The sequence below is a fragment of the Gossypium arboreum genome, chromosome 3, assembly GCF_025698485.1.
Source record: "Gossypium arboreum isolate Shixiya-1 chromosome 3, ASM2569848v2, whole genome shotgun sequence".
Classification (NCBI taxonomy): Eukaryota; Viridiplantae; Streptophyta; class Magnoliopsida; order Malvales; family Malvaceae; genus Gossypium; species Gossypium arboreum.
Window position 1 is genome coordinate 58369915 of NC_069072.1, and position 72089 is coordinate 58442003.

Below are 72089 nucleotides of genomic sequence, written 5' to 3' on the forward strand. Positions count from 1 at the left end.
ATTATATTTGGTTTCATGATGTGATTATGGTTTGAATGAGAGAGTTGGTCACATGATCAGCCATTGGAATGGCTAAATATGATCATATGTGGACCTAAGTATGACTAGACTATAGTTGGTTCATGGGAACTACAATATAGGTAAAGCCTACCTTAAAACAGATGCTGCCAGCTGCAGTGACGTGGATGTGGAAAATCACCAAAATTTGTAGGAACGGTGTTAAATAGTGAATAAATTATGTGATCGAACCTTGACGAGTCTATTTTCATATGAAAGTAACGAAACGATCATATGAACAGTATACCGAGAGATATTAAAGTTCTCGTGAGACAGGGCCAGAACAGTTTCTGGGTCCCCTGTCGCGACTTTGAAAATTTACCATAAATTATCCAGAATGAATTAGAAGTCATGCCTTATATGTGCAGATTCCTTTTTTAGTCTAGTTTCATTAGAAACAAACGGCATCAGTATTGAAACCCTTTACAGAGAGATATTCAAGTTGTAACGTGCGAAGGTCAGTGTAGTCGACCCCTGTAACATGGGTGACTTTAACTAATAAACTGTACCAATTTGCCCAACCAAAAATTCTAGAAATAAATCCATGGATGGATATATGAGTCTAAATTCAGGGAAAATTTACGGAATCAGTTTCCGAGTTGTGAAACTCGAGATATGCTTTTTAAGGCGACAGCGATGCAGTTTTCTAGCTTGCCTGGGAATGTCAAATTGGTCGGTGCCATAAGTGGTTTTGGCTTGTTAACCCCTCGTGTCCGACACCGGCAACGGTCTCGGGTTCGGGGTGTTACAATAAGCCTTGCTTTATATCTGGGTTCTTCAACTCCTAGGGTCCCTTCTTTCTTTTTAAACACCCATTTACAACGAACAACCTTTTTACCTTTAGAAAGTTTCACAAAATCCCATGTTTTGTTTTTGTGGAGTGATTCTATCTCCTCTTGCATAGAAAACATCCACTTTTCTGAGTCTTCACAGCTAACCGCCTCAAAATAATTAGATGGCTCTTGATTCGCATCTATATTTCCAGCCACATTTAAAACATAAGCAACTAGATCAGCCTCGGCATACTTATTTGGAGGTTTAATTTCTCTTCTAGTTCTATTTTTGGTGATAGAGTATTGCGGTGAAGAAGCAACTCTATCCTCAATTTTTGTATTGGCTTAAGGAGTCGACTCTGTATTAATCTAATGCTTCACCTACTTTTGATTTTCTTTATTGGAAGAGTCTTTAAGAGATAAGTTAGGTAGCATAACAGTTTCATAAAAAACAACATCTCTTCTAATCACAAATTTTCTATTTTTAGGACACCATAAGTTATACCCTTTTACAACAGCTCTATAACCAAGAAAAACACATTTAATGGATCTCGGTTCCAATTTTCCATTATCAACATGAGCATACACAGGACACCCAAAGATCTTTAAATCAAAATAATTAGTAGGATTACCAGACCATACCTCTTGTAGATTCTTTTTCTCAATGGTAACGGATGAGGATCAGTTGATCAAAAAACATGCAGTAGAGGCTGCTTTGGCCCAAAACAACTTTGGTAAGTTGGCATTTGATAACATACATCGAACCTTCTCTATGATCATTTTGTTCATTTGTTCTGCAACGCCAGTTTGCTGTGGATTATGGCGAACTATCAAGTGTCTCACAATCCCTTCTGACTTGCACAATCTATTAAACTCATCAGAACAGAACTCTAAGCCATTGTTTGTGTGGAGGTATTTTATTTGTTTTCCCGTCTATTTTTCAATCATAATTTTCGAAGACTTAAATGCAGAAAACACATCACTTTTCTGCTTCAAGAAGAATGCCCAAACTTTTCTGGAAAAATCATCAATAAAGGTTAGCATATAATTAGCTCCACCTCTCGAAGGCACTCTGGATGACTCCCACAGATTAGAATTCCAATGTTCCCTTCGTGTTATGGATTACTCTGGTGAATCGAACTCTCTTTTGCTTCCCAAAAACACAGTTCTCACAGAAATTCAGTTTGCAAATTCCTTACCCATCAAGAAGTCCTCTTTTGCTCAATTCTGCCATGCCATTCTCACTTATATGCCCTAGGCGCATATGCCAAAGTTTAGTAATATCATCATCTGAAAAGGAAGAGAAAGTGATAGCTGCATCATCAGTAATAGTAGAACCCAACAAAACATATAACTTGGCAGTCTTTCTCTGCCATTTCATCACAACAAGGGAACCTTTGTAAATCTTTAAAGCCCCACTTTCAGCTGTGTGTCTGTACCCTTTTGTATCAAGAGTACTCAATGAAATTAAATTTCTTTTCAATTCTGGAACATGTAGTACGTCACTAAGTGTTCTGACAACTCCATCAAACATCTTCACTTTAATTGTTCCAACACCTGCAATTTTACACGAAGCATTATTTTCCATTAAAACAACACCTTCAGACACTGTTTCGTAAGTTGTAAACCAATCCTGATTGGGACTCATGTGGAAGGTGTAGCTTGAATCAAGTATCCATTCCTTGCTCACTTTAGAATTGTTGACTGAAGCGACTAGAAGTTCATCATTGCTGTAGTCTTCTACAACATCAGCTTCACCGAAATTTTCTGGTTGTTTTCCCTTTTGATTCGCAGCCTCCCTTTTAATCTTGTTCTGTAGCTTATAGCACTCAGATTTAATATGCCTTTTCTTCTTGTAGAAGTTATAAGTTTTACCTCTATTTGAAGACTTTGATCTACCCTTAGATTTACCGCGAGGATTTCATTCCTGTGTCCTTCCACAATCATCACCAGCATTCCGATCTTGTCTTTCACGAATAATGAGACCCTCTCTCTAAGAGTCGGGTTTAACCACAAGATGTTTCATCTTATCATACGAGGTCAAAGAATCATAAACCTCATCAACTGTGAGAGACTTGCGGCTATATAAATCATGTTTCTAAAGGTTGAATAAGACAGGGGCAATGAATAAAGTAGAATCAACCCTAGATCTTCATTATCATACTGACCTCCATGGCCTCTAAGTTTGAGAGAATTTCTTTAAACACTGTTAAATGTTCATGTACAGACGCACATTCCTCCAAACGATGAGTATAAAGATGTTGCTTCATATGCAACTTGCTTGTTAGAGTTTTCAACATATATATTTGTTCTAGCCTCTTCCATAATGCAGCGGTGGTCTTCTTTTTCATCTCATCGTGTAAAATTTCGTTGGAAAAATACGAATGTAATTATGTTAACGCCTTTCGATCCTTATGCTTCTTCTCTTCATCTGTTAATGTCGAAGGCATCTTATCTATCCATAGTAGGGCATCCTCCAGATCCATCTACGCAAGAACTACTTGCATCTTAATTTGCCATAATGCAAATCTGGTGTTGCGATCCAATAGCAAAATTTCATACTTCAAATACGCCATTACCATGATCGAGATGAACAACTTGGAAGCTTGGATACCAATTTGTGAAAAAATAAAATAAAATAAAGAACACACATATTTTTACGTGGAATCCCTTTCGGGAAAAAACCACAGGTAGAGGAGAAGAAAATTCACTATGACGAATTCGAATGATTACAAGACGAATAGACTATGTCTATTTATAGGCTTATAAAGTCATATTCTAGTAAGACTGAAACACCTTATTCTAATCAATATAAAATAGATGGAGTTTAATAAGGTTTAAAAAACCTTATTCTAAAATAAAATAAAGAAACTGCAGTTCTATATGGATTTTACTTTTATTTTATTGTACCATTGTATTTTATTTAAATAAGGATTCGGTCATTTAATTCTAACATAAATATTTATAGCAATAGTGATTCATATGAAATATAATATTTTCTCATTCACAATCTCAATATGAGATCCATTAAAATGAATATATTTTAAAACCAATGCTTTAACCATCACAAATTTTGTTCTTTTTAAATATTGATATATTAGCTCTTCTGGAGCTTTCAACTAATTTTGTACTACTAAATATTTGAATAATATTGGTTTAATTTTTTTTTATGCTTGCGTTCACTTAAAGGAATGCAACAGATTTAGTAGGATAGAGTTATAAACATCCCAATAGATTCTTTATTTTATAATCGTCATCGCCTTCACTCTAGTTATTATCACAAGTACTATTACAAGTATTAAAACAACTTTGCATTAATGATAACATTTACAGATTTATAATAAAAATAATTTAATCATAATATAAATTGTGTATAATAAAACAATTCGTAAACTATATTTTCTCTATTTTATACGCGAATGATATTTATAATGAAAAAGTAGGGATCATAGTATGACGAAAATTAAAGTGACTGCATATTAAATACATAAAGTACTTATAATGAAAGTTTATAAGCAAAGACGTAGAGTATTTATACATACAATATTTGTAAAGCATCAAATCACCTTATCTAATAGATATAAATTTCATGCATAATATGTATTTTAATCATGCTAACATATGATTATGATAACTAACCTAAATTAATAAATGAGGATTAATATATGCATAAACCTCAATAGTTTCCGTATCAAAGTCAGAGATTAAGGTATTCTACATTTCTTAATTAACAATTTAGCATTCACATAAACATTAAATTCAACATAAAAAAAATATTTTGACACAAACACTTCACTATTTCAAAATATATTTTCTTTTGCAATTAATAATATTAAATATTTGAATTCTTTTTTTTACCAAAGTTTGAGCATTAAAGACAGAATAGTTTCCTTCGGTGCCTTGCACAATGTAATACCCCAAAATATTTGTTAATGTTTCTGTAATTGTTTGACACAGATATCTGTTTGCTTCAGTGGTTAAATGTTTTGGGTGTGTGCGAGAGGTTTTAGGTTCAAGCTTTACCTTGGGGTAAATTCTGGTATTTTTTTGACTTAAGCCTTATCCTTACTTTGTGGGCTTATATTTAATTATTGGTAAGCCATATCAAAATGAACTTGTTGGTTCATGTGGTAAGGGAATTGGTGTGCTAGAGGTCTTGAGTTTGAATCCCTGCATGAGCGTAGGTGATATTTTGCTTGATTTCGTGTCAGTGTTTCGGTGGAATTTAAATTCTGAGGAGTTAGGTGTTAGTGGGTTAGTGGAGAGATAATTAAGGGATTTAGGAAGTTATCAGATATCCTTTTTTTTTTTTTGAAAATTTCGACTTCCTTTCCCAAATTCTGACGTTCTTCTTCAAAATTCTCTTTTCTCCTCTGCTATTTTCTTCCCTTACCTTTGTCAACGAAATATTTTTCTTCTCCTTTCGCGTTCTCCCTCGTGCCTTATTTGGTGGACGTTCTCATGTTGGTAAGTGTGGTGTCGATTCGTGAGTGTTAATTTTCGGTTGGAAATCGTTTGTAGAGGTTATGTTGGAATGTTAGTGTAGCGTAGTTTCTGATTCTTGTTTCTGCAATTGTTGGAGTAGGGGAAGGCTGCGATTAGTAAGTTTCACTTCAATTGTTTGGACGGAGGCTTTTCGACAGCAATAAGTCGAGGTTCTATTGAATTGTTGTCAATTCATTAATAAACCCTCTAAATTGGTATTGGGTATTCTGATTTTAGGTTTCAGAAGGCTTGGGATTACTTTAGCATCAGATCAATATCAGGTGTGTATCCGAAATGCAGAAAAAGAGAAATCAGCGAAAGCCAAAAAATTTCACTGTCAAAGCCACGCGACCGTTTGGTAGGCCGTGTGTGATGACACGACCGTGTGATCGACAAAGACCAGGCCGTGCGCAAGACATGATAGTGCAATGGTCGTAGTGTGGCCGTGTGAGCCATACGGGCTAGGTCAAATTGGGCATGTGGGCCCACATTGGCACACCACACGTGAATGTGAATTCTGGGCCAAGTCGTGTGATCTACATGGGCAAGGCCAATCTGGGTGTGTGGGCTACATGGGCGTGTGGGCCACACGGGCGTGTGGGCCTACATAGGCAAGCCACCTGGGCGTGTGGGCCCATTTATCTAAATTTTTCCCTAGGGTTGCATGGTTCATCCTAAACGACTGTGGGCCTAATGTTGAGTCGGTAAGGGCTAACTAAATCTCAACCTGTATGATCTGATTGACTGATATTCTATATTGAGCATGATAGTACTGTGCATGTCTGATTGATGATTTATATGACTATCCGTAATCTGATCAGTAGCATGTTGAGCATGTTAAATTGCATAATTATTTCTGTTTCTGTTACTGTTATTGGGGTGGAATGATGTATATTGAAGGAAGTGTTCTGAAGTGTAGTTTATGCCTATTATTTGGCAATAGGGTTGCATAATATCTGCTATGTGCCGCGCCGGTACAACATAGTGTGTAGGGCTGGGTGGGTGTTTTAAACCCCACATAGTGTGTAAGGATGGTCAGAGATGGTGTGTAGAGGATGGGGGTAGGATATCTGATCTCTGAACCTGATTTGCACATCTGTATTTGTATCTGTAATGGGCTTAAACCCGAATCTGTAACTGACTGATTCTGATTTTCTGGTTGTGTGGGGTTACACTCTGAGTTTACGTAAACTTACTTTTTTCTGTTTATTTTGTATAGGTAATTCACAGTCTTAGGCAGATTGGTGCTGTAGAGCCCCTCGGTGACCACCTGTTCGAATTGATTATAGTTATGATTTAATTTTTATATTCTAGTTTATTCTGGATTTTATGTAATTCGAACATTACGGATTGTTTTTTTATTTATTTTGGGTTAGACTGCAATTTTATGATTTTATAACTGCAAAACACGATATAACTCTGATTTTACCAAAAGCAAAGGGTTTTCTAAAATCTTGAAATGTTTTTTAAACACAACGATTTTTAAAGCTTCTGCTACAAATATGACTTACCTCTAAGCGATTAAATGAATGAGAGCTTTGAAATTGATAATAATCGATAAGGGCTAATGAACTGGTATGGTTTTAACTTAACGACACCGTTTTCAAAATCCTATCATGTGACACCGCCAGATTCAGCCATAATGTCTGGGTTGGGTTTAGGTTGTTACACACAAAATATCAACTACGATTAAATTATTCAAATTTTTTGGTACTGTAATAAAAATTGAGTAGGAAAATGATCAAGATTAACTTAAAGCTTGGGCATGTAGATACCATAACAGAAGTTGCAAGCAGATATTATGAAAATGCTATTATGGTCAATGTTGGGAAAACACGTCGCATGATTAAACGAATTCTCTTCGTTTAATTTTATTGACACCATTAACGGAACCATCAGTTCTTCCTCTTTTCTTGAACTGTTTGTTGGAAAGCCTTGGGCTTATTGCTATATTTTAGTTCTATAGAGCACAAACCTCAATTGAAATAACAGCACCTCTAGGATGCAATAGATACTAGCAAATTGGGGGTTATTTTTTTTTAATTTATGGAGAAAAACAATTAAAAGAGAATCGTGCTGATGATGTATTATAAAATAAAAAGACAGAAAGCAAAGAATAAACAGAGAGAACATATTTTATTAGTCAATGAGAATAATCTACAATGCTTCTCCAAAGTCTATATTTATAGACATAAGAAGTATAAATAAAATAGAACTCTACTTCTAATTACTATTAAAATTTAAAGTACATAAAAACTTATCTTGATCTTGATGGGCATCCACTTAATAATATAATATTCATAACAAAATCACAAATATAGAACACAAATATATTTTTAAAAATAATATCTTAAAATCGTAAAACAAGATCGATATAAAACTTTATTAACTAGGATCTATCATATCAAATCATCAAGAACAAAACTAATTGCGGAAACCTATCCGAATCTATTGATTTCTTGAAATCTTCAATCTTGTTGTTTTGATCTTCCAAATTAGCATATAGGTAATTCAAAGAATATGACTTCTTCTTTTCTAAAGATGAGATATTAGAAAACTTATGTATGTGTAATTTGGGAATCATAACCTAATATATAACTTTTGCAGAATAACTCTAATTTCTAATCAGCCCATCATCAATTAGAAATTAGTTACTAAAGTATTTACACATATTTAGCCTATACTTTATTTAATAACTAAAACCCAATAAACCTTAACCAAATTAGATCACTTTTAATTTGAGTTATTCTTTTATAATAGTAAATAATAACGTGTAATTACTATTATTATATATGTGATGTCCATATTTTCCAACATAATATACAACAAATAAAGAAACATGTGACTTAAAACTAATCAATAACAACACATAAAATATATACGATATTAAAATTAAAAATTAGGTTAAATTATTTATCATTTTCTGTCATCAATTTTGAGTCAAATTAACTTACGATACCAACTCATTCAAATATATTATTAATATATAAAACTGATAAAAGTAATAAAATATGCATAATAAAATTAAAATGAATGAAAAATATTATAATACAACTTTAATTGAGTGACAAATTAAAAGTTTTACTAATGTAGTTTTTCGAGTTCAAATTCTACTATATGAATATTTTTATTTGTTTTAAATAAAAGACTAAAAATCATTGAATAGTATAACTTATTTTAATTATGTAAGGGCCCTTCCGTAATTTTTTTAACCGAATTGGTAACCCGATTGAGGGTGACACCAACTCAATCACGAGTTTAGATAATAGTTAAATAAAATTTTTCAAGAATAGTATCTTCATTCTAAATGTTTTAGTAATTTTATAAAATTTTAAATTTTTATAGAATATCAATTTTAGGTTATTCTATTTTGAAAATTGTATAAAATATAAATTTATAAAATGTATAAAAATATATAAAAGAATTAAAAAGCACATTTAGAACGAATATAAACAAATAGTTGTCTAAATAAGTTTGAATCTGGACATCCATCTATATAGATTCTTTTCTTTAAGTAAAAGTTTTTATACTTCTTTTAATAATTTATACTTTTTAAAATTTTTATATATTTTTAAATTTCAAAATAATGATATAAATAACTTGATATTTTATAAAAATTAAAATATATAAAATACCTATCTTTTTAATTTATGTTTGTCACATGGTATACTAGGAGGCTACCACGTGATATCATTGGATTGACTATCAGTGTCACCTTAGTACAAACTAATGGTGTTAGTGTAGAGTTACCAACCTAGTTGACGAAATACAAGTTCAAATACCAACTAGGTCCAAAAATATTAGGGACCAACCAGGTACAAAAGGACAAGTTCCACAGGTAAAATAGGGTAAAATATATATTAGGTCTAAAGAAAAATAATATATATTGCATGCACCTAGACTAACCCTTTTGCATTAGTATAAATGTCTAACATGAGAGAGTTCGATAAATAAGGGGGAATAACATCCACTTTATGAGGGCTTGCATAAAATAAAGTTACTTTGAACGATCTGATGAGTAACCTTATTAGTACTATGATAAATTCAATGTTATGCTAGATTTTTAAATTTAGATTTCAAAAATCAACAATCATCAATTCAGACTCCAATTCAAAGTGTTAGAATTAAGTGACCCAAATTCTTATTTAAATAAAATACGATGGAAAATAAAATAAAAGTAAAATCCATATAGAACTAGACTTCTTTTATTTTATTTTAGAATAAGGTTTTTAAACCTTATTAAACTCCATCTATTTTATATTGATTAGGATAAGGTGTTTCAATCCTACTAGAATATGGCTTTGCAAGCCTATAAATAGACATAGTCTATTCCTCTTGTATGAGAGTAAAAATTTTTCGACATAGTGAATTTTCTTCTCCTCTGCCCGTGGTTTTTTTCCCGAAAGGGTTTCCACGTAAAATTTATGTGTTCTTTATTTTTATTTATTTTATTCTATTTTATTTTTCACAAATTGGTATCAGAGCTTCCGGGTTATTCATCTCGATCACGGTAATGGCGTCTTTGAAGTATGAAATTTCGCTATTGGATCGCAACACCAGATTTGCGTTGTGGCAAATTAAGATGCAAGCAGTTCTTGCACAGATGGATCTAGAGGATGCCCGCTAGGATAGATAAGATGCCTTCGACATTATGAGATGAAGAGAAGAAGCGTAAGGATCGAAAGGCATTAACACAATTACATCGCATTTGTCCAACGAAATTTTGCGGGATGTGATGAAAGAGAAAACTCGCATTGCATTATGGAAGAGGCTAGAACAAATATGTATGTCGAAAACTCTAACAAGCAAGTTGCATATGAAGCAACGTCTTTATGCTCATCGTTTGGAGGAAGGTGCGTCTGTACACGAACACTTAACAGTGTTTAAAGAAATTCTCTCAAACTTGGAGGCCATGGAGGTTCAGTATGATAAGGAAGATCTAGGGTTGATTCTACTTTGTTCGTTGCCCCCGTCTTATTCAACCTTTAGAGACACGATTTTATATAGCCGCGAGTCTCTCACAATTGATGAGGTTTATGATTCTTTAACCTCGTATGATAAGATGAAGCATCTTGTGGTTAAACCCAACTCTCAGGGAGAGGGTCTCATTGTTCGTGGGAGACAAGACCGGAATGTTGATGATGATCGTGGTAGAACAGAGGAACGGAATCCTCGTGGTAAATCTAAGGGTAGATCGAAATCTTCAAACAGAGGTAAAACTTGCAACTTCTGCAAGAAGAAAGGGCACATTAAATCTGAGTGCTATAAGCTACAAAATAAGATTAAAAGGAGGCTGCGAATCAAAAGGAAAACAACCGAAAATTCGGTGAAGTTGATGTTGTAGAAGACTACGGCGATGGTGAACTTCTAGTTGCTTCATCAATGATTCTAAAGTAAGCGAGAGTGGATACTTGATTCAGCTGCACCTTCCACATGAGTCCCAATCGGGATTGGTTTACAACTTATGAAACAAAGATCTCAAGGTGTTGTTTTGATGGGAAATAATGCTTCATGTAAAATCGCGGTGTTGGAACAATTAAAGTTAAGATGTTTGATGGAGTTGTCGAACACTTAGTGACGTGCGGCATGTTCCGAATTGAAAAGAAATTTAATTTCGTTGAGTACTATTGATTCAAAAGTGCAGATACACATTTGAAAGTGGGGTTTTAAAGATTTCAAAGGGTCCTTGTTGTGATGAAAGGGCAAAGAAAGATTGCCAAGTTATATGTTTCTGTGGTTCTATATTATCGGTGATGCAATTGTCGCTTCCTCTTCCTTGTCGATGATGATATTACTAAACTTTGGCATATGCGCCTAGGGCATATGAGTGAGAATGGCATGGCGTAATTAAGCAAAGAGGACTTCTTAATGGGCAAGGAATTTGCAAACTGAATTTCGTGAGCACCTTGTGTTTTGGGAAGAAAAGAGAGTTCGATTCACTAGAGGAATCCATAACACGAAGGAAACGTTGGAGTATATCCATTACGATCGTGGGGGCCGCCCGAGTGCCTTCGAGAGGTGGAGCTAATTATATGCTAACCTTTATTGATGATTTTTCTAGAAAAGTTTGGGCGTTCTTCCAAGCGTAAAAGCGATGTGTTTTCCACATTTAAGTCTTGGAAAATTATGATTGAAAAAGCAGACGGAAAGCAGATAAAATACCTCCGCATGCACAATGGCTTAGAGTTACATTCGATGAGTTTAATAGATTGTGCAAGTCGAAGGATCATGAGACACTTGATAGTTCGTCATACTCCATGACAAAGCGGCGTTGCGTAAGCGAATGAACGAAGCGATCATGGAGAAGGTTCGATGTATGTTGTCAAATGCCAACTTACGAAGTCATTTTGGGCGAGCGACCTCTCTCGCATGTTTTTGATCAACCGATCTCCATCCGTTGCCATTGAGAAAAGACTCCACAAGAGGTATGGTCGGTAATCCCGCTAATTATTACGATTTAAAGATTTTTGGGTGTCCTGCGTATGCTCATGTTGATAATGGAAAATTGGAACCGAGATCCATTAAATGCGTTTTCTTGGTTATAAAGCGGTGTAAAGGCTATAAGTTATGGTGTCCGAAAATAGAAAAGTTGTGATTAGCAGAGATGTTGTTTTTGATGAAACAACTATGCTACCTAACTTATCTCTTAAAGACTCTTCCAATAAAGAAAACCAAAAGCGGTGGAGCATCGATTAATACGAATCAACTCCTCAAGCCAAGTACAAAAATTGAGAATAGAGTTGCTTCTTCACCGCAATACTCTATCGCCAAAAACAGGACAAGAAGAGAAATTAAACCTCCAAAGAAGTATGCCGAGGTTGATCTAGTTGCTTATGCTTTAAATGTGGTGAAGATATAGATGCGAATCAAGAGCCATTTAATTATTTCGAGGCGATTAGTGTGAAGACTCGTAAAAGTGGATGTTTGCTATGCAAGAGGAGATGGAATCACTCCACAAAAAGCAGAACATGGGATCTTGTAAAACTTCCTAAAGGTAAAAAGGTCATTCGTTGTAAATGGGTGTTTAAAAAGAAAGAAGGGACTCAGGAGTTGAAGAACCCGGATATAAAGCAAGGCTTGTTGCAAAGGGTTACTGATCAAATTCGAGTGGACTTCATGATGTGTTCTCTCCGGTTGTTAAGCATAGTTTGATTCGAGCTTTGCTTGGTATTGTTGCCATGCATGATTTGGAGCTTGAGCAGTTAGATGTAAAACGCATTTTTGCATGGAGAACTTGAGGAAGATATTTACATGCAACAACCAGAGGGTTTTATAGTCTCGAAAAAGAGGACTATGTTTGCTTTTGAAAAAGTCCCTTTACGGTTTGAAACAATCACCAAGACAAGTGGTACAAGAGGTTTGATTCCTTTATGACTTCTCATGATTTCAAAAGAAGTAGTTTTGACAGTTGTGTCTACTTTAAGAAAAAAGTGATGGTTCTTTTGTGTATCTACTTCTTTATGTTGATGACATGTTGATAGCAAGAAAAGATAAAAGAGAGATAAGAAAGGTTAAAGCCCAACTAAGTGAAGAATTTGAGATGAAAGATTTAGGACCAGCAAAGAAGATACTTGGTATGGAGATTCTCGAGATAGAAAAGCAAGTAAATTGTACCTAAGTCGGAAGGGTACATTGAGAAAGTTCTTTGCGAGTTCAATATGCAGAGTGCTAAGCTGTTAGTACTCCTTTAGCGCCCATTTCAGACTTTCATCGGCCTTATCTCCTCAATCGATAATGAGATTGAGTACATGTCACATGTTCCATACTCTAGTGCAGAGGATCTCTCATGTATGCTATGGTTTGTTCACGTCCGATTTATCATATGCAGTCAGTGCAGTTAGCAGATACATGGCGAATCCTGGTAAAGAACACTGGAAAGCAGTTCAGTGGATTTTAAGATACTTACGAGGCACTACTAATGTTTGCTTACAGTTTGGAAGAACTAAAGATGGAGTTATAGGGTATGTTGATGCTGATTTTCTTTGGAGACCTTGATAGAAGAAGATCTCTCACGAGTTACGTCTTTACAATCGGAGGTTGTGCAATTAGTTGGAAAGCCACTTTGCAAACTACGATCGCTTTGTCTACCAATCTGAAGTGAGTACATGGCGATTACTGAGGCTTGTAAAGAAGCTATTTGGTTGAAGGGACTATTTAGTGAACTCAATGAAGACCTTCAAATCAGCACAGTATTTTGTGACAGTCAGAGTGCCATCTTTCTTACAAAAGATCAAATGTTTCATGAGAGAACAAAACACATTGATATTCGGTATCATTTTGTTCGTGATATTATTGCTCGTGGTGATATTGTTGTGAGCAAAATTAGCACTCATGAAAATCCTGCAGATATGATGACTAAGTCACTTCCTATAACCAAGTTTGAGCATTGCTTAGACTTGGTTGGTGTTCATTGTTGAAGTTAAACCCTTAAGGGTTTTTGGAAGAGGTGAAGAACTTGTTTATTGAAAGTTCGCGATGAAGAACTTGTTCATTGAGAATTTGTGTCAAGGTGGAGATTGTTAGAATTAAGTGACCCAAATTCTTATTTAAATAAAATACGATGGAAAATAAAATAAAAGTAAAATCCATATAGAACTAGACTTCTTTTATTTTATTTTAGAATAAGGTTTTAAACCTTATTAAACTCCATCTATTTTATATTGATTAGGATAAGGTGTTTCAATCCTACTAGAATATGGCTTTGCAAGCCTATAAATAGACATAGTCTATTCCTCTTGTATGAGAGTAAAAATTTTTCGACATAGTGAATTTTCTTCTCCTCTGCCCGTGGTTTTTTTCCCGAAAGGGTTTCCACGTAAAATTTATGTGTTCTTTATTTTTATTTATTTTATTCTATTTTATTTTTCACACAAAGAAATCCAAATGTTGTGACTAAACATTATTAAAAAGATATAAACAATTTATTTCCATCATAACATTCACCATACCCTCTCCTTTAAGCCATGCAAGTGCTTCTCGAATGGAGAAAGCCTCAGCTAGTAATGGTTCTACTGAAGCAGGGACATGACTTGGCCGAGCCTTCAAGAAGTTACCATATTCATCTCGTGCTATTACTACAAAACTTGCAATCCGTCGATCCTCGAACTTTGCTGCATCGATGTTACATTTTACTCATCCTGGTGGCGGTTGAGACCAAGACACAACATCACTACACACAACAGAAAGCTAACCTGGAAGCATCCCAATCCTGTAAAAAAGAAAAAAAAAAAGCTCCATAATATAACAACTCTCTCCAATAAACTATAGAACAAGTCACATGGAAGGTGAGGGTGGTATAAGCGCGCAAGCTGCCAAATGGTAACTTCTATTGGACGGCTAAGAAAAATGTGGTCAGTGTCTTCCCGTGCTCCACATCTAATACAACTAGGGGTAAATTGCAGCCTTTCTCAACATGGGATGAAATTTCTCAAAGACCTCCAAAAAAATTCTTTTACCTTTGGCGGAAGGTTTGAGTACCATACCTTGAACTAGGGACCGTCAAGCATATGAATGTGCAAATTGGTGAACATACCAAAGGCAATACAATAGCCTGACTTCACAGTATATACTCCTTGCTTGTTAAAATGATAGACTAATGTATCATCAGGCTGATGAATATCGATTGGCTGCTTCAAAACATGCCTAGCATCGGTAGGCGCCAGCAAGCCTTCAACTAGATTAGTATCCCAAGTTGTGCCGTCTTCTTACAATAGTTCATTGGCTCGCTAATTTTCCATACTCGGCAAAGGGGTTGTATTAATATGAAGATTAGAATTGTCATCAAGCCAAAGGTCATTAAAAACTGAAATTGACCTACCATTCCCAAATCTCCACCGAGTACTTCTCAACAATAAATTATTGACAGCACATATACTTCACCAAATAAATAGGGGGTTAGTACATTTAACCACATCATAAAAATATCCCTCGAAAAATATTTGGCTTTGAAGATTCTACTAGGGAGAGAATTTGGATTAGAGATAAACCTCCATCCTTGCTTACCAAGCATAGCAATGGAGATTCTAAAAGCCCATTTCACCATATTTCTTTGCAATACATAGTTTGTTCCAAGAAGCCCAATGGATACGAGTAGTACCACTTGAATTTGACTCTCACAAAGAGTTCATCATCCTCTACCGTGCTTTGCGAGTATTTAGAGAAATAAGAGCCACGCTCGTGCAATATACTAAAAGTGCTTGTGCAATCATTTTAACTATGACTTTTTCCTGTGGTTTTGATAACAACTTATTCTTCTAGCTTAAGATACGATAGGATAATTTATCTCGAATGAAGAAAAACGCTTCTTATTATGCTCAATAAAAAATGGAAGATTCAAATAGTGACCATAATCAAGCAGAACCTCCATGCCCAAAATAGATTAATCTGTCTATCTACTGATTTCTTTTCGTTGAAGTGTAGTGCAACTATCTGGGGTTTTTCTCTTCCGAAGACGAATCTCCTTCACTCACGGAACAAAAAAAAATCTCAACGAATTAATAACGCTAACAATCAAGCAATGGCTTCCTTTTCTTACATTCCACTGGGTGAATTCAACACAATTCTCGATTTTCGAAAATTGATTGCGTATCCCAAAACTAACTCATAAGTGATCAACATTTGCTTCACCACTTAGACATTTTGACTCATTAACCCAAAAGAAAAAAAAACTATCATCCGCAAAAAAATACATGTGAAACGGTGGGACTATTGTTGCATATGGAAATTCCATGCAAATCACCTCTTCACTCTGTCTATTGAAAAATAAAACCCAAACCTTCAGCACATCAAATAAATAAATAAATGGGGGAAAGTGGATCTCCTTAGTGCAAACCACAATGAGGAATAATTGGACCTACTTCATCACCATTAAGAGTAAACTCGTATTTGACAGTAGTAATACACATCATAAATCAATTAACCCACCTTATATGAAAGCCTAATTTAATTAGGATAAAGTTGAAGTAATTTCAGTTCACTCTATCATACGTTTTGCTTATATAGATTTTTGTAGTTATCTCTCATATCTTACCTCTTCCTTTATTTTTCATATGATGAACATTTTCAAATCTCAGCATGACATTGTTAATAATCAAGCTGCCAGAACGAAAGCTGGTTGCATTGGAAAAATTAATTCGGGCAAACTCTCCTTTACATGATTTTCAATTATCAGTTTAATCGGATTTCAATCATCATTTGAATTTTTTAATCTACTTAAATCAATTTAATAAAATTAATTCAATTTAAATAATTTTTAATTAAGTTAAAATACCATTAAGTGTCACAAATTTGGATTTATTGAATTTAGTCCATGTACTTTTATTTTCAAGAATTTAGTCTCTCTACTTTTTAGATTTTAAAATATAAGTCCAGTTGTTAACATTGTTAAAACTTTCTTTTGTTAAATTTATTGAAATGACACTATAAAATAAAAAAAATTCACTTAGTAGCTAGTAACTGAAAAATTGCATTTATAATAAACCTAAATTTAATAAAATAAATTTAACAAGTTATATAAGCCTTGATTGGTGATTTGAATCTCCATAGACACAATATCCACAGTTAATATTATGCACAATACTAATACCTTTTCCGTAAACTATTGTAAGTTGTATTTTCACCAATCGAGATACACCCACTCCATGAATTCGTTAATTCTGTCCATAGAATTGAGAAACAAATCCTCAACCTTCATTGAGAATCTAAGATTCCCACCTCTCCTTCACAAATTTAAATTAAATGATTTCAATTATTAGTCTAAAAATCTTTCGATTACGATTAGAATCTTTTTTTCTTAAGACTTATTTGGAGCATTTATTATGTCGTCTGTTACTACTAGGCTATAGTCACTTTTTCTAAGTTGTCTATGGCATTTGAGGTTAAGCACTTATAGCTCTTTTTCTAAGCCAGATGTAATCTCGTTTATCTCAGTTGTCAATGACCAAATCTCTCTGAGCCGTTGGGTGGCCATTTTAGCTCCTATTCCACTAATGAACCAATATATATATATAGCAATTTTCAATAGAAAGAGAAATGGATTTTATAGCAAATGAAATACACCACTGCCTTTTTGTGTTTCTCAGCTACCTTCTAGGATAATTCAAAGTTCTATAGAGGAATACTCAATAAAGCGAAACACATGCCAACATTCAAGATATTGCAATCATGATTGCAATTGAACAAGGCCAAATGATCTTTACATGTTCATCTTATGCATATAAGGCCAATAACTTTGACTCGCTGTTCATTTTTTTGTCTCTCGTAGCAACACGACGACCAGTGAGTCCATCAGATCATACAGCTGCACCAATAAACATTGAGATTTATGCCAGTTCCATAAAAATAAACGAAAATCAGACCAAATGATTCAAAAAGGAAAGACCATTCACCACAGATTAGAAGTTATCCATAAAATTTCCCAACTCATCATTGAATGTTCTTAAGTAAATGATCCACCATAATTATCTGTTGTGCTCCACTTAGGGATTCCGAGTTCATGATTGCATTAGCAACAACAACAATGGTGTCTGGAGAGGCAGCATTCACCTTCAATAATGCACCAACTTTTGAGTAGTCTTAGTGTTAAGGAAATTTTCAATAGAGTTCTAACTTCTTGCATTTAAAAAAGAAAAATCAGTTACTTAGGAGGTGTCTGAATTATTTTTTAAGTTGACATGATAATGAAAAGGAACCAGAACATGTTAAAAAGCACCTATGAGGTCCCTGTATCATCAGGACTAGAATAAATTAGTCCCTCTATTATTAAATTGATCAATTTAATCCTTATACTATTAACAAGAATCAAATAAGTCCAAACTGTAATAAAGTTAACATTTTCTGTACAAAAAAAATATCTTGAAAATTATTCTTTTCAGCTACAGTTCCATTCCAAACAAAAGATTTCATTTATAGAAGATAAAACTTTTAAAAATATTAATTCTGTTCAATGGTAAATGATATTTTTTAAACAGTAAAAGTTAACTCTATTCTAATTTGGCCTTATTTGATTCTTTTTAATAGTATATGGACTAAATTGATCCATTTAATAATAGAGGAATAATTTGATTAGGTCCCTATCATACAGGGACCTCCCAAGTACATTTACTTGTTAAAAATAAGAAGATGCAGCTTAAATAACTACAATAAAAATTACTGACTCAAGAATCATACCCAAACCCGGCCATTTAAGCCAACAGCTATTTCAAAGGAGAGTTTCTTGCCAAGAGCCTCAAGAACCGGACATGTTGGTGAACTTAACAGCCTGTAATGGGAAAAAGAGAAGAAGATGACCAAGAGAATTATTCCACCCAAATGAAAAACCTAAAAGCTACCTAAGTGATTTGAAGAAAAGAGCTAAAATGAGCACTGATAAAAATAGAAAGTCAAGTATCTCAAATAAATAAAGAGCTGACTCACTTTCTCGACAGGCCAGTTGAAGTTTCAAACATGTATCCATCTTTGAGGGGGCCAAATTCAGCAGCTTTTCCACTGGCTATACATAACAGACTTTAAAGGTAACGTCTAAACAAAACTAAGACATTCACAAGGAAAGAACGCAAAATTGTGACAAATATAAAGCATATTGACTAACCATCAGTGCAGGACAATTCAGGGTTCATGCCAAAGTTTGCCTTCACAACCCGAAGATAAAGAAGAGTACCAACCTGTAACAATGAGAATTATACACAAGGAAGCATGACTGAGACAAAATACCATATTAATAATTGAAAACATGTGTACATAAAATTCAGAAAACAATCCCATTCTGATTTTAAACTTCAAGATTTGCGAGAATTAATCTCAAAACATTGTTAGTGAGCATCACAAAAATTCTAGAAATGATGAAATATCAATCTCACAGAAGATACAACCAAACAATTATGCATCTGTGTATTGGTGCACAAAGAAAGGAAATTCAGTTGAAATATGATATTTGTATAAATATTCACTCTATGATATTCTGATTTATGCCATCAAAAACTTTGATGAAGTTACTCAAACATCAATAAACCAGAGATGCTCTGCATAGTTCTGGAAAGTCCAAGGGGTCAAACAAGGCTGGGCTTGCTTTCCTCAGCAAATAATGTACCTCCAACTGGTACAGTCCAATCAATCGCATTGAAAATAAGATTGAACTATGAGAAGATTCCACTAATATCTGTCCATGAGTTATCACTGGATAAGAACATCTAGATGAAATGCAATGGCTGGTAAATCGAAACATAAACTGAAAGTATCCATACCTCAAACTTTGGTATATTCCTCCTGGTCCCCCCCTCAAAGGCAAGCACAGGCAAAAAACCCATTGCAGGTCCTTTGATGTCAATCAGAAAATTCTGGAAGGAACAAATGTACAATAAAATAAATAATGAGAAAAGGTAGTTTCCAGTTCAGAAAAGCAGGTTTACCTTTTTAAGATTATGTAATACAAGAAAAATTATGTTTATATAAACAGCTCACATCAAAATATGGATAATTGCAACTAGAAAGGACATGGTAGAGAGCCATATTCAAACAGGGTACAATATATAATTAGCTTCAAAGCAATAAAGTTTTTTGCTTGTGTTAGTTACTTCAAGGTGAAGAATACAACAGTGGAAGTGTCTATCAATCTCCTCCATCCAATTTTATTCTTTCTTCTTTCATCATGAAATCCAAACAAGTTTCACTACACAAGGTGAATCTGACAGTCACAAAGTTGTAGCAGATTCCTTGAAAGCATAATACCATGCCACAGTACTTCACCAGTGGCAAATTCTCACATATAGCTAGTTGTAAGCATAGACAATTTTTAGGCAGTAAACATCTTGAAACCAACAGTATTAGGAAGTGACATTAGAATAAATTTTTATCAAGAAATTAATCTAATTTTATGTCCTCCTTGTTTCATTGTTTACCATACCAAATGCTCCATTGTCAGCTAAATACCTCCTTGACTAACCTCATCGAGATTTTTCTCACTAAATCAACAGTTTTCTCTTCGCACATTCTATTGAAGTTGATGGGATACAGAAGGAAAGGAAGGCAATAATGCAATAGAAACCAAACTTGACCAGGTACATGCAAAAGCAGCATCTTATGTGGAGATCAACTTCTTTTCAAAAGCCTAATACTAAGTTCTACTGGAAAGCAGTTGTTACTTATTCATTATTATAAGATCTCATCCATCTTAGAATTTTCATACTGGACCTGCAAATTCTAACGTGATCTTTGTGAATAAGCTCCTAAATTTCCAGTTAGTATCTATCAATTACACATCAACACATCATCATGGTCATTTCATGCAATCTTCTTTTTCTTTTCATTCACCCATCAAAGAGAATAAACGGGCAATTTACATTATTACAATAAGGCACTAGTAACATAATCGGACTTTCATTTTTCCCTTATCCTGTTATACCTAAAGACGGTGCTCCCTCTCTTTATGGAAGCCATTATCATATAACAGTATCACCTACCACTCTTCATGGTCATAAAGACAAACTCAAGAGAAGAAGGAAAAAAAATGAAAAGAACTCTCAATTTCTTTGCATAGTCTATTCACTCTTCCAAACATAACAGAAGAACCAAATTGATTCCTCTCCTGGAACACCTTTCAAATAGAACGCAAACACAAATATTTCAAACAATACAAAGACAAAAGCGAACTGGAACTGCTAAAGTATTTAACATACAGCTAACAATCAGATGAGGACTTACATCTGCTTTAGAGTCCACCACAATACCAAGGATAGTATCTTCCACGCAAGGCACATACTGTTTAAAGATAAAGAAATGACTACATCACTCACAATTTGATGTCGAAAATACAGGGCGCCCTGTAATAAAATAGCTTTGTACTGACAGTAAACAACAATGCAGCATTCACTCCTTTTTGTAATAAATAAGGAACTAAATAAAGCATGAAGCTAACCCTTTTTTGCGAACTTTCAATCCAGTATTTATTTGGTTTCGAGAACCTAAGTGTTCCGGCCTTCATAGCAGAAATAGCATCACAATCCTAGGTAAAAAGAAATCCACCCACTTTTCATTATCATTAAAGAAACTTTTGAAGCCAAAAATATATACAGGGTCGAGAGTGAAACAGACAGACCTGACGGAGACCACCACCTAGTTTGATGGTCTGGCTGGTCATGGAGGAGAGGTCGAGCACCACATCCCCAGGAACCTAAACGCAGGTGTGTATATATATATTAATATTATTAGCTAGAGTTGAAGAAAACAATTAAAAAATCGAAAAGCATGCAGGATGAAAATTACTTACCACTGTCGAATCAACGAAGCTTGCCGGAGAACTGGACTGTTTGTTTTCCATTCAAAATCCAATTTTTTTCCCCCAATCGAAGGAGCCAAATTGTAGCGAGCTTTCTATTTTGAATGGCGAGTGGGAAGCTCTGCGTTAAAACTTAAAAAGAAACCCCTTTTGTGAGATTTGTTAAAACGCAGCATTTTGTACCGTAAGCCCCGACCCGAGGTTTTAGGGGGAAAAAAAACCCTTTAAAAAAGTTATTTTATGTGCGGTTTTATTTTAGACGTCTCTTCTAAGACTACGAAGAGTAACGCAGAAATGGAAGCTACGAAACTATTCAACCACCACCATTCATTTCACCTACGAAATCACTCTAAGGATCCAGAAAAGCTTCAGCTGTTTTCTACGGTACCTCTTTTCTCCAAAAATATTTCTTTTATAAAAAAATCTTCTCTTTCTAGCAATTCTCAGACTCATTTCACTTCCCTCAATTTCCATGAAAACCCATCTCTGAAACCACAAAACAAAGATGGTTTTTCAAGCAATAAGCTTATTATGGAGTTTAGTGAACAGGGGTTGTTTGAAGATGTTATAAGGGTTTATGTTAGAATGCTTCGAAATGGTTTCCAAGTTCAAGATTTTAAGTTCTTTCCTTGTGTGATTAAATCATTTGGTGGGCTTTCGGATGTTAAAAGCAGCAGGCAAATCCATGGTCATGTATTAAAGTTAGGATTTTTGGCTGATGTTTATGTTGTGAATGCACTTTTGGGTATGTACTTCAAATGTGGGGAAATTAAGGATGCAGTTCAGGTTTTTGAGAAAATGGGTGAAAGAGATTTAGTCTCATGGAATTCCATGATTTCCGGGTTCTATCAATCAAAGGATTACTTGGGTTCACTGATGATCTTTAGTTTGATGACTAAGGAACACGGGTTGTTCCCAAATCGGGTAGGTTGTCTCTCTGCTGTCTCATCATGTGCTTCGATCAAGTCATTGATTCTTGGAAGAGAAATTCATGGATTTGTTTTGAAAAATGGATTGGAAAATGATGAGTTTCTGGTTAGTGGATTGATTGAAATGTACATGAAATGTGGAGATGTGAGAAATGCTGAGCATGTTTTCAATAGTATAGTAAATAAAGAATCAGTGAGAGTAAATACTGTGATTTGGAATGTCATGATTATGGGGTATGTCTCTAATGAGTGTTTGTCAAAGGCACAGGAATTATTTGTTGAGATGTTAGAGTTAGAAATTGAACCAGACTCTTCAACATTGGTGGCTGCTTTAGTTTTGTGCACACAGTTACTTGATTTAAGCTTAGGAAAACAGATCCACAGATTGATACTTGCCTTTGGATTAGAAAACGACACCAGAATTCAAACTGCTCTTATAGAGATGTACTTCAAATGTTGTTATCCTGAATCTGCTTTGAAAATCTTCAGAAGATCTCATAGTGATAACTTGGTAATGTGGGGTGCAGTTATATCAAATTCTGCTCAGAATGATTTCCCCTTTAGGGCACTGGAACTGTTCTGTAACTTCATGTCCAAATATGGTTTCCCTGATTCTCAGATGCTTTTGGCTGTGTTGCGCTCATGCTCATCCTTGGCTCTCAAGGCTAAAGGCATGGAAATCCATTGTTTAGCTGTTAAAACAGGATGCGTTTCCGATTTTTATGTTGGTAGTTCTCTAGTTGATATGTACGGAAAATGTGGAGATATAGAGTCTGCACAAAATATTTTTTCCAGATTACGTTTCAGGGATTTGGTTGCATGGAATGCCCTAATATGTGGATATTCTCAGAATGAGTGGGTGGATGAAGCTTTAGCAGCATTTTGTGACATGCAGCGTGAAGGAATTAGACCCAATTCTGTAACAACTGCATGTATTCTCTCTGTTTGTGCTCACTTGTCAGTTAGGATTCTGTGTAAGGAGGTTCATTGTTTCTTAATACGGCAAGGGTGGAATTCCAATGTTCTTGTGAGTAATTCTCTGATTGCTGCTTATGCCAAATGTGGTGACATCAATTACTCATGGATTATATTCGAGAACATGCATGAAAGAAATCAAGTATCTTGGAATACGATAATATCCGCTTTAGGAATGCACGGTGACATGGACAAAATGTTTGCTTCCTTTGTAAAAATGCAGCATGCAGGCATGAAACCCGACCTTGTAACTTTTACATCCCTTCTTTCTGCTTGCAGCCATGCTGGGAGGGTTGACATGGGATGTAATTTTTTTCAAAGCATGGTTGAAGAATACAAACTTCAGCCTCAAGTTGAGCACTATACTTGTATGGTTGATCTTCTAGGACGAGCTGGCCACCTTAGTCAGGCATATGATCTGGTCATGGACATGCCTTGTGAGCCTGATGATCGTATCTGGGGTTCACTTCTTGGATCTTGCAGAAGTCATGGTGATGAAAAGCTGGCTAAGGTTGTGGCCAATCACTTATTCGAACTTGATGCCACAAGCATCGGTTATCGCGTCCTCCTCTCAAATCTTCTTGAAGATTTGGGGAAAGCAAATGAAGTTGTCAAGGTTAGATCAGAAATTAAAGACATGGGGCTTAAAAAGCAACCTGGATGTAGTTGGATTGAAATTGATAATGACATACATGTATTTGTTGCGGGTGATTGTTCACACCATCAGTTAGAAGAGATATACCCTGTAATAGATAGTTTGACACTAGAACTAAAACAGGCAGGATATGTTCCTCATTTACCCTTAACAACTCTCCTGCTTGATGAGGCTGTTTGATTGTTAATAGTGATATGGTTTCGCATAACATTTTCATAGAAAATGGCAGCTGAACTTGATTTAAGTAGAAAATGCCAACAAAGAATCTTTACTTTTACCAATAATAATAATCACAAACGACAGTGACTTAAAAGTAACCTTTAATCAAATATAAAAGTACAATAAATAGTACATTTCTTTCACCCCCAAACTCCCACTGTCCACCCATTTTTATTATCAATATAGTATTTATATATACCCATCTCCATGCCAAGAATCTATCCAACAAAAAAAGAAAATGGAAAAGAAAACATAGCTCTGTGTTCTTTTTTCTTTCATTTCTTTCTCCATTTATAATATATTATAAAGTACATAAATTCATGTTTAGCATATTCATACCTTAAATCGCTCAGCATTAGAATTATGATGAGGGTTGGCATCAAGAAGGGTTTCTAATGATCTGGCTTTTCTGCTCTCAACTCTTCCTGCTTCCTTTAATAGTTCAGCCAACCTTTTCTTCTCATCATCTACCTCAGAATTTGCTGTCCCCAGTTTTTCCTCTCTCGTCTGAACAACATACTCCAGTATTTCAACGGCATCATCCAACCTGCTTTAACATCATGTTACACGATACAAACACCATTAGAAACAAGTTGAACAGTTTCTCCATTCATCAATAAAAAAAAATCTAAAATCAAACAAGTATAAGCATGTCTTTCCTTCTGGCAGGAGAGGAGTGTTGGGGATTTTGACAATTGCGTACCTGCCAATTGCGTCATAAGTGCCTGCGAGATTACTGTATACGCTGAGTGTATCAGGGTGGTACGGTCCACACTCTTGCTCTAAAATGCTTTTGGCTTCTTCAAACAACTCAACAGCCTCCTTTATAGCATAGCGTTGCACACAAGCCAGCCCCATTTGATTGAGAGCAATGCCGAAGAAGGCAGATTTCTTGTCTCTACATATGCGTAGCTTCGAAATGGCACTGCCGAAGGAGTTGTAAGATTCTGAATAATTCCCCAACATGTAGTACATAACTCCCATCTGAGCTTCAATTCCAGCTACTGTGCTTTGCTGACCAGGGACATCATTGTATATTTTTAAGGCCTTCTGCAGCAACTTGATTGCCTGATCAAGATCATTCATTGATTCATAGATGGCAGAAACATCAGTGAGGCCAGCGGCAATCTCCTCCGGGGGAATCCCTGGCATGGGCTTTTCATAGATTCGAAGGGCATTCTCGCAGTATGATGTTGATTCCCTTAATTTCCCTGTCCTGTAATACAAATCAGCCAACCGGACAAAGACTGACCCAATCGCTGGATGATTCTCTCCTTTAGTTGTCTTAAAAGCTGTAAGTGCTTTCTGATAGGCAAAAACAGCTTCATCATATCGAGACAAAGATAAGTATGCATCTCCAATACTGCAATCAACAGAAGCCACCTCTGCCTCCTGGCTATTTGCCACCATGGCCATACGGGCTAAAACAAGATGCTCCAAAGCAGCTTCGTGGTCTCCCTTTGTTTCACATATGAGACCCATGAGCCTCCTATCTGCTGCCTCTTCAAGAGAAGCCGGCGTACCGTTCTCTCTGTGAATGTCAAGAGCCATTTGGCATAGCCTCTGAGCTTCATCAAATTGCAATGCCTGCATATGAGCTTCAGCCAAATACCGGCATGTCTCGCCAACTCTAGGATCTGTTTCTCCAAGAACTCGTTGCTGGACTTCAAAACCAGTGCTGTAACAGGTTATTGAGTTCTCAAGCTGTCCTAGCATGGCATAAGTGTCACCCAACTGCATATGACCAGCAAACTTAGCCAGGGCATGCTCTTGGCCTTCCTCAATCACTGGAATCTCAATTGATTGTTCAAGAAGAGGAATTGCCTCATTGTACTGGCCTAGGCTGCAATATATAGCTGCAGTGACATGTAAACACATGACCAATTCTAAATTGGGTTTTCCACTGCTACAAAGTTCATACGATTTGGCTGCTCGAAGTGCTAGTTCAAGAGCTTTCTGGGGATTGTCTCCTGCAGACACCAAATCCCTAGCTTGTTTGAGTAGAAACGGCCCAAGATCAGGATTACCTAACCCCGACTCGGAAGCATCCTCGGTTCCATTTTGTAGCTTTGATCCTTTCCCTTTCTTCATGAGTAAGACTCCCGTGTTTGGTTTCTTCAGAGTCTTAACTTTCCCCTTATTGATGGGAGGTTTCTCAGGTGGAGTTTTCCCCTTAACATTGGGTTTTGTTGATGCTTCAGAGTCCAGTTGTGTCCGAGACACTTTCTTCACATCACCTGAAGAAATGGATTTTACACCTGTGGGTCGGGGCTTGTCCAACAGCCCCGACTTCTTACCATTCGATGAGCTTCCCTTCTTAGAAGATGAATTACTACGACTATCATCTTCTGGTTTATCCACCTCCTGTTCCTCCCCTTTCATTATCTCAACTTCTGTACTCTCTCCTCCAGCAAGATGGTGCAATTCCGAATCAATCCTCGACTCTTCACCATATGATCCAAAGCTCTGCCTCGAAGGTGACTGATCAGAACTCTGCATATCACATACATTCTCATAAAGCTGCTCAATGGAGGTCTCAACCTGAACCATCCTATCACCACGAGGGCTTTGCGGACTTGGTGTTCTCTTGGAAACCGAATTTTCCTTAACACGTGCAGAAGTCCCTTTCATTTCATTCAACACACCCTCTTCTTTAATTTCATCCATGAGAACACCTGGCATCAGTATGTGCCAAAACCCACAAATATCCTAAACTTATCACCACCAAATTGGTTTCCAATTCAATTCAATTAAATTGGTTTCCAATTCAATCCTATCTTATGCTATCAAACAATTGAAACGCCAGATCCAAGCAAGAGAAAGCATAAATTTTGTAACACACCCAATTTTATAGCAACCTATGAAAAAAAAAAACAACAACACCATAAGTTAAACCTTTTAGCTCATCATAACAATTTCTCCCACATATACATTAAACTCATCAATCAGATCTTCCATGATTAAATCCACTCAAATATTCATTAACTCATCATCAACAAATAAAGAAAGATAATCATAAGAAACCAACATAAATAAACAACAATCATTTAACCCCCAACTAATATCACAAATTATAAATAAAATGAAAAAGAAAAAAGAGCAAAGCCATTAGAATACCTCAATAAAACAGTCATGAAACAAACAAGGTGATATCTTTTCTGGGTTTCTCATAAAAACGACAAATGTCAGGAGACCGACAAAAAATTGGATTTATACACACAGGAAGAAAAAAAAAAACCTTTTGGATGCTTGGAAAAAAATAAATAAATAAAGCCGGAGAGTTGGGAGGGACACAGAAGAGGGAAATCCAGGGAAAGTTAAAAAGGAAATGAAGGTGTAAAAGGCTATAAAAAAATGTGGGTGGTAATTAATTGTGATAAAAAAAAAACAAATGGCTAATTATATATGCATAGGCAAAGTGGCAGGGGTTAGATAGAATGTCAGATTGGAAAGGGAGTGACTTCTCCCCAAACCCAAAGCCCTGCGCGGCCTGCAACCGCAACCTGAACTGTCAAACTGTATATGTTTTTTTTCATGGGATCTTTCCACGTGGCAAGTTGTTAATGGTCAGTGGACTTTTCAGTTGCCCAACAATGGGGTTCAGACAGGTTGGGATTATGAAATTTGAAAGCCTGTTTTGACTTTGTATTGTGGTTTTATGTCTTTTTTTTTCCTTTCATACGGACAAACTGTCACAATCCTCTTCAAGTTTACTTCCCTTCTCTTTCACTTCAAAATCTGCAGTATCTCAATTAGTCACCCTCTTCTTTGGTGAAGCAAACCCCTCTTTCTCTCGAGATCAAACACTGTGGCACCAACTTTAAATAACATATTGGGTACTTTCTAGGAATTATGTACCTTTAGTAAAAATAGTTTGAGGTCATAGATTAGGGAAGATGTATGTATTTGTCGGTGGAGAGTTGAGGGGTTTTTATAATTAAAAGCTTCTATTGGATTACAAATAAAACTAACCCTATCTTTGGAAATGATTAAACGTTTTGTAAAGAAAAAGAAACCAACCTCTTTAATTGTATTTGTACCCCCCCAAGATAACAATTTGCTTTTTTATTTATTTATTCTGCTTTCTTTTTACTCGCATTTCATTTTATTTTTGTTACTTTTACAAAATTTAAAAATAGTCACTAAATTTTTATTTTTAAGATTTTAAAATACAGATTCAATTCTTAACATTTTTATTTTAAATTTTTTGGTGTGATTTTTGAAGAAAAAACTCAATTAAAAAAAATATGATGAACCAATGAGTGTGCAATGGTAAGATACATAGCACTTCCAGGGGCGAAGCCAGAAAAAAATTTTGGAGAGGGGCCGAAGGAAATTTTAATTTTTTATAGTCTATATATTTATAATTTTTAAATGATTAAATTGAATTTTTATAATTTTAGGGGGGGCCAAAGTGTAATTTTACCTTTACTAATTTAAAATTTTAAAAAAATCTAAAGGGCCTAAATGAAAATTTCCCATTTGAGAGGGGGCCGGGGCCCATGCCTGCCCCCCTTGGTTTCGCCCTTGAGCACTTCTAAGGTAAAATGTAGTTTCAAACCTTAGACATAATATTATTGGAAGTGACAATTACAAAACTTAAACATAGAGACTAAACAATGGATATGAAGAATACAAAATTTATAATTAACTCAAATATAAAATGAATAAAAAAATTAACTTAAATTTAATAATTTTAACAATTACATTTAAATTTAAAAAGCTAAGAAATAGAACCAAATTTTTTTTAAAAAAAAACCTAATTCTAAATTTTAGTTGCTTACGAGATATTTAAATTAATTTACCTTCGTGATTTCATTCTATGCATATTAGTTAAAATCTTTATTGATCTCTTTAGATTGTGGTTGCCAGATGACGTGATCAATCGTATCATTAGTATTCATCTTCCTTCCGAGTTTGCTGGGCCTGATATTCTTTCCTGGTCCAGAATTACGTTTGGTGTCTTCTCAGTAAAAAGTGCTTATTTTTTGCTCAAGGAGGAGTCTAGGAACCTGAAAGACGCGAATTGGAACATTGTTTGGAAAATTCTAAGACCACAACGTGTTAGACAATTTTTCTGGTTAGTTCTCAAGCAGCGACTTTTAACTAATTCAGAAAGGGTTAGAAGGGGTGTTGCGCAGGACGGCTCATGTTAGCTCTGTGGTCACTCTATGGAGGATACCCTTCATACTCTCAGGGATTGTTCTTTTGCAAAGGAAGTATGAAACCAAGTTATTCCTTTCAATCAGTCTGGCAGGTTCTTCGCTGGTAACACTTCAGAGTGGTTGTTCTTGAATTTGCATTCCTCTCCTTCTCTTGACATAAGGGACTCAAATTGGACTATCTTTTTGGGATTCTCCTTTAGCAAATTTGGAAGAATCGGAATACATTCATTTTTCAAGGACATTCCCTGAGTCCTAACGACATTATTAATATCTCTTATAGTTGGGCAAATCATTTTTCCTCTACTTATAAAGCAACATTAGAGCACCGCCCAATTCAGTCAACTTCTCCTCAGAGCTCAGGTATGTGTTTTTACCTTAATACCGATGGTGCTATTCACTCTGTCTCTAGTTTCTTTGCTGCAGGGGGAGTAATTTACGATGGTAAAGGATAATGGATTTTAGGATATAACCGAGATTTGGGAAAATGTACAGCAGCAGTTGCGAGCTGTGGGGAATTTCGGATGGGCTTCTGCTCCTTCAGAAACAAGGATATGTTAAGGTCATTATTCAGTCCGATAGCCTTTAAAATGTTCTTTCTCTTCGTGACAGCAAGTCTGATGGTCCAAAGAGCTCCCTGATAAGGAGGATTCACCAAATCTTAGCCTAAGAAGATAAGTGGTCCTTAAATTATATCTCAAGAGAGTCTAATCAAGTAGCAGATACTTTGACTAAAATGGCCTTAAAGAAGAGTAAGACTTTGCAGATTTTTGTAGAACCCCCGTTGGAAATACAAGTGCTTTTGAAGGATGAATCTTGTTTTGTTAATATGACTAGGAGTTATTTCTGTTAGTTCTTTGTTCTATTTACCAAAAAAAAAGATCTTTATTGATTAAGCAAGCAAGCATTTAAAGGGAAGGACATGTGGGAGTGGGTATTTCAATAAAAACGTCATTTATGAAAAACAAAAGAAACAGAAGACAAGGGTCTTAAATGCATGGCTAAAATAGGCAAAAGAAGAAAAAAAAAGCATTTTTTGAAAAGAAAATAGGAATTTAAGCTGAGTTTTCATTAATCAGTCCATTTCGCATGATCAATTGTCATATAATGGAAAAGCGCGCTCTTATGAAATCGGATTATTATTTTTGAACCGATACAAAATCAGACTTATCTAATTTATAATCGCTAGGATTAACGGTTAAATTTATCTAAAAATAAAATTATTTGGACCGTTGGATCCCAATGATTCAAAGTGGTTGATTTTTAAATAATTGATTGCAATTGAGTCTACTGTTTCGGCACGCTTCCGTCTGCTTCTTAGTATGCCATTTTTTGCACTCTTCTTTTTCGGTTCTGCTTAACCTTAATTTTTTGCACTCTCTTTTTCCGATTTCTAGTTTTGGTTGGTTAGGTGTTAAGCGGTCGTCTTGCATCGAAGTTTTTTAAGGCAACAGTGCTATGCGTTCGGTTGCTGTGGAGATTGGTTTGGCAGATTTGCGAATTTTAGAGGAGGAAGACGATGTCCTCCACCTTGCAAGGGGTTCCACTATCACAAAATACCTTTATGAGCTTTGTTTTGTAGGTTGTTTTGCAATTTTTAGTGTGGTGCACTTTCCCGCTATACGAAATACTTTGGCAAATTTATGCCATCATTTGGGTGGAATTTAGATTTTGGAACTTGGTGAGAAGCGGTTTCTGTTTCATTTTTTTAACCAGGTTGACATTGATCGGGTTGTGAAGGGTGCGCCTTGGACATTTAACAGTCACCTGTTGGTTTTTCACTGCTTGAAGAATACAAAGGATCCTCTGTTGGTACCACTGGTTTATTCTTTCTTTTGGGTGCAGGTTTACGATTTACCCCCTGGGCTTATACGTAGTTTGAGGATTATAATGTGAAATAGGTTAATACTGGTCTCCTTTCCTATTTGCATATACGTGTGAGCCTTAATATTCGCTTACCTTTGAAGCGTCGAAAGAAGATTCAACTTTCCTCGGGGACTTCTATTTACGTTCAATTCCAATATGAGAAACTTATGCTATTCTGCTTTTTTTTGTGGCTGCTTGGGGCATGTGGATGGGTTTTGTCCTATTCGGTTAATGAGGGAGGTCACTGATTTTGATATGGGTTGGGATATCTCGTTTCGGGTGGTGGGTAGGCGGGCTACTATTGTTGAGAGCATCTGGTTGTGAAAGAGGATTGTCGGTGCCTCTCATTGTACTGGCATTTCGCATGAAATGGGGGGTACATTAGCTGATTCCCCTTTCCACGTCTTTCTTGGGGCCCCGTAATCCGATTCTGGGGATCAACTTGGAAGGTATGGTTGCGATTGATACTGGGTATGGTGTGAGGGGAACATGATTGGTACTCATGCTACATGATTCGGAGGATAGTCCTCTAGATGGGTTTGATGGGAAGAAACGACAGCGAACTGATTGCCCTTCAGTTCACATTTCTGCGAGTTCGGATTTGGCAGAGGATACTGATGAGCATTCTATTACTTGTTTATCTTTGATGTTGGCAACCGCCAAGGGGTAGTTATGTAATGCCCCCTTACCCAAGACCGTCGCCGGATTTGAGCATGAGACATTACTAAACTTATTTTAGAATTTAAACAAGTTCAAACAATTTTCGTAGTAAACTGTCCATCTGCGTCATAGTCGCTAAAAAAATCATATCTCAAGTTACAAAACTCAAAATCAAATTCAGTAAATTTTACCTAAAACTAGACTCATATATATACTTACTAATTTTTTTCTAGAATTTTTGGTCAAGCCAATTAGTACAGTTTATTAGTTAAAGTCTTCTCTTTTTTAGGGTTTGGCTACTCTAACCCCTGTGCACTACAAATCAAATTTCTTCCTGTATAGAGATCCAATGACCATGTCATTTGTTTCTATTAAAAATAGACTCAATAAGGAATACATAAATATAAAGTTTGAGTTCTAATTATTTTTACGGGATTTATGGTGAATTTATAAAGTCAGAACAAGGGATCTAGAAATTGCTCTGACCCTATTTCACCAAAATGTAAATATATCATAAAATAAAACTCTTTTACCTATTTTGTTTCTTTAACATGAAAATAGATTCATTAAACTTCAATTCCATATTTTATTCATCATCTAATTCTATATATACTATTTTTAGTGATTTTTCAAACTCACATAACTACTGCTGTGTGATTCTGTTTTATAGCCAATTTCACCATTTTATGGATTTCCATAGATTAGTTAGCACATAAAGCATACGTGTTATCAAATGTAATCTTGATTAGCCACTCCAATATCTAATCATTCTCAAACATTTCCATGCCATCCATGAGCCATATCATAAGATTATATACACAAAATGATTATAATGCTATACATGCCAAATTCCCAAAATATACAAGTCATTATACCGAAATAGTTTGTTGATAGTGTGAGCGCGCCTCCGACCGTTCCCAATCTCCTAGCCGGCTTGTCAAAACTAAAAAGAATAGAGAGGAGGGAGTAAGCATAATTGCTTAGTAAGTAACATAACCATGCAATAATACGAAATCCACATTTGCATAATATCACCAAAGCATTCATATCATATTTCTCATTGATCTTACCATATTATTGTTATATTGAAGTCTCAACTCTAGGGTTAAGTACATACCTGTACAAAGTATCTGTTCCACAACACTTACCAACTAGTCACTTTCATCTCGAGAATTCTTCTATTTCACTAGAACTTTACCCGTTGAACACATCGGAATATAATTCGGATACATGAAATCAAACTATCATAATTTCACCCATAATGAACTTGGAACGCAACTCAATGAGCTCGGGTGTTCACATCCATAATGAACTCGGAACACAACTCAACAAGTTCGAATGCTTGCATCCATAAGTGAACTCAGAACGCAACTCAATGAGTTCGGATGCCTCATAATTCTCACGAACTCGGAACGCAACTCAACGAGTTCGGATCTCAATTTCCTAGTGACATGTCACTTGTATCCTAATGTATTCCTAATGTTCAAACGGGATTTTCCTCGATCATACTCCTTTGCCATCTTCCACGAAATGTCGAAATCGATACTTCGGTGATAGTTCATTCTCATCAAGTAATTCACATAGTTACATATTATTCAACAATAACCACAAAACATAACATTTCATGATAATAATAAGTATCATATCATATAAACAACATTAAATTGCTTAAAACAACAATTATGTTACCTTATTTACTCATGAACTTACCTCGGTACAAAATGTATAAAGGTTGCAATTTAGCTCGAAATCTTTTCTTTTCCCCGATCAAGGTCGATTCCACGCCTTTCTTGATCTATAATAACACATTTGACTTATTAATGTCTCACATTACTCAAATTACTCCAAAAACATCCTATGGCAAAAATTACAATTTTACCCTTAAAGTTTCACAAAACTATGATTTTTCCCCTAGCTCAGAAATTAAACTTCTTCCTATTTTTTTATGTTTTATGACATGCTGATCATTTTTCCCTTCTATAGCAACATCAAATTCACACTCTATCATGTATTTATGAACATTAGATATTTTTACCGATTACGTCATTTTAGTCGTTTTTACGTAAAATTACGTAGCAAAAGTTGTTTAACACAATCTCAAGCTTCATATTCTACCATAAAACATCAAAATTCATGCATATCATTCATGGGTAAATTTTTAAATATAAACCCTAGCTCAAAATATTGGTAGAAATAGGTAAACCGAGCTACGAGAATTTTAAAAATGTAAAGAACATTAAAAACGGGGCTAGGATTAACTTACTATTGAGCTTAGAAGTTGAAGAAACCCTAGCTATGGGAGCAAGTAAAATTTGGCAGCAACATGAAGAAGATGAATGGATATTTTGCTTGATTTTTCCCATTTTAATTCATTAAAATCCAAATGACCAAAATGCTCTTCCTTACTAAGCTTTCAAAAATTCCATCCATGTAACACCCCGTACCCGAGTCCGTTACCGGAGTCGAACACAAGGTGCACACAGACTTAACTTAATTGTTTTCACAGTCCATAAAAAAAAATTTCCAGACTAGCTGGTTACTGCATCACTGTCGCCTTAAAAATCATATCTTGAGTTTTAAAGCTCGAAAATCAGTTTTGTAAATTTTCCCTGAAACTAGACTCATATGTCCACCAACATATTTTTTTCTAGAATTTTTGGTCGGGCCAATTAGTACAGTTTATTAGTTAAAGTCTCCCCTAATCCAGGGTTCGACTACACTGACCTTCACACATTACGAATTGGATATCTCCCTGTACAGGGCTTCAATACTGATGCCGTTTGTTTCTATAGAAACTAGACTCAACGAGGAAACTATAAATATATGGAATGGCTCCTAATTATCACTGGTTAATTTACAATGAATTTCCAAAGTCGGAATATGGAATCCAGAAACCGTTCTGGCCCTGTTTCACGAAAACCTAAATATCTCTTAACATACAACTCCTATGACCGTTTCGTTTCTTCCATATGAAAGTATATTCATCAAGGTTAATTTACATAATTTATTCACTATTTAATTCCATTCCTGCTATTTTTAGTGATTTTTCACATCCACACTACTGCTGCTGTCAGCATCTGTTTTCAGGTAAACTTTACCTATTTCGTGGTTTCCATGGACCAACTAGAGTTTTGTCATACATAGGTCCACCTATGATCATGTTTAGCCATTCCAAGGGCTGATCATTGCCCAACACTTCCATTCCAGTCCATAGTCACATCATGAAACCATATATACATACATAAACACAAATGGTCTAATGCCATACTCCACTTCTACGAGCCATTTTCGCATGGCTATACACACATACATCGCAAAACGTACTTGAAAAACAGCAAAGGGTAGTCCTATACATGCCATATCCAGAGTTCAACTAAAAGAATACCAAAAGGGCTTTGATAGTGTGGATGACTTCGACTCGATGATCCCGAATCCGATAGCTAACGAGCAAAATCTATAAAACAGAGAGCCAAAGCAACGGGGGTAAGCATTTTAATGCTTAGTAAGTCTCAAGTAATGAAATCAGCTTTGACTAAAGTATTACATTCACATAGCTAAATGGATCACTTTAGTAATACACATTCTCATAATCATACTTGCTTCACACTTCATCAACATATATACACACAAGGTATCAACCTATCTAAGAGCCGAAAGTTCGTTAGTCGATTGAACGAATACTATTTCAAACGGATCGACTTTTCCGATGCACATGTAAACATACCTTATCGTATGGGTTTTTCGCGTATTAATTGAATTTATTACAGCACCAAAACGCTCACCTTCAAACCGAGTCTCTTGAATTTAGCTGAATATAACCACAAGCACAATTGCCTTGGTCTTAACCCGGATTTGGTAACTTGCACAAATACCTTGGTCTTAGCCGGATATAACAACTTCGCACGAATGCCTTGGTCTTAGCCGGATATAATCACTAGCATAAATGCCTTGGGACTTAGCCGGGTATAACAACTTCATACGAATGCCTTGGTCTTAGCCGGATATAATCACTAGCATAAATGCCTTGGGACTTAGCCGGGTATCATTCAAATGCTCATGTACACATATATCAATAATCACGACACATCCATATTTCATTCTCGTTTCTAAGGCTCAAACACAAAACATTTATCAAACCTTTCCAATTTCGCTCAATAGCCACACACAAAAAGCATGATTTCAATTGACTTTATAACTTAGTCCCTACGCACATTCTATTGTCCGCCATAATATGACAAATCATTTCAATATAATTCAAGTAGGGTCATTACTCGAAGACTTACCTCGGATGTTGTCGAACGATTTCGACGGCTATTCGATCACTTTTTCCTTCCCCTTATCCAACGGTGGTCCTCTAAGCTCTTGAGCTAATTCACACAAATTTAACTTATTAAAATCTCATTATGCTAGCTTATGGCCGAATATGACAAGGAGTTTAAATGGTCATATGGCCACCCTTTAGCTCGAATACACAATGGTCATGCACATTTTTAATTACATCAAGCAATTCAATACAATTCATTCAAACATCAAAGAGAAGCTCAAGGTACTTAGCCCATATTTCCATTAGACATTAGAGTCACATGTGTACGAAATCACGAATCGAATTCAACATACTAGCTAATATTTCCCCTTAGCGAATTTCTAAGTCAAGCTAAAGCCATCAATAGGCTACCTAAGGCGAATATACACATCAACATATGTACTGTTCATGTGGCCAAACATACACATTTATGTTGAGGTGATTTCAACACTTGATACATTCTACAAGTATGGTCGCTTGTATCGACTAAACACCATTTTGTTTCAAGTTCAAAACTAGGCTAATACGCACATATACACTAGTAAATCAAACACTAACATTTGTACTTCACCTTACTAGCACTTCTCATTCAAATAACATGAACAACGACCATAGTTTTCTTTTACTTCCTACCATGGCGAATGCCATACAACACCATACCATGCATCTTTACAAGCTTTACTTTTAGCATGCAAATGACATCCACAAATCCACCTTAGCCGAACATTATCTCCATGACATAGTGAAGATTTGAATCATGGGCTAGTTAGAACTCAAGCTAACTACTAAAACATGCTTGAATCTCATGGCACAACATCAAACTTACCTTAACTTAGATGCAAATATGGCCGAATATCTTTAACTTTTCTCCTTTCAAACCGGCCAAGAAGAACCAAAGGATGAAGCTTTTCTTTTCTCTTTGTATTTTCTTCCTAGTTTTGGCTAAAAGAAAGGATGAACAATTTTTTTTTTCTTTCTTTTCCTTCAACTCACGGCAATGGGGGGGGGAATCACACACCTTCTCTCCTTTTTTTTTTCATTTCTTTATTCCTCACCTTAGTTTAATTTTTCCTCCCATATTGCACCAACAAAACATGTCTATGACATGTTTTGCCCATCCTCCCTTGTCATGGCCGGCCACCACTTCTTAAAAGAGGGGTATTTGACATGCAAGACCATTGTTTTGCATGCATGCTTTAATTAGTCATCACACATTTCCCTATCCTACTTTCAAAGTTTACTACTAGGTCCTTATTAGTGAAATTCACATTTATAACCCTAAATCAAATCATCAAAAATGTCACACATGAATTAACACATATCATAGGCATCAAAATGAATATTAAATTATTTTTATGCCTCGGTTTTGTGGTCCCAAAACCACATTCCGACTAGGGTCGTTTTAAGGCTGTCACAATCCATGTCCAATTTTTGTCCAAAAACTTAGAAATTGGTCAAATTGCTATTTAAGGCCTCTTAATTAATATTCCAAAGCAATTTCATACTAGAAACTTCTAGAATGCAAGTTTTGCAACTTATTCAATTTAGTCCTAAATTTCAAATTAAGCACTTTATGCATAGAATTTTTTCACGAAACTTTCACACAATCATGCAATCATATCATAGACCTAAAAATAATTATAAAATAATTATTTATATCTCAGATTTTTGGTCCCGAAACCACTATTCCTATTAGGCCGTAATTCGGGATATCACAAGTTATGTCGATAACCATGAAAATCTTGTGTTGTAATGTCCGTGGATTGGGGAGTCTACGGGCTATTCACAGGCTTTGGTATATGTTGAAATAGTATAATTCCCTTGTTTTCTTCTTTATGGAGACAAAATTGGATCATGTTTGAATGGAGAAAGTGCGGTGTATGAGTGGTTTTGTTGATTGTATTGAGGTTGAGGTTGATGGCGCGGAGAGGGGCCTTAGTTTGAGTGGCATCTTGATGTGTCTATGAGTTTGCGTGGTTTTTCTCAATTTCATATTGATGTGGTTGTTCGAGAGACAATGGGGGGGTCAGAATGGTGATTTACAAGGTTTTATGGCTCTCCGGATTTACGCTTCAGATTTGAGTCTTGGACCACTTTACAGACCCTTGGTCATGATCAGAGTTTGCCTTGGTTGGTGTGTGGTGACTGTAATAAGATTATATTCTTTGTCTAAAAGCAAGAGGCGCAATCCGAGATGAATGAAGAATGGTGGAATTCCAAAATGTCTTAACGAATTATCGCTTGGATGATCTGGGGTTTGTCGAGATGTGGTTTACATGGGAGCAGGGAAACTTTATTGGTAATAACATCAGGGAGTGGCTTGACAGAGGATTAGCTAATCCAGCTTGGTGTAATCGATTTTTGTCTTTATTTTTGAAGCATCTCCCTCACTCCTTTTCGGATCATCGTCTTCTGTTGATTGACACTATCTAGCCTTTGCGGTTGATTGAGCGTCCTTTTCATTTTTAGTATTTGTGGGTTTTAAAAGAATCCTGTAAATTGGTAATTTTTCGTCTTTCGGCTAGTAGTTAGGGTTGTGTTCTACTACACCTCACGCATCTTTGTAATGGCTTACGATGATGGGCCGCTAGTTTATAGAATAGCCAAAGGGGTCGTCTGAGCCATCGCCTTTCCAATCTACATAGGGGTGACATTGATGATGAGTATATGTTAGAAAAGTTTACTAAGGGGTTTGACATGAGCATGGAAATTGATAAGGAGGAAACGTACTAGGAACAACAAGCTCGTGTTAATTGGTTGAGAATGGGTGATAGGAACACAAGATTTTTTCATCGCTCCACAACTTAGATACAGATGTCAATAGAATTAGTTGTCTTTTGCAAGATGATGGGCGTTTGGTTTAGGAGAATGTGGCATTATTTGATGTTGCAATTATATATTTTGAGGAATTGTTCACTACTCGTGTGCATGGTGATCCTAGTCATATTTTGGAGGGGGTTGTTGCGTGTATTATTGATGAGATGAATTCAGTCTTTAATGATAGATTCACAAAAAGAGAGGTTTTGTGCGGCTGTGAAATCAATGGCACCTACAAAAGCCTCGGCTTGATGGCCTTCCTACACTGTTTTACTAGAAGTTTTGGCATATAGTGGGTGAATATGTTAGCTTTTATTTCCTTGGTATTTTGAATGATGGATTGTCACTGGTGGACATTAATAGGACGCATATTGTTCTTATTCCAAAAGTTCCAAATCCTACAAGTATGCAATAGTTTCACCTATTAGCATATGTTCGAGGTTGTACAAGATCATTTAGAAGGTTCTGGTTAATCGTCTTTAGTCTGTCTTACACTTGTGTATGGATGAGGCTCGGAGTGCTTTTATCCCTGGTTGGCTAATTACGGATAACATTATACTGGCTTATGAGATTCTCAATGTGTACTGTAGGAAGAAGACGGGGAGGAAATAGCACTTTGCTTTGAAACTAGACATGAGTAAGGCATATGATCAGGTAGAGTGGTCTTTCTTAGAACTTTTAATGTTGAAAATGGGTTTTTCCAGGCACTAGGTGACTCTTATCTTAGGATGCATTACTTCGGTCTCTTATTCGATCATTTTGAATGGGGAGCTGGGTTGTGTTTTTTCACTACGTAGATGACTTCGCCAAGGGTACCCTCTGAGTCCTTATTTGTTTCTCATCTGTAGTGAAGGGATTTCCTCTCGGGATAATTTGATTGGGGGCTTGGATTAGTCATGGTGGTCTGCAGGTTTCCCATTTTTTGTTTGTGGATGATTGTATTCTTTTCAGAGAAGCCACTGTAACAACCCAACTTTTAGTGGTGTCAGAAATTATGGTTTCAGGATCACAATTCCAATGAGTGAATAAATATTTTAATATTTATTTAATGTCTATAAGGTTAATTTAAGGTAGTATTAAATTTTCATCAAGAAATTTTGAAGTTTAAATAGTTAATTAGATAAAAAAGACTAAATTGAAAAAGGTGCAAATGTTGATTTCTATTGGTTAAAAGGATCAAATGGATGTGGAAATGTATATTAATGGACTTAGATGGTAATTATACCATATCCTAAGTTAGTGGATGTTTATAGGTAGGTTTTAGTGTAATTTTAATAGTTTTTAAAGGTTAATTTTGTAATTTAATAATTAAATGATAAGTTAAATAAAACAAAAGGGTAAAAAAATCAATTCATCTTCCTCGTTAGCCTTACAAAACCGAATACACCATTAGAGAAGGAAGCAAGTTTCGGTCAAGCTATTTGCTATTGTATGGTATGTAAATTTGTCCCATTGTTAGTGATTTTTATGTTTTTTGAACTCGTTTTAGCTTAATCTACTTAGCCCTGGGGTTAATTTGCAAAACTATTAAAAGTTGAGGGATATTTTAGGAATGAAATTGATGAATTTGTGATGCTAATTGATAAATTATTAAACTTGATTGTTAAATAAACTTGTTTTGTTAAGTGATATTTGATGAATTTAGAGTTAATGATTAATTTGCTAAAAGTGAAAAATTCCTTGGGATTAATGTGAAATTTTGGGTAAATATGGGCTGTTTAGGTCCCCTAGTAAACCAATTAGCATATTTTAGTTAGAAAAAATAGTGATATTGCAAGTTATGAACTTAGGGACTAAATTGTAAGAAAGTTAAAGTATTTAGGATAAATTTGTAAATTGATGATGGAAGGGTTTAATTGCATAAAACTACTTGTTAGAATGCTGGAATTATAGATCAAGAAAAGAATCAATTGGACTTGAATTGGGGAAAGGCACAAATCGCGGATTAGATGTCAATTTAGCTGTAACAACTGTGGTGGTCGAGGTAAGTTTGTATAGAGATTTAGATTTGTCATTTGAAGTTTTGAATTGAGTTTCTTATTGTAAAATATTAAAATTACTTTGACTTGATGAACATGATAATATTTTGGAACGTTGACGGTTATTTAGTGCCGTTTCAACCTTAAGAATTCTTAAGATACAAATGACATGTCATTAGGGATTTCATGTTTTGGGTGCTGGTCTTGAATGTCCTACCGATGGTTGAGGTCCTGTATTTGTTGGGGATTCTCCATAGCTCATTTGAGTAGTATCGTGTAGTTAACATTCCGACCCACAGCTCGTGTAAACAGGTCTATTTCGCAGCTTGTGTGAGCACTATTGAAAAGGAAAGGTTACGGTTATATGAAAAGGCACTGTAACACCCCTAACCCCTATCCGTCACCGAAATAGGATCACAGAGCATTATCGGAGTTTATAAATCAATTATAGAAAATTTCATATCATTTACTATTCATATTCGAAACCAGTCATATTGTCCCTTAATTGAGTCCTTGTAACATCCTGATTTTGGGCCTAATCAGAATAGTGATTTTGAAATCATAAATCTGAGGTAGAAATATTTGTTTTATGATTTTTTTGAGGTCCATGACATGTTTGCATGATTGTGTGAAAGTTTCATGAAGAGATTTTATTGATAAAGTATCCAATTTGACATTTAGGATTAAATTGTAAAAGTTGCAAAATGTGAGTTCTAGAAGCTTTAAGCATGAAATTACCATGGATTATTAATTGAGGTATTTAAATAACAATTTTCCCAATTTCTAATTTTACGGACAAAAATGGGCATGTATGGATAAAATTTGAAAGTTTAGTAAAAATGGCATTTTGGTCATTTGGTTAATAAAAGAATAAAAAGGGAAAAATAATTCAAAATTGATGTCCATCTTCTTCATGTGTGCCAAAATTTCCATGTTCACCATAGCTAGGGTTTCTCCAACTTTCAAGCTCAATAGTAAGTGCATCCTAACCCCATTTTTAATGTTCTTTGCATTTTTTAAGTTGTCATCAACCGATCTAGCTATTTCTACCATTATTTTGAGTTAGGGTTCATGTTCAAAAACTTACCCATGTGTGACATGCACGTATTTTGATGTTTAATGGAGGAATATGAAAGTTTGGTGTGTGATAAACATATTTTACTAAGTGGTTTTTCATGAAAACACCTAAAATGACTTATTTATAAAAGTTGTAAAAATGAGTAGTAGAAATATGATTTGATGAAAAATGTGGGCTAGTATAAGCATGATATAGATTCAGCTAGGCTTGGGTAACAAAGAAAATGAATACATTTCATTTTACGAGCCTAAGGACTAATTTGTAAATATGTGAAAGTTTAGGGGTAAAATTATAATTTTATAAAAGTATGACTTATGTGCTATTTTGAACAATGTGATAATTAAATAAGTGAAATTTACTATTATAGATCAAGAAAAACAGAGTCCGGACCTAAACCGAGGAAAGAACAAAATTGTAGACTAAATCGAATAGTTAGCCATATTTTGGTACCGAGGTAAGTTCGTGTGTAAATAATTCAACATTATGTTATTATGCATCTAATGCTTGGATATTGCATGAGATGTATATTTGTCTCTATGGATTTGGTTATTGATGACTCGATGACGATCTGACGAAGATTTGGTACTACGAAATCCCGGTTGAACCTTAGGAATAGATAGGATACAAATGTCATGACATTAGGGTTATGTGTGGTTTTGTGTAATATCATATCTGGGATATGGCCTCGATATGTGATCCCATGTAATACCATATCTGGGATATGACATTGGCATCAATATGTGATTTCGTGTAAGACCATGTGTGGGACATGACATCGATATGAGACATCATGTAAGACCACAGCTTGGCTATTGGGTATGTGATCCCATGTAAGACCATATCTGGGATATGGCATTGGCATCTTACTATGTGTATGAGATTTCCCGGGAATCCTTTACTATTCCAAGTGGTTCAACGGGTAATTCAAAGATTGTGTCAAAGAAATGACAAGGTATGATCATGTCGGAAGGGTACAGGTATGTACACAAAGCTCATAAATATTGAGATTATGAATCGACGAGACCTCTGTAAGAAGTGAATGAATGAATCATGATCATGAGTTTTATTGTACGCTATGTAAATGACATGATTTAAGATGTATCTATGATACTTGATGACATTGTGATAAATTATATTATGCTATGTGTATAATAATGCATGACTAATTTTGTTAATTATTTACATGCTAACTTACTAAGCTTTATGCTTACTCCCCTTCCTTTTCATTTTCCTTATAGTATCGCCAAACTAGCTCGAGGATCGAAGGACATCAGAGCTCGATCACATTATCAAACTAATTTTTTGGGTATAATGAATTTAAATATTTTGAGTATGACATGTATAGGGGACTTGGTCATTTTGTTATGTGTCATATTGGTTAGCCAAAATTGTTGGCTTAAGATAATATTATAATTCATTTTGTATATGGCCATGAGACATGGCTTATATTTATTATTGGGTTGTAAACCTATTTATTCACGCATGCATGTGCCTATGCAATTGTGATGTGGTTGGTGGTTATGTGGATGTGATAAGTTATGTTGTGGCTATGAATGCTTGATGATTAAATTGGGATTTGTTTAGTATGATGATAACCATGGCTTGAATGAGAATTGGTAAGTTGGGCTTGACAAAGTATGGTGTCTTGTGCATATATAAGATAATATGATATTGCCATAATCATGACTTGTTTGAGGATGATTAAGTACTTAATTATGCATGCTAAGTGCCTTTGAAGTCTTGTATGTGTTTGTGCAAATAAGGGTGGCAATTGGCTTGGAAAATAGTCTCAAAGTTGTTCATACGAGTAGACACACGGGCATGTGTCTAGGCCGTGTGTGACACACGGTCTGCCTCATGGGCTTGTGGTCTAGTCGTGTGTCTTCTGCACCCTAATTAGGTAAAATAGAATGCCCAGTAGTAAACACACGGGCAGAGACACGGCTGTGTGTCTCGGCCGTGTGAAAGGCACAACCTTGGGACATGGGCGTGCGCCTTGGCTGTGTGAAGTCTACACCTTATTTATGAAAATTCATGAAAATTAAATTCACCATACAACCTAGCACACGGGTGTGTGACTTGATCGTGTGACCTTATTATGTTGATGACGTCATAAACAGAGAGTTACATGGGTTGAGGACACGGGAGTGTACCAAGCTACACGGGCATGTGAGACCATACAGCCTACCCACACGGGCGTGTGACCCTCCAAAACATGAAAATTTTCTAAGTGTTGTAAAAGTTCTGAAATTTCTCGGTTTAGTCCCGAACAGCTCCCAATGTATGTTTTGAGTTTCGTAGGCTTGTTTAAGGGACGATATGAATGCATGTGAAAGGTTTTAAATTTGAGTGAAAATTCATGTCTCGGTTTTGAATGTTGTTTAAGTTTAAGTCTGGTAATGCCTCATACCCTGTTTCAGCGTCGAGTACGGGTAAGGGGTGTTACATTTAGTGGTATCAAAGCTACGGTTTAGTCGATTCTCGCACTAACATAGCATGTGTACATGTTTAGCTATACATGCTATGAATGGGTTATGATAGTGTGACGACTCTTGACCTTTTAAATTGTGTTTTCATTTAGTAATTGATCCCAATCGAGCTATGACGGATGAAGTCAAAAGTAATGCACCAGCTCCGGCTCAAGGGGCAGTGTCGTCTGATAGTAGACCCCCTACGTTAGTCAGGGAGAAAGAGGCAGGGAAGCCTTTTTCCATATGATGAATGCATGGTATACGGAGTTCGTTCGAATGAACCCGAACACTCAACCCCCTCCACCCCCACTTATTCCTCAGCCTAACCCTGTTCATGAGATTGAATAGACCTTTAGTTGATAAGATTCAAAACCAAGGAGCCAAAGAGTTTCAAGCGGGTATAGATGATAATCCCAAAAGGGCAGAGTTCTGGCTTGAGAATACCATTAGGGTGTTTGATGAATTATCATGCACACCAGAGGAATGTATGAAATGTGCTCCTGAGAGACTCGACTTATCAGTGGTGGAACACCCTTGTGTTGGTTGCACTAAGGGAGAGAGTTAATTGGGAATTTTTCCAAGAAGAGTTTTGTAAGAAGTACATTAGCCAGAGGTTTATTGATCAGAAACGAAAGGAATTTCTTGAGTTAAAATAAGGTCGAATGATAGTAATGGAATATGAGCATGAGTTTGTGAAACTAAGAAAATACACTCAAGAATGTGTTTTGACTGAGGCCATCATGTGTAAAAGATTTGAAGATGGGTTAAACGAAGACATCCGATTGTTGGTTGGCATCCTTGAACTAAAAGAATTTGTTGTGCTCATAGAGAGAGCTTGCAAGGCTGAGGAATTGGCTAAAGAGAAAAGAAAAGTGAGTTTGAGCCTCGAGACTCAAAGAAGAGGCAGATAGGTAAGTCGTTTCAGTCTTCATCTAAAAAATCAAGAGAGTTTAATTCTTGATTGAGTGATTCAGTTGGGTTTTCGAATTGAAACCATGGGAAACAATATTCGGGTCATAAGGCTCGCCGGTGCGCATGGCCGTGTGTCACACACGGTTGAGACACACGCCCGTGTGTCTATCTGTGTGGACAAAATAAGGCCATTTCCAAACCTTATTTCTCTCTCCAAATTTTGCCTTGTACCTACATTAATACTTGCATACAAATACCAACCAATTCAAGACATTAAAACCAAGCCAACATTAACATTATACATGATATATCATCACATGTATTCAAACTCACCTTTTGTAAAACATATATGTTTACCATAATTCAATCTAACCATATCAAGCACACATATATTAACCATATTATAACCTCATATATATATGTTCACTAAACATATCATTACTAGCCATTCCAATGGCTATATTACAATCAACCATTTAAATGCCAACACTAGCCAAGTTAGCTTATACATGTCAGTATACCAAAATAAGTTTGCTATTTATACCAAAACAAGCTGAAGGATAGTGTGATGGTGCTTTGACCTATTCCAACCTTTATGAGCTTCCGAACATTATAAAACAGAGGAAAATAAGATAAAGTAAGCATTTAATGCTTAGTAAGTTCGCATAACAGGAATTTAACTTACCATTTATATTCAATTTAAGTAATCATGTAAATATCATGCATCCCAACAAATTGATCAATTGCCTAATCACATACACTCAATCAAGTAAGTTAGTCATGAATTTCTAAATACTTTTCAAGTAATAAAGATGAGCTCATCATGTAATACCTTTCATACACATATACTTTTCTTATCATATTTCCATATAAAATATACATTTCTATGATAAATCATCTCAAGTTCAGATTAGCCATGACATAACTTTGCCCGTTGAATTTATTTGAAATATCGATGGATACACATGTAGTACACTTGAAATGTACAACACTGTAAACCATCATCTCATATTCAAGGGTACCCAATTAAGGCACATAATCAGGAAGCACTCTTTCGAGCCATATAACAAGATGCTCATATGAACCATGTAACAGGAAACTTATCTGGGCTATAATAGGAAACTCATAAGAGTTTAGAATAGAAAGCTCATTGAGCTTAACAGGTAACTCCGAAAAGCTATTATCAGGGAGCTCTGGATAGCCATATAACAGGATGTTCAAGCGAGCCATATTAGGAAACTCACAAAGAGCCTATATCAGGATGCTCATAAAGAGCTGCGTTTGTGTCCGCAATATATGCAAAATCACAACCGATCATATAACAAGACGCGCACAAAGAGCTGCGGTAATTCGCAACACATGCAGGATTACTACCGATCAGGATGCTCATAGGAACCATGTAACGGGAAACTCGAGAGGACTTATAATAGGATGCTCTTTCGAGTTAAGGTATATCTACAACATATGCAAGACCACAACCAATCGGGAAATCCTGTATCCATCGAAATGCATCTTTTCAAACAGGACTTATACTTATCGAGCAATATCAGGCATGTAATTAATTTTATACATTAAACATTTATACAATTCTCACATATTCAACATTCAATTCCAAACATATTAATATACATAATCTAGTTACACGAACTTACCTCGATAAACGTTCGTATACAAGGATCTACTAATCTGATACTTTTTATTTTCCTCGATCCAACTCCGTACTAGGTCTATTCGGATCTAAATAAATGAATTTAACATCAATTTAATCCATTTCATACTCAATTTAATTCAATTCACACCCTAGGCAAGATTACCATTTTGCCCTTATACTTTTCATAAATGACGATTTCGTCCCTATGTTGGAAAATGAAATTCGTGCCATTTAATCATTATTCTAAGCCTAATAGATTTTTACATATAACATTTACAGCACATATATTTCATAAAACTTAGAAAATTTCCATGAATTTTACATCTTTACAATTTAGTCCCTAAATCACAATTTCTTGAAAGTTTACTTTACAAAAGTTGTTTATCTATCAATAACCTTTCAATTTCTACCACAAATTTCAGAATTTCAGCATATTAATCTATGGAAAAATTTTAATACTTTGATAACTTTACAAATTGATCCCCAAAATAGCTAGATTAAGTTATTCTGATCTTAAAAATATAAAAATTATTAAAAACGAGACAAGATTACTTACCCAATTAGGCTTACTTGATTTTCTTTCTCTTTCCTAAGGTTTTCATAGAATTTGGGGAAGAAGATGATATAAAATGATGATATTAGTTATTTATTTTATTTATCATCTTTTATTTATTTCAATTTCCAATTTAGTCCTTTTCTTTTTCTAATTTTCCATGGATGGATCATAAAAAATATCTACTAACTTCTCTTAATGGTCTAATTGCCATATAAGGACCTCAAGTTTTGAATTCCATAGCTATTTTGATCCTTCTAGCTACTAGAATTAAACTTTTATATTTCATGCAATTTGGTCATTTCTATAATTAAACACAAAATTGGTAAAACTTTCTTATCAAAATTTTCATACATCTTTCCTATCATGATGCAGACCATGTAAAAATTTTAAAATAATTTTTTTTTGATGCAGACCATGTAAAAATTTTAAAATAAATTTTTTTCTAACTCGAATTTGTGGTCCCGAAACCACTATTCTGATTTGACTAAAAATGGGCTATTACAGACACACTATGTGTGAGTATTCCTGAGTATCCAATGTAATTCTAGATGGTTCAATAGGTAAGTAAAGGGAAATGAAAAGGCTTGTATGCATTATCATAGATATTTATGTTCATATGAGAAAGGTAATGGATTCAATTAACTTCATGGTATTTATTGTGTTTTATGATGTTACATGGTTAAATCTTCTACTAATGGTGTGGATTATATTAATAGGAATATCAAGTATTTGTATGAACTTCTAAGCATGATTGAATGTTTGAATGTGGTGAAATGGTAAGTTTAAGTTTCTCTTATATGAGTTTACTAAGCACTAGTTGCTTACGTAGTTATTTTCGTTTATTTCTTAGATTATCGAAAGCTCAATCAGTTGGAAGCTTTCCGGAGTTCTATCACATTATCCAGCAATCATTTCGATAGTTTTTGAGGCATTTTGGCTAAGGTTATAAATGGCATGTATAGGACTTTTTATAATGGAAGTTTTTGAATATGCTAATCACCAACTTGGTATGGTTATGTCCTTTGGTCACTTTTAAGTACTTTGAAATATTTGATCATTTTGGTTTGTTTATTATGAAAAGTGAATGGTTATAACTGATGTCATTAGGTAGCTAAATTGACTAGGTTTTGTACTTGAGATGTGGCAATATAACTTTGTTTTGGTTGAAGTTGTTTTGGTATAAATGAGGTGTCTTTGAATGACATATTGGTTAGGAGAAATAGGTTGATTGAATTGATATGTTTATATGTGTTTTAAAGGTGTTTAGGTCTATTGAATGTATGCACAAACGGAATAGATGGTTGGGCAAGTTTTGGACTTAAAATTGCTTATTTATAGGGTCAAATTATGGGGCAGATGGTTTGGGACATGGGCTGTCACACGGCCATGTGACACACATGGCTTGGCTATACGGTTGTGTGTCACTTATTATTTTAGCTGTGAGTATCACAGGGCCTAAGACACGGTTGTGTGGATCAAGTCAGAGAGTTACACGGTTTAGTACATGGCCTGTGACACGGCCGTGTGAAACAAGTTAGAGAGTTACACGGTTTGGCACACGGCCTACGACATGGCTATGTGACCCAAGTCAGTGAGTTATATGGTTTAGGACACGGTTTGAGACATGGCTGTGTGCCTCATTGTTCGAGCACCACACGGTCTAGGCTATGTCACGCGGCCTAGCCATACGGCCATGTGACCCTTGTTTTCTAAATTTCCAATTTTTCCTTAGATTTTTTGAATTATTTCAAATTAGTCTCAGATTGATCTCGAACTGTTCTTAGGGCCACAAAGGCTCAATTTAAGGTCAAATGTGTATGTTTTCTATGTTACGAATGAATTTGAAGTAATTAATATTAAACAACATTATTAATATGGTTTGAAGTTAAGTGTTCTAGTTTGTATAGTGATGCTTTGTAACCCTAATCGATGATAGAGTCGGGTTAGGGGTGTTACAACCACAGTTCCTAGTGCTTTAGTTATCAGACAAGTTCTTTTACAGTACAAGCAAGCTTCGGGGCAGTGTGTCAATTTCGCAATGTCATTAATCTTTTTCTATTCTAACGTGGTGGAATCAATCGTGGCTAGCATTTCTCACTGTTAGGGGGTTCGAGTTTTCATTGAACCTGAGAGGTATTTAGGGCTTCCTAGTACGGTGGGACGTAATAAACGGAGGATTTTCCAAGGGTTAAAGGACCGTATGCGTTGTCAGATAGAAAGCTGGTGTGTTTGGCCATTTTCCTAGGGGGAAAGTGGTCTTTGTCAAGAGTGTTCTACAATCTATCCTTATTTTTGCTATGTCTTTTTTTCCTATCTGTTTCTTTTTGTGCCGAATTGGAGGGTGTCATTAGCCGATTTTGGTGGAAGTGTCATAGTGGTCGGGGTGGTATTCATTAGTGTGTTTGGGCTGAGTTATGTAAGCTGAAGAACATTTAGGCTGTGAAGGGCTTACTTCACTCAGGGCTAAGCTGACGTGTGGGTACAAGCTATCATGTTTGGGTATGGGATGATGTTTGGATTCCAAGCCTTCCTAAGCACCATTTGCAACACCAAGAGGTTAATCAGACTATTATGCATGTGTCGAATTTGTTAATCAGCACACTAGATAATGGGATGAGCGTTTGCTTACCAATGTACTGGTATCCACTGTTATGAATATGGTTATCTGTATTCCCCTTTCCCGAGAAGCTTATGATGATTTGTTGGTATAAGGGGAGGAAGGTTCGGGGGTGTACTCGATAAGGAGTGGCTGCCGTCTTCTTTAGGCTTCAGACTCTATTGACACTACCAACTCTTACAGGCTTGTTTACAACAAATTATGGAAACTATAGCTACCAGGAGAAGTAAAAATTACAACTTGGTGTATTTTTAATGATTACATCCTTAGTTACTATAATTTATAAAATTGACATTTACGATTTTATACTTTATTTCCTTGATGCCTCACTTCGCCTGAAACAATAGGGCACACCTTCCTTGATTACCCTTCGATTGCCGAGGTTTGGGACGACTTGCAAATTACATGGCCAATTGATTTCATTGGAATATTATTCCAAGACTGGTTTTATTTTCTTTTGGCTATTTCTAACCCAACTGTTTCTCGGCAAATTGTGTGTGCACTATGGTATATTTGGCTTGCTCAAAATCAGCTTGTAGATGGAAATGCTATTGTTCAAGTGCAAGATATTGTTCTCAAGGTCATATGCTATCTTCGGGAACTGAATGTGGTGTAAGAGAGGTTACCTGGTTGCCTTATTGGGGTTGAGCATTAATAGCCTTCGGAAGGCACTATGCCAAAAGTGAATTTTGATGCTGCCTTCAATGTGACTTCCATGCTGTCCTGCACAAGAATAGTTAATAGGGACAATTTGGACAGAGTTTTCAAATCCATTCAATGTTTACCATGCATGTTCCTATGACTTTTGCTGCGAAGGCTTTGGCATGTTCTCACGCTGTTCGTTTGGTTGTGGATCTCGGCTTGCAAGAGGTGACTTTTGAGGGGGATTCACTCACTATTAGTTTCAAGGCCTGCTCTCCTCTATATGACGTCTCAGCCATCGGGGCTTACATTCAAGATGTGAAAGTAATGGCTTCTTCCTTTCACCGCTGTTTGTTTGCTCATATTTCTTGAGAGGGTAATACTGTAGCTCATATGCTATCTACGACGGGGTTGTGTAGTGTTGGCTATTCTTTTTTGAGCGGTGCTATCCTTGATTTTGCTTCTCTTGCAGTGGAATGAGGCTGACGGGCTATTAGTTTGAACGAGAAGGACAACTAGGGCGGTTTGTATAGATCTGGTTCTTCGGATGGGTCTTTGGCAGGGGGATGCTAATGGGGTTTGCTTTTTTGGCTACGAGTGGGGATTTTTCGGTTGGTTTCCGGAGGATCTATTGATTTGGCACCATGGGGGTTGTTTGCAATTAGCCGCTGTTGATGTTAGTCGCCTTCTGTTCTCTACTCTAGCTGTTTGGGAGCTTGGCGCCGTTTCACATAGCTTTGGTTGCTGAGGGCCATATCTTGTTTTGTTGATAGCTTATTCTAGGGTTTGGAATGCTTTTCTTTCTTGGATGGGAGCTGCTCAAACTAGGTTTTTCTATTTTGTTTTCTTTGTTTTGGGCTTAGACTGTGTGTTTTGTTTGCTTTGTTTCGGTTTGCTGTTTCGACTTCGTTTACTTTATTTGTTAATAAAAGGTCCAGTTTGCATAAAAAAATTCATTTCAATAAATAATAAACAATAATATTACCATTCAACCCTCTCCTATATAAAGCCTTCCAATTTCATCTCACTCCATTATCAATTTCAATCTCTAGGGGCCTGTTTGGACAATATTGTGTAATTGAATTAAAGTGTAATTACTAAGATAGTAATCACACTCTTTTATAATTACAAAAAAATTGTAAAAAATTGTAATTCCCTCTTATATGTTTGAGTGATGAGTGTAATTATATCATAATTCTCGTGTCATGTTTTGATAGTATAAATTTTAATTACAGTTACATAATTTATTTTGTAAAATATTAATTATTATAGAAAATTACTAGTACGATAAAAATAATTTTGAAACAACAAAAATTAAAATCAAATCATCATATATATTATGTTAGTCTAAAAAGTAAGCGATAATACAATTACTCATAAAAATATCAAGAAAAATAAACATCATATGCAATTTTATTTAATTGTTCTAATGCATATTTATTGGGTTATTCCTTTTTAATATTTAACATATGTTCATTATCATCATCTGCTGGTCCTTGACCGAGTTCATCATCATATCATCATTTGAATTTGAATTTTCATTATTAAGATTATCAATATCTCCTTCTTCCATTTACTCTTCGAAGCATGAATCATCTCAACTTCACCTATGATTGAAGTTATGAAATATGCAAAATGCTAGTAGGACCCAAGCTCTTTTTATGCTACACTAAAGTGATGTTGTTAATATGAAAAATATTTTATTAGAACAACAAATGTCTCCACATTTAGTATTCTTGAATGTCTTAAATTAAAGAGTTCGTGAGCTATCTATGTTTCTTGTGTCTGGCACTATTCTTTCAAATAATATCATATCCGACGAAACAATGCAAAAAAATCTTTTCTTGTAACACCCCACACCTGTGCCCTATGCCGGGACAGAATACGAGACATTACTAAACTTAAACACATGCATTTTCAACATTTTCAAATCTTCAAGGCTTGATCAAACTTAAAAATTTTTCGAACTTTGTCTAAACTCCTTAATATGGGCCTACGAGGCCCCAAATATCCATTGGAAACCATTCAGGACCAACCCAGGGTCCTTTAACTAACTTTAGAAAAATAACTCATGAAACAGGGCACACGCCCGTGTGGTCATTATAATATGGCCGTGCTGATGACCTGTGTGACACACACGGCCTAAGCATCTAGAGACACGCCCGTGTCCCATACCCGTGTGAATTAAATTCTAAATTTGAACCTACAGGGGTTTTCACATGGCCAGACACACGCCTGTGTCTATTGCCTGTGTCCCTTACACGACCATGACACGCCTGTGTCCTAGCCTATAATAGTCCGATTTAGACCCTAGTCAGAATAGTGGTTTCGGGACCAAAAATTCAAGTCAAAAAAATATTTAAATATTATTTTCTGTGCTTATGTTATGTGAATTAGCATGTGTGAAAGTTTCGTACGAAAATTTGATCAATTGTGTGTTTAATTTGATAAAAGGACCTAATCGCGTAAAATGTAAAAGTTGCCTGTTGTTTGTTAAAAGTGTCTATTTGATTTGGCTCATTAAAGGTGAGGTCCTTATGATGAAATAAATCCAATTATATGTTAGTGGATGATATGGTTTGGCATTATGGTAAATATGGTTATTTTTAAAGGGTGGTTAGGTAAATGGCATATTAATGTATATTATAATAAAACCAAAGTATAAAATAAAACCATTATGCTTCATCTTTTTCGAATTCATCAAAGAAAGGAAATAAAATTTAGCTTAGGGTTTCGGCTATGGTTTGGGTAGATTAAGGTATGATTTTTGACTCGGTTTTTGATAATTTCTACGTTTTTGTGATTGTTGTTAAGTGTTCTAGCTAGCCCATGCTTAAATTCATGAAGTTGTTGATGATTTGATGAGATTCCATTGATGAATTCATGAGTTTTGTGATATTAAATGATGAATTATGAAAGCTTAGTGATTGATATACATGTTTTGTAAAGTGATTTTGAGTAAAAATGCATATTAAGGATTGAATGTGAAAATGAGAAATTGAGGGACTAAAATGTGAAATAAATGAAATGTATGAGTTTGTATGAGCTAAGTGAGTATTCAGCCGAATAAGTGTAAAAGGAAATTTTGTGTATTTGGTGTTTTGTGTAATAAGGACTAAAATGTCAAAATGTGTAAATTTAGGGGCTAAAGTGTAAAAAGGGCCAAAGATGTGTTTGTGTATTAAATTGAATGTATTGGTGATTAAATGAGTTAATTTTGAATACATATAGATCAAGAAAAGAGGAATTCGAATTTAGACCGAGGGAAGTCAAAGGTTATAGAGTAGACAATCCGAGTCGACAATTCTGAGTACGAGGTAAGTTCGTACATGATACATGATATTACAAGTATATTTTTGATGCTTTGATTATACATAAATTGTATATATTTGATTATGGATTGAATACGTAATCAACTGCATTTGGCACTAAGTGTACGATTCACAATAGCTTCGGCTATAAATAGCACTAAGTGTGATAAATGGAATAGCTTCGGCTGTATGAGGCACTAAGTGTGTGATACCGAGATAGCTTCGATTAATTCAGATGGCACTAAGTGTGCGGAATCGTTTTAGCTTTAGCTAACCCTTAAAGCACTAAGTGTGCGGATGCTTAAAGCATGAATAATCTTCGAAAAATCTTAAAATATCTAAACGAGAGATGCGAATGAAAATGAATAAATATGAGAAGGTTCAGGTATGTATGATACCTATGTGGTAGATGACATTATGTATATGAAGTCCGTTGAATTGGTATAAACATATGAATTATGTTGGCATAGAATTGATAAATGAATTGAGAATTAATAAGTGCTTATGTGTTGATGTTTTATATTTTATAAACTATTGATGATATTTGGTACGAGCTTACTAAGCTTTTGAAAGCTTACTTTGTGTGTGTTTTCATTGTTTTATAGATATCGAAGCTACTGTGAGCTCGGGGATCGTCGAAGATTGTCACCACACTATCGAACCTTGTTTTGGTACTTTTGAAATGTATATATTGAAGTATGGCATGTATAGGCTAGAAGTGTTTGGATTATGTTTTGTGATGTATATATTTAGCCATGTGATATGGCTAGCTTATGTTTGAACTTATGGTTGGAAATGTTATATGATATGTGAGGCATTGTGAAGTATATGGTATGTTTTGAATGACCAAAAGAAATGGTGTGACAGCCTTAAATTGACCCTAGTCGGAAAGTGGTTTCGGGACCACTAAACCGAGACATAAAAATAATTGACCGTTATAGTTGATGCTCAATATATGTACATATACATGTGTGAAAATTTCACGTTTGGATTTTGTTAATTGTAAGTGAATTTTATCAAATAGGACTTATGTGAGAAAATCTAGAAATGTGCTAGGCAATTGTAAAGTGGGCTATTAATGCATAATGTGAAAATGATGGGTTTGCATGTCAATTTACCCAAAAGTTAAGCATGATGGCCGGCCATGCTAAGAGTGGAAACATGTTGCAAACATGTTTAGTTAGTGGTTATGTTAGAAAGAATAAAATAATAAAAAAGGAATAGGATGAAAACAAAGAAAAGAAAAGAAAAAGTGTCCATCCTTTCATTTCTTTGCTTGGCCGAATGTCCTAAGAAGAAAGAGGGGGAAGAGCTTGAGAAAATCAGCCATGGTAGTTGCTAGACCAAGGTATGTTTGATGTTGTCCATGAGATTCATGCATGTTTTAGTTGTTAGTTTGAATTCTATCTATCCCATGGTTGGATTTGGGGTTGTTGGAGAATTGGGATTTGACAAAGAAGCTTAAAAATTTTAGTTGATACCTTGAAGCTATTAATATGTTAGTTATATGGATGTGTTAAGTTGCTTGGGATGTTAGCATGAAAGTTGGAATTGTTAAGCTAATTTGTTGGAAGTGCCGAATTTAGGACTAAGAAGAGAATGAGTATTCGGCAAACATAGTGAAAAGGTAGGTGATGCCGATTGTTAGATTTAGACCATGGGAGTGGCTATAATGGGCATTAAGATGTAGAACTTAAGAAATGTAGTTATATGTGAATTTACATGATGATACAAATAGATGTGAAAATATATGCTAGATTAGGAAAATTTGATTAAGTGTTCATGAGATGAAATTAGGTGTTTAAAAGATGTTATAGTTGACATTGTATATATATACATACATTCGGCCATCTCATTGAGTTTGAAGGTGGTGTTAAATCTAATTGTGATGCCCATTTGGAAGTGTATATATATATGTATAAATATACATAAGTATGCCCGTTCGTGATGTTACCTTTAATTATGTGTATAATCGACTAAATGGGTAATTAGTGAGGATGGTTGCCGAATATACAAACATACATATGCATGTGTAATTAATTATGAATGTTTAGCAAGATGGTTAAACTAGTTGATTTATTGATTAAGCTCAAGGAGTTAAAGAAGGAGAATCAAGCAAGGGAAAGACGAAGGTCATCGAGTAGCCGACTTGGAACTATTTTACCCAACACAAGGTAGGTCACTAAGCATATTTTTTGTATTGATTTAAATAGACATAATGTCTATGTAATTATGCCGAAAGGAATGATAAATTTATATACATGTATGTATGTGGTGATGAAAGTATTGAATGAAAAGAAAAGAGGTGAGATGTATTGAGTTGTTGATTTCGGCACTAAGTGTGCGGGTATAAACATTTGTGATCATGAGAATGGCACTAAGTGTGCAGGTTTAAAATTTGTACAGCACTAAGTGTGCGAGTTGGATCATATAGCACTAAGTGTGCGAGTTGATTATATAGCACCGAGTGTGCGGACTCACTATATGCTTTTGAATCACTATTGACACTGAGTGTGCGACATTATTGAGTTGACCACGGATAGCGGGTCGGGTAAGTACCTTGAGTTCATGGCTAATAGGCGCTATGTTTATATTTGGAGTTGAGCTTGGTAAGTTTTGAACCTATGTGACAATTTTAATTGAAGTCACGTACATAAGAATTATCGTGGAATAAGTGAAAGGTCATGTAGTTGTATGATTGTAACGAAAACAAAATGGTGTATAAAAATGCCTCAAATATCCTATTGATTTGTATATGGAATGTGAATGTGTAACTTGGTATGAGATTGAATCGAAAGGTCTAAGGAACTATGGTATAGTTCTGTTTGAATGGAGTAATTAGCCTCGTTCCATTTTGTTTCCTCTTGTGATAATGTTATTAATGGTTGGTAGTGCATTGCTTAGGACATACTGAGTTATATACTCATTCGGTGTTTGCTTGTCACCTATTTTAGGTTTCTTGGACTCAACTTTTTGCGTATTCGGGACCGTCATCGAAGTCATCACACCGACTAGCAACTTTTTGGTATCTTCTTCTTAGATGGTCTAAGAGAACATTTCGGCATGTATAGGCTATTATGTTTGTTTGAACTTTGGTATGTAAAACTTTGGATAGCCATGCGAAAATGGCTTATATACGTTTTTAGCATAGCACTATAATCGTTTGTATGTTGATCACTAAGAGGTATGGAAATGTTGGAAACGATTAGCCATTGGAATGGTTAATCATGATTGTACCTTGTGCTATGTATGCAAAAAGGGTTAATTGAATCATGGAAACTATGAAATAGGTAAAGTCTACCTTAAAGGCAGATGCTGACAGCAGCAGCGATGTGGATGTGAAAAATCACTAAAAATATTAGGAATGGAATTAAATAGTGAATAAATTATGTAAATGAACCTTGATGAATCTATTTTCATATGGAAGAAACGAAACGGTCATATGAGTTGTATGTTAAGAGATATTTCGGTTTTCGTGAAACAGGGCCAGAACTGTTTCTGGATTCCCTGTTCCGACTTTGAAAATTCATTATAAATTAACCCGAGACATTTAGAAGTCATGCCATATATGTATAGATTCCTTTTTGAGTCTAGTTTCTATAGAAATAAACGGCATCAGTATTGAATCCCTGTACAGGGAGATATCCAGGTCGTAATGCAGGAAGGTCAGTATAGTCGCACCCTGGAACAGGGGAGACTTTAACTAATAAACTGTACTAATTGGCCTGACCAAAAATTCTAGAAAAAAATTTGTAGATGGATATATGAGTCTAGTTTTAGGGAAAAATCACGAAACTTATTTTCGAGTTGTAGAACTCAAGATATGATTTTAAAGGTGACAGTGACACAGTTAGCCAGCTGTCTGGAAATTTTTTTTTATGAACGGTGAAATTAAGTGAACGAAGTCTGTCAACCCCTCGTGTCCGACCCCTGTAATATCCTGATTTTGGGCCTAGTCAGAATAGTGGTTTCGTGACCACAAAATCCGAGATAGAAATAATTATTTTATGATTATTTTAAGGTCTATGATATGATTACATGATTGTGTGAAAATTTCGTGAAGAAATTTTATGCATAAAGTGCTTAATTTGAAATTTGGGACTAAATTGAATAAATTGCAAAACTTGTGTTCTAGAAGTATTTTGCATAAAATTGAATTAGATTATTAATTAGAGGTCCTTAAAGAGTAATTTTACCAATTTCTAAGTCTATGTACAAAATTGGACATGGATGGAATTTTGGAAAGTTTAGTAGTAAGGGCATTTTGGTCCTTTAGGGTAAAATGAATTAAAATACAAAATTAAAAGCCAATTTTGCTCATCTTCAACCCCATGGCCGAATATAGCAAGGAGAAACCATGGCTAGGGTTTTCAAGCTTCCAAGCTCGATTGTAAGTTCGTTCTAGCCTCGTTTTTAATGATTTTACGTTTTGGAGTCCCAAGAGCTCGATTTAGCTTATGCTAGCAATAATTTAACCTAGGGTTTATATTTGGAAAAATACCCATAGGTGAAATTTGTGTATTTTGGTGTTTTATGATAGAATATGAGGTTTTAAATTATGTTAGACAACTTGTGCTACTCGGTTTTAAGTGAAAACGAGCAAAAGGGCTTAATCGGTAAAAATACCTAATAGTCATAAGTACATGTTAGAGTGAGAATTTGATGTTGCCATAGAAGGAAAAATGATCAGCATGTCATAAAACATAAGAAAATAGGCTGAATTTTAATTTACGAGCTTTGGGGCAAAAGTGTAAATATGCAAAAGTTTAGGGGCAAAATTGTAATTTTACAAAATATGATTTTGGGTCAATTTGAATAATGTGAGTCCTAATTAGACTATATTTTAAATGATAGAGCAAGGAAAACTGAAATTCGGGCTAAAATGGGGAAAATACCAAGTTGTGGACGAAATGGTAAAAATAGCCATTTTCGCATACGAGGTAAGTTCATGTGTAAATAATGTAGCATAATTGTTATTTTTAAGTTATTGATGTTAAATATATGATATGCTGATTTTTATCATGAAATATATGCTTTGTGGTTATTTTCGAATAAAATGCAAGATATGTGTATTATCTGTTAAATATAAAGTGCTACCGAGTATTGGTTTCGGTATTTTACGGAAGATGGCAAGGATATGTGTTCGAGGAAAATCCCGTTTGAACCTTAGGAATAGATTAGGATACAAGTGACATGTCACTAGGATGGTTGAGCATCCGAACTCGTTGAGTTGAGTCCGAGTTCACTTATGGATGCGAGCGTCCGAACTCGTTGAGTTGAGTCCGAGTTCGTGAGATGTAACTAGGCATCCGAACTCGTTGAGTTGAGTCCGAGTTCACTTATGGATCTGACGCCCGAGCTCGTTGAGTTGAGTCCGAGTTCGCTTATGGGCGGGTTACATGATTGCTTGATTGAATATGTGGCACTTATGTGCAAGTTATCCATGTATCCGAATTATATTCCGATGTGTTCAACGGGTAAAGTTCTACTCAAATGGAGGAATACTCAAGATGAAAGGGACGTATTGGTAAGTGTTGTGAAATGGATAATTTGAACAGGTATGTACTTAACCCTCGGGTTGAAAACTCGATATAACAACAATATGGTAAGATGATAAATGAAAAGGTGATATGAATGTCTTGGTGATGATTATGCAAATGATGTTTTATGTTTGCTTATATGGTTATGTTACTTGCTATTTGCATGTGAGCTTACTAAGCATTTATGCTTACTCCTCCTTTTCATTCCTTGTAGTGTTGACAAGCCAGCTCGGAAATCGAAGCGGTCGAAGGCACGCTCACACTATCCGTATACCATCTTGGCATAATGGCTTGTATATTTTGAGTATGCCATGTATAGCATTATAATCATTTTGTATATATGGTCTTATGATATGGTTATTGAGTGGTATGGAAATAGAAATGCTTGGTAATGATTAGCCATTGGAATGGCTAATCATGATCATATTTGGTATTATGTATGTCAAATTGCTAGCTAATCCATGGAAACCATGAAATAGGTAAAATTTACCATAAAATAGATTCAGACAGCAGCAGTGACGTGAGTTTAAAAATCACTAAAATAGTAGAAATGGAATTAAATAATGAATAAGTTATGGAATCGAAGCTTGATGAGTCTATTTTCATATGGAATAAGCGAAACAGGTATATGAGCTATATTTTATGAGATGTTTAAATTTTTGTGAAACAGGGACAGAGTGATTTCTGGATCCCTGTTCTGAATTTGGAAATTCACCATAAATTTTACAAAGATAATTAGAAGTCACGCTTTATATGTAAAGATTCCTTATTGAGTCTAGTTTTATTAGAGACAAACGGCATAGTCATTGAAGGTCTGTATAGGGAGATATCTGATTCGTAATACACAGAGGTCAGAGTAGTTGAACCCTGAAACAGGGAGACTTTAACTAATAAACTGTACTAATTGGCCCAACCAAAATTCTAGAAAAAATTAGTAGATATATATATGAGTCTAGTTTCAGGAAAATTTACGGAATTGGATTTCGAGTTTCGTAACTCGAGATATGATTTTTAAAGCAACTGTGATGCAGTTAGCTAGCTTGTCTGGAAATTTTAAAATGAATTGTATGAGCTGTTTAATTAATGAATTAAGTCCATTAACACCTCGTGTTCGACTCGAAACGGTCTCGAGTGCACGGGTGTTACATTTAGTGGTATCGAGCAGGTTTAGTCGGTTCTCGGACTAACCTAGCATGTGTAAAAGTTTAGCTATACATGCCACTGATTTGTGATAGTGTGATGTCTTCCGACGCGTATAAGTACCGTCTTATTTAGACAGGGTACTCTCCAACCGAGCTGCGCCAACCATGTTCAATGTTAAGTAAAGGCATTTGAGTAAAATTATGATTATGATAAGTCTCGGTTCAGAAAAGTATGAATAAAGGTTCATGATACATATGTGATAATATGTGAGATGAAAGTTCATGTTGTGATAAATATTCATATTTGCTTAATGCTCATATGATGTAGTGTATGTGGCTTACTTGATAAGATGAACGGAATAAATAGAAAGTAGTAGAGGTATGAATAAAGGTCATAATATTATGATCTGAATGAAAATGTCCTTGTCTTGATTGGATGTCGAATGTTGATGAATGTTAATGGTATATAATTTTTATGAGGTAAAGGATTATAATGAAATGAACTTATCTATGTTAAATTGTTGGACTGAATTATATGATTGTAATGATATGTACATGATGATGCACGAAATGAAAGTTGTGATTGTGATGCAAATATTTATGTTTGTTTGGCCTTATATAATGTCATGAGCATGAATTAATTTAATTAAATGAATGGATAAGTAAAGCTATCTAGAAAACATAGAATGTATGCATAAGTATATTGTCTAAATGGGACAATAGGAAAATTGGTGTAAGCCAACATGAATGAATGACATGATTTTGATGATGTTACTATGATGATGGAAGTTGTGTCATATGTGTATGTATAAGAAAGTCGAGTCAGAGGTCCTACAACCCCTCCCCCTTATCAAAGTGGTACTTATAATGGAATTTCATGAGATTTGTATTGAATAAGTTTCCTATTGAAAACCCAAAGAGTTCAGTGATAGAATAATTATAAGTATGATCCGAGATTGAAAATGAGCTGATAAGTAAAGTCAGAGCCAGAAAGTATCTGATTGATATAAAGATTATTGGAATTATGCCTTGTCCCAGTTAGAGAAGGAATTCTCTTTGGTAAATCGAAATTTATTCGAATCGACATTCTTTAGTGAATGATTTAATATGAAATTTGTGACGGCAGAACTAGTTGGGGAAATGATATTTCAAATGTGAATTATCCGAGTGTGACGATTATGACCGGACAGATTAGCGATCTCTTTTGAGATGTTCTATGTGTTCACCCGTTCTCGAAATATTTCTATGGCTATTGATCTTCGAAGAAATTCTTGTTATATGGGAATGTCTTCTAATTCGGTGTTGGATGAAAGCATTGGTAGTCTGATTGGTTTATAATTTATATTGCTCTATTTTATCGGGTATTCTATTTCATTTAAATCGATAAGAATTGATGAGAGAATTCATATGATATTATGATTCTGTTTCTTCTACTTGATGCTTCATCGATATATATGTATGGGAAGATATATTGATCTTGTTATATTTGATTTGATGGGATTAAATAATGTTTTCTTTTGGACTTTCTTTCTTTGAAGAATTATCGTGGTATTCTGTATTTTCTCTATGAATTTGGTTTTCGATTCTTGACATAGTATCGTATCTTGGGTTTCTTTATCCCGGATCTCTTTATTCGGATTTCTTTATTCGGGTTTCTCTATCTTGGATTTCTTTATTCGGTTTTCTTGTTATCTTTGTTCCATAATTTGTCAATTATGACTCATGTTCAATCGTTCTTTGAATATGACTATACTTCTAATTTGATCTTGGTAATGTGGTGATTTTAGTATTGGGATTTTTCTAATTTCGTGTAAGGATTTGACATCGATAAAGGCATAGGTGATAAAAGCGCGAGTTTTAGTCGGTATGGTAAATTATTTATTTGAAAGATTTCATGTGACAATTATGTCGGGATTATTTTTCCCAAGTTTGATAATAGAATTTCATTTTTTGCAGATCAAAGAGTAAATAGTTTGAACGAGAAGTCTATATTTATTAGAAAGAGTTGAATATTAGTTTAAGTCACTACGAATGATAAGGTTTCCATCTTGTGAAAGCTGAAAAGTTTTTACATGTTGTGAGTTCGGATAGATGAGAATATTGGTAACAAGCGTCCGAACTAGACTAGTCTACATTGAGCAAAGACTTCTTGACTTTCGGTAATGTATTGTTGTATGAATTGTGATGTGTTTCAAGACGGTGAGGTAATGTGATAGTTTAGAGCATCGATGTTACATAAAATCGAGTTGTTAAAGGGGTTAAAGCCGAGCATTGGGATCTATCAAAATTATCCTTGTCAATGTTGATATTGGGATGGAAATGAGAAGGATTATTCTTGAGGCCATATCGAATTATTTCTATGGCGGAAAGAGGAAAATGTGATGTATCCTATTGTTAAATGTTTGGCGAGATCTATAAATCACATCGTATTGAATGAATTCCTACTCATCGATTCATGGAATTTCGTGTCTCTTTGATTGTTGGATTTCTTGGAATTCGGTCTCCATTAAATCAAGTTGAGATCCGGGTTTTATGTCATGATATCATGGGAAATTGAGAAGGGTTGAAAATTTAAGAACAGTTGAGAGTTGAGGCTGTAAGCTTTTAGATCATATGAGAAATTGAAGAGATGTATTGAGGTGCGGTCTAAGTGCAAGTTCTTGACACCAAATATGAGATTAAAAGTGAAGACCACTTTTACGGTAAGATTTTGGGGCGAAAATCCACGAAGGGGGAGAGTTGTAATATCTCGATTTTGGGCCTAGTCGGAATAGTGGTTTCGTGACCACAAAATCCGAGATAGAAATAATTATTTTATGATTATTTTAAGGTCTATGATATGATTGCATATTGTGTGAAAGTTTAGTGAAGAAATTTTATGCATAAAGTGCTTAATTTGAAATTTGGGACTAAATTGAATAAATTGCAAAACTTGTGTTCTAGAAGTATTTTGCATAAAATTGAATTAGATTATTAATTAGAGGTCCTTAAAGAGTAATTTTACCAATTTCTAAGTCTATGTACAAAATTGGACATGGATGGAATTTTGGAAAGTTTAGTAGTAAGGGCATTTTGGTCCTTTAGGGGTAAAATGAATTAAAATACAAAATTAAAAGCCAATTTTGCTCATCTTCAACCCCATGGCCGAATATAGCAAGGAGAAACCATGGCTAGGGTTTTCAAGCTTCCAAGCTCGATTGTAAGTTCGTTCTAGCCTCGTTTTTAATGATTTTTACGTTTTGGAGTCCGTAGCTCGATTTAGCTTATGCTAGCAATAATTTAACCTAGGGTTTATATTTGGAAAAATACCCATAGGTGAAATTTGTGTATTTTGGTGTTTTATGATAGAATATGAGGTTTTAAATTATGTTAGACAACTTGTGCTACTCGGTTTTAAGTGAAAAGCGAGCAAAAGGGCTTAATCGGTAAAAATACCTAATAGTCATAAGTACATGTTAGAGTGAGAATTTGATGTTGCCATAGAAGGGAAAAATGATCAGCATGTCATAAAACATAAGAAAATAGGCTGAATTTTAATTTACGAGCTTTGGGGCAAAAGTGTAAATATGCAAAAGTTTAGGGGCAAAATTGTAATTTTTACAAAATATGATTTTGGGTCAATTTGAATAATGTGAGTCCTAATTAGACTATATTTTAAATGATAGAGCAAGGAAAACTGAAATTCGGGCTAAAATGGGGAAAATACCAAGTTGTGGACGAAATGGTAAAAATAGCCATTTTCGCATACGAGGTAAGTTCATGTGTAAATAATGTAGCATAATTGTTATTTTTAAGTTATTGATGTTAAATATATGATATGCTGATTTTATCATGAAATATATGCTTTGTGGTTATTTTGAATAAAATGCAAGATATGTGTATTATCATTAACTATAAAGTGCTACCGAGTATTGGTTTCGTATTTTACGGAAGATGGCAAGGATATGTGTTCGAGGAAAATCCGTTTGAACCTTAGGAATAGATTAGGATACAAGTGACATGTCACTAGGATGGTTGAGCATCCGAACTCGTTGAGTTGAGTCCGAGTTCACTTATGGATGCGAGCGTCCGAACTCGTTGAGTTGAGTCCGAGTTCACTTATGGATGCAAACGCCCGAGCTCGTTGAGTTGAGTCCGAGTTCGCTTATGGGCGGGTTACATGATTGCTTGATTGAATATGTGGCACTTATGTGCAAGTTATCCATGTATCCGAATTATATTCGATGTGTTCAACGGGTAAAGTTCTACTCAAATGGAGGAATACTCAAGATGAAAGGGACGTATTGGTAAGTGTTGTGAAATGGATAATTTGAACAGGTATGTACTTAACCCTCGGGTTGAAAACTCGATATAACAACAATATGGTAAGATGATAAATGAAAAGGTGATATGAATGTCTTGGTGATGATTATGCAAATGATGTTTTATGTTTGCTTATATGGTTATGTTACTTGCTATTTGCATGTGAGCTTACTAAGCATTTATGCTTACTCCTCCTTTTCATTCCTTGTAGTGTTGACAAGCCAGCTCGAAATCGAAGCGGTCGGAGGCACGCTCACACTATCCGTATACCATCTTGGCATAATGGCTTGTATATTTTGAGTATGCCATGTATAGCATTATAATCATTTTGTATATATGGTCTTATGATATGGTTATTGAGTGGTATGGAAATAGAAATGCTTGGTAATGATTAGCCATTGGAATGGCTAATCATGATCATATTTGGTATTATGTATGTCAAATTGCTAGCTAATCCATGGAAACCATGAAATAGGTAAAATTTACCATAAAATAGATTCAGGTAGCAGCAGTGACGTGAGTTTAAAAAATCACTAAAAATAGTAGAAATGGAATTAAATAATGAATAAGTTATGGAATCGAAGCTTGATGAGTCTATTTTCATATGGAATAAGCGAAACAGGTATATGAGCTATATTTTATGAGATGTTTAAATTTTTGTGAAACAGGGACAGAGTGATTTCTGGATCCCCTGTTCTGAATTTGGAAATTCACCATAAATTTTACAAAGATAATTAGAAGTCACGCTTTATATGTACAGATTCCTTATTGAGTCTAGTTTTATTAGAGACAAACGGCATAGTCATTGAAGGTCTGTATAGGGAGATATCTGATTCGTAATACACAGAGGTCAGAGTAGTTGAACCCTGAAACAGGGGAAACTTTAAATAATAAACTGTACTAATTGGCCCAACCAAAAATTCTAGAAAAAAATTAGTAGATATATATATGAGTCTAGTTTCAGGAAAAATTTACGGAATTGGATTTTGAGTTTCGTAACTCGAGATATGATTTTTAAAGCGACTGTGATGCAGTTAGCTAGCTTGTCTGGAAATTTTAAAATGAATTGTATGAGCTGTTTAATTAATGAATTAAGTCCGTTAACACCTCGTGTTCGACTCCGGCAACGGTCTCGGGTACGGGGTGTTACAACCCTGGCGACGGTCTCGGGTACGGGGTGTTACAAATGGTCAATGTTGATAAGTTTTGGTAAGTTTTGAGCATGAGATTGAATGATGTATTGAAACATATGTTTTGGTATGAATTTAGTTTAGGTTTTGGTATGTTTTTGTTGATGAATTGAGATTGGAATTTATTGATAATGTAAAGGCATGATTAGTGTATGTTTTCGAATAGAGATTGGTTGAAATTGGTGTACAAAATATGCTTAGTTTTGTGCTTGTAGGTTTGACCCAATTGGGGTGGCAAGTTGGCTATTCAAATAACCTATTTTTGTCCACACAGGCAGAGACACGGGCGTGTGTCCCTTGGAGTACTCTACAATTTTAAGTCAGGCTCGAGCACGGCCAAGGCACACGGGCGTGTGGCTAGCTGTGTGGCTCAAGTTAGGCTCGACCACGGCCAAGACACACGGGCGTGTCTTGTGGCTGTATGAGCAAGTTAGTAAGTATTCTCTGTGTCGCCAGGCTTAGACACACGAGCGTGACTACTGCCGTGTAAGGCACATGGCCTGTTCACACGGGCGTGTGACCTTTGAAAAGTTGAAAATTTTTCTAAGTTCTGAAACTTTCATATGTGATTGATTTGGTCTTGGAAGCATGATTTAGACTTTGTATACTCGTTTTAAATTCATATTGAATATGAATGACTTATATTATTGAAATGAGATGGTATTTGATATATGATTGTTTTGAATAGAGTTACAAGTCCGGTAACGCCTCTTAACCTATTCCGGCGATGGTTATGGGTTAGGGGTGTTACATAGCCCATGTCTAAAAACCTTGACATTCTGTTTCTGAAGTCAGCAACCCTTAAGGGTCACATAGCCAAGGTACACGCCCATGCGCTAGGCCGTGCCTTTCACACGGCTGAGACACACGGCCGTGTCTCTGCCCGTGTGTTTACTACCATGCATATTAACTTGTAAAATTTATGTGTAGGGGACATAAGGCCATGTAACACGCCCATGGGGCTGACCGTATGTCACACACGGCCTAGACACACGCAATATAAGGCTATTTACCAAGCCCTATGCCACCTGAAACAAAATTTTATACCAACCAACATGTCAAAGTCTAACTTAATATGATTTCTCAACCAACAACCATAGCTAAGGCCTATATATGTTTCATATATTCAACCATGCCAACAATTTCACATTTATGAAAGACTATCTTGGGGTTTTTTACAAAAATAAGATAAAAAAATAATACTTAAATAATTCAACTAAAAAAGTATGTACCAAAATGGTACATCCCAGGATGGTGCCGCCTATGGCAGTGGTGTGACCACCTTGGGTCTGACATTTTCTGAGTTCTTCTGTTAAAAAAAAAAAGTAAAAAATGAAAAAAAACAAAAAATCTGAAAAAAAAGGGGTGGAGGGTGTGCCAGAGGCGGCACCGGTCACACCTTCCCCATAGGCGGCACTAGTGCTACTGCCATGGAAGAATAAGAAGAAGAAGAAGAAGAAGAAGAAGAGATGAAGAGAAGAAGAGGAGGGTGGCGAGAAAGGAAAGAAAGAAAGAAAAAAAAGAAAGAAGAGAGAGGGAAGAAAAGAGAAAAATAAGGAAAAAAATAAATAGAAAAGAAAGTTTAGGATTTAGGGAAGAATAATTAAAGTTTTTAAAATGTAACTTTTTTTTGTTATAAAATTTAATTTGTATATACAAATAATAAAGAAATATTATTATAGAAATATTACAAATTTATAAACTTAAATATTTACATATACAAATAATATAGAAATATTATTATCTGTAAGTATTTAAGTTTATAAATTTGTAATATTAAACCTAAATTTTTCTTTCTATTTATTTATTTTCCTTATTTTAAATTTATTTTCTCTTTCCTTCCCTCTCTTTTTATATTTCTATATTATTTGTATATGTAAATATTTAAGTTTATAAATTTGTAATATTTATTTTATTCTTTTCTTAGTTTATTCAATAGAAATATTATATGTATAATTATATGTATTGTTATTTTAAAAGTCGATATAATTTTTTTATGTTATTTTAAAAGTTGTTATAATTTTTAACTCATAATTTAGTATAGTGTAATATTTTGCAAGTTAATTGTACAAGATAAGTAACCAATTTGTAATGATTAATTACAACAAATAATTATAACATGCCAAATAATTTAAATTACATAAAAATATATCTAATCAACCTAAAGCACACATAAAAATAAATTACATAAAAATAAAACATTCTTTATACATAACATAAATATGTTTTTTTACTTCAATAAACATTAAAAATAAATTATAAATCAATAAAAATATAAAATAAATACAAACATACATTAATAACTCTTTATAACCAAATAATACCTTATAAAAATAAAATTAAAAATTAAAAATTAAATTCCAATTAAATCAACAACAATAATAATAAATTAAATTTTATAACAAAAAATTACATTTTAACACTTTAATTATTCTTGTAAAAAACCAGAAAAGGAAAGGAAATAATAATTACAGCAATTAAAATGTGGGTTTAATTATTCTTCCCTAAATCCTAAACTTTCCTTTCTATTTATTTTTTTCCTTATTTTTCTCTTTCCTTCCCTCTCTCTTCTTTCTTTTTTTCTTTCTTTCTTTCCTTTCCCGCCGCCTTCTTCTTTTTCTCTTCTTCTTCTTCTTCCATGGCAGCAGCACTGGTGCTGCCTATGGGGAAGGCGTGACCGATGCTGCCTCTGGCACACCCTCCACCCCCTTTTTTTTTTTAGATTTTTGTTTTTTTTTTTCGTTTTTTATTCTTTTTAACAGAAAAAGTCAAAAAATGTCAGACCCAGGGTGGTCACGCCACTACCATAGGTGGCACCACCCCGGGATGTACCATTTTGGTACATATTTTTCTGGTTGTATTATTTAAGTATTATTTTATTTTTTTTATCTTATTTTTGTAAAAATTCCACTATCTTGCATTTATATAATGACTTTCAAAATTAGACATTTTCATGGCCTTATACAAAATGAGTCAAATACTAAAACAAGCCAACATATTTGGCCCCAAAACAATGTGACACCAAAATAAAATCAAAAGTTCCTATACATGCTATAATCAAAATGATAAAACTAGCTATACCAAGTGCTTCAATGATAGTTTGGCTGGCTTCCCCGATGTAGGCGGATGACCTATAAGTTACTTTGGCGGCACTATAAGAAAATGGAAAGGAAAGAGGGTAAGCATGGGAGCTTAGTAAGTATATATGCAAATAAGTGTAATTAAAAAAAAAACACATTCATCAAACAATGGCTTATCATACTTAAATGATATATCATTTTAAGCTCACTATCTTACTCTTCATTTCCTTTATGCATACTTACTACATCTCATCACACACTAAGGTCTTGTTCGTGGGTTTAGTATACATACCTGTAATCATCCATAAAATATCTCAATTTCATTCTCTCTAATAACATACCTCATTGAAATTTTCCCCAACTCGTTCTTCAAACTACCCGTTGAACACTCGAAATACTAATGGATACATAGAAAGTTTACACTTAAGTGTCATATGAGTAGTCGGAGTTACCTCGTACTTTATAATGCTCGCATTTTGAGTTACTCACAGGCCTTTTTGCCATGTCAGTACCCAGACCCCATAACTCTATCATGTAACGCCCGCTCATTGAGCTACTCACGGGTCTGCACTCAATGTCAGTACCCAGACCCACATCACATATAACATTTATCTCATGAATTTAGACATAACTCATGAGTTCAGACCATATAGTTCCTCATGACATACCTGTTGTATCCTATACTATTTCTGAGGTTCAACGGGATTTCATATTTAACCGATGTCGTCGTACTTATTCATCATGTAGATTACTCTTATATCACAATGTTTATGCTTCTATGGCCACAAGTAAGATTATAATACACGATAATGATAAAACATTTAAAAATAAGCCACAATGACACATTATTTACATATGTACTTACCTCAGCACAAAATGATGGAAACGAGCCTAATCCTTGTAAACTTTGTTCTTCCCTTGATCAAGACTCGAATCACGTTTTCCTTGATCTAAAAAGTCAAAATTTAGCTTATTTAATACACAAATCATTCAATTCAACTTGAGACTCATACTTTGATAAAATGACCGTTTTGCCCTTAAACTTCGTAAAAATTACGATTTTACCCTTAGGCTCGAAAGCCGATTTTATCAAATTTCCTTACTAGCCAAGCCTAACTAAATTCATGTTATAACTATAACATCTCAAAATTCTCATTATTTCACACATTTATCACCTATTTCATAGCTTATGCAAAATGGTCCTTAGTCAGGGTTTCTATGAAAACTACTTCACAAAAGTTGTTTTTTTCACAACCATGATTCATTTTCTTCCATAAAATTTCAGAAAACAGCATGAATATTCTCATGAAAACTCTAGACTTTTAACCATCTTGCAATATAGTCCCCTCATTAGCTAGCTCATGCTACAATGGTCCTAAAAATGCAAAAATCATTAATAAAAACCATCTAAATCACTTACTTGCAAGGATGAGAAGTTGCTGAAATTTTGAGCTTCTAAAACCCATAGAATGGCTAAAAATTTTGGTGGAGAGGTGAGGAAGATGGTAGCCCTTTTTCTTTTGTTTTATTTTAATCAATTAAGTCACAAAATGTCTTTTAACCAATCTTGTCCCCTATGGCCGGCCACCTTTATTTAAAAGAGTCTAATTGCCCTTTAAAGGCCTTAAATTTTGGTTCTCTATCTATTTAACACATTTGGGTAGTAAATCAAAACCTTTGCCCTTTATGCGATTTAGTCCTTTTTCGCAATTAAGCATGAAATCGCTAAAATTATGTCACCAAAATTTTCATGCATTCATATAATCATGCCATAACACATAAAATAATAATAAAATAATTTCTCTAGCTTTGAAATAGTGGTTTTCGAAATCACTATTTCGACTAGCCCCTAATCGGGCTGTTACATTTCTATTTACATAATTAGCATCAACCTTATAATATTTGAGTTCACAGTCCAAATAGTGTGTGACTTAATTATAAAAACTTATATAAACTTAATTCGGATTAAGACTTATGCTAAGTGATATCCTTTTATAATACATAAATTAAGTAAAACAACAATATAAAATTTATAATGTATAGTATTTATAAAAAATTTATAAATTGTCTAAAACTTTCATAACACTTCTTATAAATAATATAATTTTTGTCATAACTTCATAATGTTATTTTTTTATAAACAAGTTATGATAAAAAAACTATGATATTTTTTATGAATAAGTATATTATTTTTATAATATATAGCATGAACATATAAATAAGTTATATTTATACATCTTGTCCATAATTTTTTATAAATAAATCTATTATAACATTTTTATAACATGTAAGTTATTTTTATAATAAACTTTTGACCATAACTCTAGAAATATTTTAGGATTTAAATAATATAAATTTTTATTATAACTTAATAAAATACACAAATTATTTTTATAATATATATTTTTAGGATTTATAATATAAGATATTTTTATCATAACCATCCC

The 72089-nt window shown here is 34.9% G+C and overlaps 3 protein-coding genes across 3 annotated transcripts; 1 reads left to right on the forward strand and 2 right to left on the reverse strand.

Moving 5' to 3' along the window:
• Positions 1-17327: 17327 nt before the first annotated feature.
• LOC108477402 (uncharacterized) lies at positions 17328-21712 on the reverse strand. Its single transcript, XM_017779941.2, has 10 exons — positions 21577-21712; positions 21406-21480; positions 21226-21312; positions 21012-21068; positions 19556-19648; positions 18904-18976; positions 18729-18804; positions 18483-18573; positions 17702-17858; positions 17328-17613 (listed from the first exon to the last, which is right to left on the reverse strand). The coding sequence occupies exons 1-9, from the start codon at positions 21625-21627 to the stop codon at positions 17739-17741; spliced, it is 723 nt and encodes a 240-aa protein (XP_017635430.1). The 5' UTR covers positions 21628-21712; the 3' UTR covers positions 17328-17613; positions 17702-17738.
• A 59-nt stretch (positions 21713-21771) lies between these two features.
• Positions 21772-24851, forward strand: LOC108479603 (putative pentatricopeptide repeat-containing protein At3g01580). The gene has a single exon (XM_017782314.2). It carries the CDS (start codon positions 21826-21828, stop codon positions 24322-24324), a length of 2499 nt encoding a protein of 832 aa, XP_017637803.2. The 5' UTR covers positions 21772-21825; the 3' UTR covers positions 24325-24851.
• LOC108479604 (protein KINESIN LIGHT CHAIN-RELATED 3-like) lies at positions 24384-28277 on the reverse strand. Its single transcript, XM_017782315.2, has 3 exons — positions 27481-28277; positions 25067-27221; positions 24384-24910 (listed from the first exon to the last, which is right to left on the reverse strand). Exons 2-3 carry the CDS (start codon positions 27043-27045, stop codon positions 24697-24699), a joined length of 2193 nt encoding a protein of 730 aa, XP_017637804.1. The 5' UTR covers positions 27046-27221; positions 27481-28277; the 3' UTR covers positions 24384-24696.
• Between the last annotated feature and the right edge of the window lie 43812 nt (positions 28278-72089).

Coding starts and splice junctions, on each gene's coding strand:
- LOC108477402 (XM_017779941.2), bottom strand. CDS start 21,627: ATGGAAAACAAACAGTCCAGTTCTCCGGCAAGCTTCGTTGATTCGACA. Junction 18,805..18,903: donor TGAATTGTCCTGCACTGATG/GTTAGTCAATAT, acceptor TGTTATGTATAG/CCAGTGGAAAAGCTGCTGAA. Junction 17,859..18,482: donor GCTTAAATGGCCGGGTTTGG/GTATGATTCTTG, acceptor GCATTATTGAAG/GTGAATGCTGCCTCTCCAGA.
- LOC108479603 (XM_017782314.2), top strand. CDS start 21,826: ATGTGCGGTTTTATTTTAGACGTCTCTTCTAAGACTACGAAGAGTAAC.
- LOC108479604 (XM_017782315.2), bottom strand. CDS start 27,045: ATGCCAGGTGTTCTCATGGATGAAATTAAAGAAGAGGGTGTGTTGAAT. Junction 24,911..25,066: donor ACTTATGACGCAATTGGCAG/GTACGCAATTGT, acceptor ATGTTAAAGCAG/GTTGGATGATGCCGTTGAAA.